Source organism: Mugil cephalus, chromosome 12, assembly GCF_022458985.1.
Source record: "Mugil cephalus isolate CIBA_MC_2020 chromosome 12, CIBA_Mcephalus_1.1, whole genome shotgun sequence".
Taxonomy (NCBI): Eukaryota; Metazoa; Chordata; class Actinopteri; order Mugiliformes; family Mugilidae; genus Mugil; species Mugil cephalus.
The window spans coordinates 15,941,268-16,002,215 of NC_061781.1; the positions used below are offsets into that span (position 1 = coordinate 15,941,268).

General features: G+C 42.7%; 5 protein-coding genes across 10 annotated transcripts; 3 read left to right on the forward strand and 2 right to left on the reverse strand.

The window, feature by feature from the left end:
* The first annotated feature begins 9,834 nt into the window (after positions 1-9,834).
* egfl6 (EGF-like-domain, multiple 6) lies at positions 9,835-17,861 on the forward strand. 3 transcript variants are annotated; one of them, XM_047600817.1, is made up of 13 exons: positions 9,835-10,223; positions 11,500-11,606; positions 11,877-11,969; positions 12,143-12,262; positions 12,350-12,469; positions 13,617-13,751; positions 13,838-13,960; positions 14,421-14,483; positions 14,990-15,235; positions 16,488-16,562; positions 16,664-16,759; positions 16,848-17,107; positions 17,248-17,861. In XM_047600817.1, exons 1-13 carry the CDS (start codon positions 10,150-10,152, stop codon positions 17,353-17,355), a joined length of 1,620 nt encoding a protein of 539 aa, XP_047456773.1. In that variant the 5' UTR covers positions 9,835-10,149; the 3' UTR covers positions 17,356-17,861. The 3 variants fall into 3 exon arrangements, with proteins under 3 accessions (XP_047456773.1, XP_047456774.1, XP_047456775.1); XM_047600818.1 differs by lacking the exon at positions 14,421-14,483; XM_047600819.1 differs by lacking the exons at positions 13,838-13,960; positions 14,421-14,483.
* Positions 17,862-19,410: 1,549 nt separating this feature from the next.
* rab9a (RAB9A, member RAS oncogene family) lies at positions 19,411-21,972 on the forward strand. Its single transcript, XM_047600824.1, has 3 exons — positions 19,411-19,654; positions 20,007-20,127; positions 20,271-21,972. Exon 3 carries the CDS (start codon positions 20,314-20,316, stop codon positions 20,920-20,922), a length of 609 nt encoding a protein of 202 aa, XP_047456780.1. The 5' UTR covers positions 19,411-19,654; positions 20,007-20,127; positions 20,271-20,313; the 3' UTR covers positions 20,923-21,972.
* trappc2 (trafficking protein particle complex subunit 2) lies at positions 21,756-23,915 on the reverse strand. Its single transcript, XM_047600825.1, has 5 exons — positions 23,828-23,915; positions 23,471-23,597; positions 23,088-23,232; positions 22,540-22,625; positions 21,756-22,461 (listed from the first exon to the last, which is right to left on the reverse strand). Exons 2-5 carry the CDS (start codon positions 23,561-23,563, stop codon positions 22,363-22,365), a joined length of 423 nt encoding a protein of 140 aa, XP_047456781.1. The 5' UTR covers positions 23,564-23,597; positions 23,828-23,915; the 3' UTR covers positions 21,756-22,362.
* Positions 23,916-24,065: 150 nt separating this feature from the next.
* Positions 24,066-32,770, forward strand: ofd1 (OFD1 centriole and centriolar satellite protein). 2 transcript variants are annotated; one of them, XM_047600815.1, is made up of 22 exons: positions 24,066-24,373; positions 24,470-24,673; positions 24,762-24,830; positions 24,929-24,947; positions 25,033-25,140; positions 25,235-25,371; positions 25,466-25,639; positions 26,903-27,009; positions 27,105-27,224; positions 27,589-27,662; positions 27,752-27,843; positions 27,985-28,174; positions 28,969-29,099; positions 29,268-29,379; positions 29,740-30,447; positions 30,559-30,715; positions 30,811-30,902; positions 31,399-31,527; positions 31,711-31,877; positions 31,971-32,138; positions 32,236-32,306; positions 32,594-32,770. In XM_047600815.1, the coding sequence occupies exons 1-22, from the start codon at positions 24,278-24,280 to the stop codon at positions 32,637-32,639; spliced, it is 3,171 nt and encodes a 1,056-aa protein (XP_047456771.1). In that variant the 5' UTR covers positions 24,066-24,277; the 3' UTR covers positions 32,640-32,770. The 2 variants fall into 2 exon arrangements, with proteins under 2 accessions (XP_047456771.1, XP_047456772.1); XM_047600816.1 differs by lacking the exons at positions 31,971-32,138; positions 32,236-32,306; positions 32,594-32,770 and having other exon boundaries at positions 31,399-31,602; positions 31,711-31,862.
* A 64-nt stretch (positions 32,771-32,834) lies between these two features.
* Positions 32,835-60,028, reverse strand: gpm6bb (glycoprotein M6Bb). Of its 3 annotated transcripts, none has more exons than XM_047600821.1 (7): positions 59,870-60,028; positions 39,361-39,547; positions 38,481-38,637; positions 38,179-38,347; positions 37,502-37,575; positions 37,338-37,403; positions 32,835-35,010 (listed from the first exon to the last, which is right to left on the reverse strand). In XM_047600821.1, the coding sequence occupies exons 1-7, from the start codon at positions 59,871-59,873 to the stop codon at positions 34,861-34,863; spliced, it is 807 nt and encodes a 268-aa protein (XP_047456777.1). In that variant the 5' UTR covers positions 59,874-60,028; the 3' UTR covers positions 32,835-34,860. The 3 variants fall into 3 exon arrangements, with proteins under 3 accessions (XP_047456777.1, XP_047456776.1, XP_047456779.1); XM_047600820.1 differs by lacking the exon at positions 59,870-60,028 and adding an exon at positions 46,647-46,797; XM_047600823.1 differs by lacking the exons at positions 32,835-35,010; positions 59,870-60,028 and adding exons at positions 35,456-36,924; positions 46,647-46,795.
* Positions 60,029-60,948: the final 920 nt, after the last annotated feature.

The following is a 60,948-nucleotide window of genomic DNA, read 5'->3' on the forward strand; positions in this document are numbered from 1 at the left end:
ACACTGAGGGCTGATTGTAGTGAACACGGCATAAGACAACGAGAGGCCATCTGCCTCCGCTGTGACGAGCGCATTCAGGGCTGAAGTCGAAGAACACAGATGCCTCTGAGGCTGCATTTAGCAGCATATAGTACGTAATGCGCTATGAGAAATGAGACCACACTGGCACCGCTACAATCCAAAAGTGGATGATTATACTGCACATTAACAACTGCATTGTATTGTTAGTTGGGCCGAGTGGCTAGAAATACAGCGTGCATCATGATACAGCACAAACAGAAACAATAGTGTAACATTATGTCTTCGCTGTTAATTATCATATAAGGAAGTAAGGTTTACAGTTTTAGGAAGAGTACTTTGTATGTGGTGTCTTGGGCAGAAACGTCTACTTTACAGCAGTCATTTGTAAGTAGGCACTTTATTTGGATTTATTTCTGTCTGCTGTGTCAGGCATAACATTAGGACCACCTCGTTAAATACAGTGTAGGCCTCCCTTGTGCCTTCAAAACAGTTGTGACTCATCAGAGGATGAACATGGGTGTCATGAGGGAGTCCTGTGGTGTCTGATAACAGAATGTTGATAGTGGGGGTCTTTCGGTCCTGTGGGTTGAGGGGAGGGGTCTCCATTGAATCCCCAGATCGTTTGGGAACTAGCTTTCATGTGTTTTGTTTGTGAAAATAAAATGACTGCCAGCGAGTGTGTGATTTTTTGAGGCCGAAATACAAAAGTAACCTGTGTATGCATGTACGTACCACCCCCTATAACCTCCTACTACCCCTTTAACGGGAACTTCTTCAGAGCCAAACCAAGGCGTGTTCCCACACGCGACTGCTCATTCATGCAAAACAAAGCGCAAGGATCTCACAGCTGATGAACATGATGAAACCCCTGTCTTTCCCATGTTCAGTCTAAAACCTGCACGCTCCCTCAATCTTTTTTTTTTTTTTTTCTGCTCTGTTTCCATGGTAGCAAACCAGAGATTTACACATGATCTGATACTGTTGTTTTTTTTACTAGAATTACTAAATCAGTGCCAGCAATAGCTTTTCCAGACAGTCGCTTATGCCTTTACTGTTTGCATTTTATTTCCTCTACATCAGCGTCACACCGCCGTACAAACAACTGTAACCCTTAACCGCTGTATCTGGGCGTGCCGTCGCTCAACAATGACATTTCTTGCATGCAATCGAAAATCCTTTAGACTCTAGTGACATAAGAAGAAAAGTCCAACTTCCAAGTCACTTGTTTTGTGTTTGCTTAGTGGAAAGTTAAGAACAGCCCAGTGCTGGGAATTTCCCCTTGGAAAAGGGTTAAAATTTTCTAGCTGCCACAACATGTTTTTTCTTGTTTGGGCACGGCGCTCCATTTTTGTGGGGGAGGTGGTTAGGTATGTTGCGCAGCACCTATGGATGCTTTAGGACAGAGAGAGAGAAAGGAAAAGAAAAAACACGTACTAGTATTAACAGTGTAAAAAAAAAACAACAACAACTTGTGCCAGTCAGAAAAACAAGAATTTTCATAAGCTCTATTTGTTTTTGCAACACAGAGAACAGTTTCTGTATTTTTAATTTTGCATGGGAAAAGAAAAAAAAAACGTATGGGCACTCCTCCGCCTTCAGTAAAAAACAATTTGGGAACAACCAAGGATTCCTTTTGTGCAGCGCAACACAGTGCTTCTTTGAAAATGTAACAAAGAAAAAAACAGAAGATTAAAGATTAAAAATGGTCGTATAAAGGAGAAATCTTAATTCCACAAAATGGGTGTGTCTATATCTGATTTCAGAGACTGAAAGGGAATGTCATTACATAACCTTGTTGCTAGGAGGCCGTCCCACATGTACTCACATGCATTAACGGCGCCAAATATTATTTAACCTCGCAAAATCCGCGAGTTTAATTGAGTTATACGAGAACATCTTATTCCACTTTTGCCATTAGCCGTAAAAAGCCGAAGCTGGGACAAAAATGCTCATTCATCCGCCCCTTTAAGGAAAGGACAATTCATCTTTGTCTTCTTTCTCATACACATGGTGGGAAAGAGCGGTTCTGCTATTGTGTGCAAGGATGACACAAAAACCGAGGGTGTGAGCTGGTAAAGCCAGTGACATGCCATAGAGGTTCTTATGTGTGACAAAGGAGGCGTGAGATCACAAATGAGACAAAGATAGGAGTGAGGCAACTGCCCGCGTATCCAACAAGCTAATCGATTATCAAATATATGTGTGTGTGTGTGTGTGCAGATTTTGATAGGATTCTCTGAAATGACAATGAAGCTGTCTGAAATTAAAAAACGGTTATCTGGAACCTTATTAACAGGGCGGCCTAACCGGTTTCTTAATCTTTGAAGGCAGTTAATCGTCAGTTAAATTACCGCTCAGTGGAAAATGCTCTTTGCTTACCTGCAGATACAAGAGTTGCAGGTTTGAAGATATTTGGGTCACGGAGCAAAAGCAACAACATGTCACTAAGATCACTCACGCAGAAGGTACACAAAAAAAAAAAAAGGCACCACGAGAACTAAGAAAGTATTAGAGGCAGGGCTGATTCAATTTTGTAATTTGACATAAAATTATTAAGGAGAAGCATATGAATCCAGAAGTGTCTGCATCATGCATCACAATCACAAAGAATGTGAGGGGTGTCTGTTTGGAAATTAGCAGTCAACTGTTTGCAAGAAATGGAGCTCTGTGCAAATGTTTTAAGCATTCAGGTGATCGGAGTCCTATCGATTATGAACTACCATGAGCGAGACTTCTGATTTGTTCCAAATTCATTCAGCAGCAGTTAATCACCCTAAACATACAGCCAGAGCCTTCAGTGACAAAAAAAACAAAGAGTCCAGCAACGACATTCACCCCAGACCCCTGACCGCTGACCCTAAAATCATCAATCCGCTCTGGCATATTAGAGGTAATAAATTAAAACTCTTCACGACGATATTTTTGAACGATTCCTCGGTTTAACTTAAACGTTTAAGTATTTGCGCAGCGACGCTCTGCAAACCAACCAACTTCCAAAGGACAAAACAAAAACAAACAAACAAAAAAAAAAAAAAAGAGAACTCAAGCTGAGAACCAAGCTGGAGGAACAGGAAGTTGAAGCTGAAACTAATCTGAAGCCTGTCAAAGCCGGCAGGAGTTTATTTTGGAAATGCGAGGTCACGGTCTCAATTCTCAAAACCGCCACTACGACGTTTCTGAGTGGCTGTAAAGGAATATCATTTATTTATTTTATCACCGTGGCCTCAGCGTCGTTTCAAAGATTCGTGCACGCTCGTGAAACGTCTGAAGTGAATGCAAGGCTGAATGCAAGGCAGCGGGGCTAAATCACCCACGCTCATCTCACTTGTTATTAATTATTATAGAACATTTCGGGACGAAGCATTATGGGTCGATTTAGCAATCGAAGCCCAAAATCAACCTTGAAGAGGACTCCTCACTCCTTCTTTGTCTTGCCGGGTCTGAAATCTGATTAGCTGGGCAGATGTGTCCCGAGTGCAGAGATGCAGTGTGGTGTGATTCGATGTGACATGTGCATGCAACCTTGCAGCTGGAAGAGAGACACCCTGGTGTGCACAGTGGCTAAACCGGCTGTGAGTCTGGCAACCCCCCCACCCCCCGCCGCCCCCTCAGCACTACAGTCCTTGTAGCGTATGAGCAAAGAGAATTCTGCTTCAGTGCGAAAGCCTGGTGTCACACATGCAACACACGAAGGACGAGGTGAGACTTTTTGTAATGCCAGTGATCTGGCGTGAAGTTAGAATCATGTGTGACAACGTGAGACAGGAACTGAGAGGAGTTGGGTGCGAAGTGAAATGCCAGATCACATATGTTTAAAGGGGGTGGAAAGTGAGGGGCAGTCACCATGGCATGTAAATAGTAAGCGAATGTCCTTTTTTTAACTTGGGGTGAAAAAATATAGAACCTGACCAAGGTATAGCACGGACGACTTGTTATATATATATATATATATATATATAGTTTCTGTGTCACAAATAAGGTCATGTGCGCTGAAACAAACAAGCTTCCTTTATCTGTTCAGAGTTCAGGCTACATTTGCGTTTGCAGCAAATGGCCTTTTAAGTACTTTCGGTTTGCACGCGTCGTCATACAAGCAGCAGGATAATGCATTTGACCCAAGGCCCGACTTCTTTCACAGTCAGAGTGACGTGTCTGTAAGCAACAGCTTGATTTCCCAACTGTTGATGACACTGTCTGCACAGGATTAGCGTGTCTCTGAGATGATCTTTTTGGGATTTGACTTTTTCAAAGCGTCCCTGTTGGTATTTGATACTAGCCCCATTTCACTCAAGATGTTAGATAATGAGACCGCCGTTCCTTTCGGTGATTTAATTTCAAGAGAACGTTATCATCTCTCTGCCACTTCGCAATGCTTGTTCGTGTGCTTCGGCGATGTTGTTTTAAAGGTGTGCAACAGGATGTGGTCGGGGACTTGCAGAACTGTACTGTAGAAGCAAAGCCATGGCTAAACTGACTGAAGTTACGACATAAATAGGCTGATACGGGGGTTAAAATAAAACGTCATATTAAGCCAACCTGAGACACGAAGCGTCGTAACACCGGTGTGCATGTGTGGAGCTTTCACGTGTGCTCAATCATGGTCTGGGCCTGCAAACGCTCGGAAAACGGGCCGAAGTAGCTGCATGCGCTAACTTCACTTACAAACGATGTTCATCAGGAGGTTACGAAGCTCAGTAAGATTTTAACATTGCGCAGTGGGCCCTGGATGGGCTCATGTCAAAACAGTGGTAAAGAACATTATGTGCAAGTCATTAAATCCTGCATAATCACACTTGAGAGTTGTGTAACTTCGAGGCAGCAGTGTATTTATACATTCAGAGAACTGATGATGCTGCTAGTATCACTATTAAAGCAACTATTTAAGACTGAAAAATGCTGACGGACAAGTCTTTTAATTGCGTTTTATTGTGTGCTTTGTACTTGATTTTATTATATCGATTACTTCCGGACAACTTAGGACCCTGAATGTACAGCAAGACACTAAACTTGGTGCTGGATCCAGACAGTTTGAAAACCTCTTGACGAACTGGATGCACAGTATATTGGCAAAACGCAGGGACTTATTCGTCGATCCTTCGTAAGCGCTTGCAGCTGTGCTTAAATTTGCAGCGACATCCTCCACGTCCATCCACAAACTCTCATTATAACAAATATGCTCTGCCCCCGTGTTTGCAGTAATTTAAAGATTTAAATCCCCCCTTTAATCAATGCGGATGAGATCTGGGAGATGTGTGTGTGTGTGTGTGTGTGTGTGTGTGTGTGTGTGTGTGTGTGTGTGTGTGTGTGTGTGTGTGTGTGAACAAGCTGCTCTGTGCGAGCCTGTGGAAGTTGTCGAGACAAAGCGTGGTTCAAGTTTCTGAACTGCAACTTCCGACTTCTGCTATTTATGACAAGTTCTCTCTTCCCTTTGTTGTGGGCTGTTTCCACTTCATGCTGAGCGACGCTGTAGAGGAACCTGCAGTTGTTACATAGACCCGCTCCACCAGCGTTATGAAAGAAAAAAAAACTGCCAGACTGGACGTGAATCCTAATGTTACAAAAAAATTAAATAAGAATTATGTTTTATACAACCCCCAAAACTGTAAATACCATGTCTGGATATTTATTATCCCCGTCTTTTGTGAATCCCTACAGCAGTGGCTGCAGAGCTCCCTCTAACTAGAAACAGGAAATGAAATCTGGATGTTTTCATTTTCATAAACTTTTGGTGATAACAGCGCAAGTCTGTAATAACAGCACTGCCATTTTGTACATGTATTGTCAGGAGCCTTTAATCCCTACAACAGTAGGGGGGACATTAAAGCTATGTGTGCAGACGAAGCAGGAGGTAGAAGTGATACTGCAGCATGTCCTAACCTGTTAGGCATGCTCTTTACATGATCTCTGCACTAAGCTGGAGTAGGTACATAGTTGTGTAATTATACCCAGCATGAATCTCCACAGCTAGGAGGAGGAAAGGGCAGCTTTAAACCCTGACCTTCAGGGTCTCGCTGCTCTAAAAGGTGAAAAGGTAAACCGAATCCAAACCGACATCAAAGAACAATGCAAAATGCCGTCACAGAATAAATCTGTGTTGTCTTGACAAGGGGCCTCATTATCACACAAAACAAGGACTTTAAAGAAAAAGAAAACTCAAAAACTTAAAGATGGAAAATACACATGTTCCACCACAACTAGAATGCAGTGACCGCAACAGGTAAAGCAGGACAGCATTAGTGACACGAATGACGAGAGCTTTTGCTCTTTGGCACATTGACAGCTGTACATTTTGTTTATAACACTAGGTTAATAAAAGCTGATGTGGATTTAGATAAATGTCACATGGCAGGAAGTGCACAGGGGAAGTTCCCTCTACACTTACCACAGATTTGAAGTCAAGCAAGGCCGTGTCGAATCTGCATGTACAGTATGTGTCATTTTGTGTAAAAATACACTGTCACATTAGCTCGTTGAAGACGTAGCACGCATACAAAACAGTGTTATATCTATCACAAAGCAACACTTCAGTATAAAAGACTCAATCTCCATAAGTGATATCTCTGACCGGCCGTGCCCATAAATAACTAATACCGAACCCGCGCGTCAAACCTCTTAAGAGGTCTGCTGCTTCCCCATCAAGCCACCATCACACCATGGCACAATGGTGTCCACTGTTGCATTATTAATGAAGAGAACGGGAGGTGTCCAGCTGAGGCCACAGCTCGCGTTTAGCACATCACGCTCATCATGCTGAGGGGTAAAAGTGTCTCCGCCAGACTTGCTTGAATCCCCAAGGGTCTGTCTGTGTAGCTGCATGGGGTTCAACCTCACTTAGCAGCGGCGGGCGTTCGTGGGGGTGGAGGGCACCTGCACTGAAGGTCTTCCGTGATTGAATTAAAGGGGATTTCTGCTGGGCCACAAAGAGGACGGGGATTTTAATTAGGGTTTTTGTGTCATTAGCCACCACGCGACACTTGTGCATCATTACTTTCACGTAAGAAAGCACCTACACACACACACACACCTGCGTAACTTTTTGGTTTGGGTCCTCTGTCTTCATGAACTTTCAAATTTGCCACTAGTCGACTGGGAACGATGACTAGTCCAATCAGAATTGCACACACCAGTCAAAATGATGTAAGGCCGCTTCAAGTGTTGCAGGAGGAAGTAACATCTCCCTTCCTGAACCACAGAAAAACTCTCAAGTGAGCGGGTTTGACCATTTTTCACACAGAAAACTCTTTCATGAGTCTCTTTTGCAGACTTTTAAAGAGCCTGGCATTTGATGTTCACCTTACAAGATGTGCCACACACTATCTTTGACAATCAGTGGCCCAGTTCTACAGCAGCGAGTGTTGTCTGCAGTGCATTCATAGCTCATGGTATCTCCCACTCGACGCAGGATGTGGTTGTGTAGACGCATCACTTTCAAAATAACTCCTCAACAGCCTCGTCTCTCCTTTTATAGTAAAAGGTTATTGCACTACGGGCCGTGGCGAGACTAATGAAGGTGTGTGCCCACACAGAAGCGAAGAAGAATTTGTGGACAACGTATCTTAAGGGCAGAGAGTTTAACAGGGGTCCGTTATAATCTGTCACATTGTCAAATTACAACTTTAAAGTGAGAAGACAGAACTGGCCTGAGTAAGTTCAAGGGTTTTAGAAGGAAAACTTCCTGAAAGTTGCACAACGCTGCAACAAAGACATTCTAAAATCATAAGCAAAGCAAAGCATAGACGATGTGTGAAAAAGGCCTAATGTGAGCGTTTGAAGTCTGCATCTTAGAACATGAGCAGGAGCAAAGCATACCAATCAGTAGCCACCTCTTCCTTACATTTGCAACATCCTGTGCTATGATTCCGCATATCAGGAAGCGTACTTAAACTGTGTGCACACAGGGACCCCTGGTGACGGAAAAAGAAATAACACAGCAAATGAAATTCTTCTCATATAGGAACCATCTGTTTAAGTAGAGAGAGACGTAAAGAAGGAAGAGCAGAAGAGGGTAGAGGAGAGACTCGGAAGCAGGAAGCATTTATTCATAATACATGAGGATGAGTGCATGATCTTGTCAGGCCTCTACGGTAGAAAACATACAATGACAAGACACATGTAATCACTAACAGCATTGAGCACCTTATAAGTACAGTCCAGACTTTTGTAAACTCGCTGAAACTAAGCTGTAAAGCCACTAATCTGCACAGAAATCCAACAGGAGAACCAACAGTTTTGGTCTTAACGCAGACGACACATTTGCCCGGACAGGTGAGGGCGCTGTTGCCGTGACAATGACGGCTTGGTCAGCTTCCCCCAACACCTGACCCCGGCACAGCACAGATGTCAACATGGCAGCCCCAAGGAAACAGCTCTAATATATAGTATGCATGACTCGCATGCCAGAGATGTCAGCCACACGGAGTCAGATTTCACACTAGAAATGGAAGACAGAGGGTGTCAAGGTGGAAGTATTGTATCTGAAGGCAGGAAACAGTCACCGCACATAATGTCAGGCTTTCCTGAAATTGCCCTGTATGCTCTTAACATTGTTATTGTTATGGCCATCTACCTGTTTTAAAAAATGCAACGTTTTTACCTTTTCTATTTTGTTGAATATGTTCTCTAGTTTGTCCTCCTTTTCTAAGCAATTAAATTATTAAAGGTGGATTAAGGCATTCGAGATAGAGGGAAACTTCACCAGCCTAAAAATCACTCACCTTCCTTCAGAAGACCAAAATTCTAGGAGGCATGTTTCCAAGGGGAAGTGAACAAAGATGTAAAACCACTCGGATAAGCTTACAGAAAGATTGCACGGTATAAACTATGATGAGCTTAGAGACTGATCAAGTTTAGAGGAGATCAAGCTGCAGCTCATGGATTTATGATGCTAATCTTATCAATTAGGGATAAATCAATACTAGTGTATCCCCCACTTTGTTATGGAGTGATTTCGTGTCCCATTGAACTCAAACACTGCGTATTATTTTTGCATTAAATGGCTGCAACAACGGGAGAGTCCAGACTGATTTTTTCTCCCCGTAACATGACAAGAGATAAAACGACCATTTCTCCTTCCATCTGGCAGAATAATCACAACTAATCAACTACAGTATTTAACAGCAGAAGGCCTTCTCATCTGAAAGCTGTTTCCACTGCAACTTACAAATCGCCCGGTGTAAGCCTCATTTCCTGGGGTGGAGCTGAACAGACATTTAAAGAGTAAGCAAAGCAGATTTTGAATTGACAGAAAAAAAAAAAAAGAAAAAAAAATCCCCGTCTCACACATAACCCCCGAGAAGCGCTTCGACTGCGAACCAAACGGTGGAGTTGTTTGCTTGCAAGGCGGCAGATGAGCAGGACCAGATGTTAGAGCTGACTTGTGAAGTGTGCACACTCATTAAACGCCTTTATTGCCGAAATTGGAATAAACATGTGCGAGAACGTGAAGCTTTGTGTGCTACCTGTGAGCAAGACATCAAAGAGCGCAGCAGCTGGTAATGACAGGCCTGCGCAAGTCTGACCTCCGTAATTATCAATACGGCTAATTATTTTTGATGTAACCGGCGAAGGCTAAAGCAAATGTAAGGCTCACAGTGTCTCAGCAAAAAAAAAAAAAAAAGGAACAATGGGTTGCATTTGTCAGCAAAACACTGTGACTTTTTTTTTCCTACTGGTGATCCACAGGAAAAAGTTTCATGTGGCTCTGTGCTGAGTTTGAGTGAAGACAGGAGAACCCCTAAACATAATCCCCACCCCCCTCACAAACCCACTCCTACCTCCAAAAGTCACCACCTATCCGTCTCAGTGTCATTTCACAGTGTCAACCCACCTCTGGAATTTCAGAGAGGAAGAAGGGGTAGCAAATTATGGGACACAGAGTTTAGTTGCAGCTTTGAAAGGAGTGTGAGAGAGATTTGTTTTGTTTTTTTTCTCCCCCCCTGGAGGAGACTTTGACTTTGTGTTCTGGAAATACACGAAATCCGCCGTGCATCGTGTGACGGCTCAACTGAGACTTGCTCCTGTCCAAACAGTTTAATGAGTGGAAGCCCCAAGGAGGAGTAGTCAGAACTCGCTGCAGGCAAAGTCAAACCCTTGGGAAACAAAGCGGCGCGACTGCTCACGGTGATAGACATGCAGCCGTTTACTTTGTTCGGTGCTCTTTTCCTCCTGCTCCACATCTCCTCCGGCAGCACAGCCGCCCATAGGTGAGTCAATCAAGTAGAGCAACAGAGCGTGTGATGTTGTGTGGTGCGTTTCTAGCACCGAGACCTGCAGCAGGTGGAGACTTCACTTGGACATTTAGTCAGATGCTCGAAGCGTGACGTTAGCCAGATTTCTTTTTAGTATATAAAAAAAAAAATGGCACATTGCAAGGAGCCTGAATGCACCCCTGTAATGTTACTGTATAATTTGACCTGCTTCCTGTGAGGGAATTACTAACACTTGAGCTGCTAGTTTCTCCACATGCAATTATTTTAAGTGGAGTAACCGGAACCCCTCTATTTTGTGCAGAATTATGGGCTTTAAATCTTTACAAGAAAAACTGTTGTTTTGATGGCATGTATACACTGCTGGCCCTGCTAACAGACCGCTATGAGAGGGACAGCTAAATGTGGCACAGCAACTGTTAATAGAGGAGCACCTGTCACGGTTAAGGAGCCCCTCTCTCCTGTGGGCTATTCTGGTTGATTTCTATCAAGTCTCAGATTCCTCCAGTCCCAGTGGAGCCGATGCTGCTTTTAGGATGCTAACCCCAGCACTCCTTATGAACATCTGGGATATCGCATCTGAAAAGCAGAAATAAAGATGCTGAAATCTGGTTACATTTGGGGCTAACGTGACCTTTGAATTCACTTGATTTTAAAGCTGCTGGAAACTTGGTCACTGGAATCGTAACTTAATTTACAGGTTAAAAATACACACGTGCAATGTAATCTCGGTGTATATTTAAAAAAGCGACGCCGACCCCCGAAGCACAACCCAGAATAACTTTACGGTAAATTCTCATCTGACTCCAGAAACGAGCCGCAGACATCAAACATCAAAGCCTGAACGGGAGAAAACAGGGCTCTGCACGAGGTATCAGCTCAACGCAAGGACGTGTCTGATTAGTGTGTTTTCCCCCCCATTTGTAGCCTACATCCTGTCAGCTGGCTGGTGCTCCACAGGGAGCCCCACTTCTGGCACAAGCCCGCGAGGAAACACTTTATTTAGGTCGTTTGTTGTTTGGACCGTAATTAAAAGTCGACGCCTCAAAGCGTGCATTTGCTAGAGCTTAGGGTTTGTGGGTGTGTGAGCTTAAATGAAACCAGATTTTTTTTTTCTTTCTAATAACCTAAATTTGTCATCTATAGTTCACTGTTGCTGCTGATTTTACTTATATTTTGGATTATAACTGCACTAACCGGTGGGGTGGGTTATAAATGATACCGAGACCAATAAATCACATCTTACCTTCCACTCGTCTCTCCTTCTACAAAGGCACTACAGACAAGTCCTTACTGGAAACCAACCAGGTGTGTGTCGCTATGGCAGGAGACTGGAGTGTTGCTATGGCTGGAAGAAAAACAGTAAAGGGCAGTGTGAGGGTAAGAAGATTTAATGTTTGGTTTTGATGAAAGCATATGAACGCGAGAAACAAAGAGCGTTCAGAGAAAATGATCTAAATTTACAGACACAAAGTCCCAGCTAGTATTATTCCTTTCACAAAAGATATTTTCCTAAACCAGAAAGTGGAGGAAATAACATCAAACTAAAAAGTCCCCTGCATAATAGAAATGTGCGGTTTGACTGCAGTCCATCGTTCTCCGCCGCTGATATTTGTGGTGGTATTTTCTTCATGTTAAATGTTTTACCAGCTCAGTGCGAGCACGGATGCAAGCATGGAGAGTGTGTTGGCCCCAACAAATGCAAGTGTTTCCCAGGATACGCCGGAAAGACGTGTAATCAAGGTAGGTATTTGAGGTCAGTCAAGAGGGTCTGTAAAATATTGGCAAAAACTGGGTGGAGGATGATTAAATTTCCAGCTGAAAATATTTACCTACTTAATTTAAAGCTTTAAGTTAGATGTCTGACTTTTAGAAACGCTGCAAGTGGAAACATGAAGACGTCTCTCATTTTCCAGATCTGAACGAGTGTGGCCTGAAGCCCCGACCCTGTGAGCACCGCTGCATGAACACACATGGCAGCTACAAGTGCTATTGTCTCAACGGATACACCTTAATGCCTGACGGATCTTGCACCAGTGAGTCCCCCGTACTGCGGCTTCCCCGCGCATACGTTGAGCCTGCCTGATGGCGTGCCTTGTTTGTGTTTGTGTGTTTGCGTGCAGACTCCAGGACGTGCGCCCTCGCTCACTGTCAGTACGGTTGCGAGGAAGTGCAGGGGGAGATTCGCTGCCTCTGCCCGTCCGCAGGCCTGCAGCTGGGGCAAGATGAGAGAACCTGTGTAGGTGAGCAGCCACACACTTGCGCCGAACAGTAAGTTGCAAACACAGCGCACAGTTCCGGACAGGCTCAGTCAATGCAGCAGATGGGGCAACGGCCCTTATTTGACTAAGGAACACAAACAGTGTTTGAAAAAGAGAAAAGAGATTGACTTTTGCACTTTGTGTCACATCAATTGCATTTTTTTTTTTTTTTTTTTTTTTTGATACTGGAAATCTGTAAGGATTCTATTACATGGCTCTTGGATGCTAGGCTTATAAAGCAGCTGGATATAATTATGTTATATTTCTTCCCACAAAGCTGCTTGAGCTGGGACTGGGCCAGCCTGACATGATCACACATGGGATGTACTAAACTAGTGTTAAATTTCAAACCTGCCACGTTCCAGCGCACTCGAAAATTGATTTACAGCAAAAGTGTACGTTTATTCTGAAAATGTGCCAAAAAGCGAATTCCTCAGAAGTACGAAAAGATGAAGTCTGACAAGACAGACTTTTAGCCACTGTGTTCACCGTGAAATCTCTGCCTGAGCTAAATGTGGAGTATCTGCTCTGCACCAGATACAATAGACTCCTAACTGGCAGCTGGCCCAGACTTTCAGTGCAAACCATGTGCATCCGAAGGAATAAATTTATGTAAACATGCTTATAATGACTGTATGAAAAGCAATTTCGGATATTGTCTCCACGGCAGTAGGCTGACTGATTGCTTGGACAATCGTGTGTCACTGTATCTTGTTCAAAACCGGCAGTGATGGTTTATTTCTAGCAGCTAAAAATCCTTCTTTTGCACATGTATCAGTAGCTCATTTCCCACCACATCAAACACAATTTAGCTACGTTGCGAAGTAGGAAGCCAGTGAGGGATCATTATTTTTATGATCACCAGGAGGGTGAAGCTTCCATCTGGAAGAGGAAAAAGAGTAGTTAATAACTCCATGGGTTCAGTGGAAGCAGACAACTGCTGTGGTAATATGGTATAATATAGGGACTGAAAGGCAATTACATAGCAACACACATAGCAACTCCAAAAAACTATTTAAAATGAAAGCTAAGGACTACAAGCTCTTTTTTTCTCTCTGAATGAGTGACATAAAATTCAGGAATATAAAATCCTAGACCCTTAATTTTTGCCCCTTTTGTTTCCTTTCAGATATTGATGAATGTGTAACTGGGAAGAACGACTGCCCGTACAACAGGCAATGCGTCAACACGTTCGGCAGCTACTACTGCAAGTGCCAGGACGGCTACGACCTGAAATATGTCGACGGCAAATATGACTGCGTGGGTAAGGCATACGAGTTTAAGTGTGCGGGGAAACATCGGCCACGAATTCCACTCCCGAAGGTACAAATAGGCTTCTTCCGATTTCAGAACTTGATGAGTGTGCAGCCGGCACCCACAAATGCAGCCACCACGCTGTCTGTCTGAACACTCAAGGATCCTACAAGTGCAGGTGCAAGTCTGGCTTCAGAGGCAATGGCTTTGAATGCTCCGGTGAGATCCTAGATTTGCTACACAGAATTAGGGATCAGTTGATTTTTAGGAGTGGCTTTTAATAAGTACAATAAATAAAAAAATAAACTAAAATAAATTGCAAAAACACATGTCTCGGGCCTTTTCCAGGTAAGTGTAGTCAGGGAGACGGTCACATATTTCACTAGGACTCTTTTAAACATTAGCAAACTGCCGTCCTGCCAAAGCCACTATCCAGCTTTCAGACTCCACTCCTCTCTACAGATGTTAGCTTGAGAAAGGCACAGATTGAAAACACACCTGTGTAAACATGACCCCGCATTGTAGCCGGCCATCTGAAGAGGAAGGGGAAAGAAAGTTAGCGTTACACTCTTTGGACCAGGCCCAGATATTAACAGGTGAAGACTCGTTGTAGCCGAATGACATGAAGGGTACAGGTCAGGGGTTTCAGAGTGAATGAAGATGCCTGTATTTTTTGTAGTCAAGCCATTTTATCAGAGGTCGTGGGATGGAGACAAGGGCAGCGCAGACGATTCCCTCAACGGTGAGATTACTGCGGAATCCAGCTTCTGCTTCAGTTCTCGCCCTGCAACCCCATTCATTCATCCGTTCCTCTCTCGCGTACTTTTAAGATCGCCTCCCTCAGCTCTCTCCCTCTTGCTCATGGCTGGAAATGTTGTATGTCCACAGCACCCGCGGCTGGATATCAGACCGAGAATCTTCAGCATGACTCTTTTTTTTTAAACACAGAAGCTTAAGTGATGAAATGCTTGTGCAGCTATGGCACCAATTTAAATTGCACTGAATGAACACTTTACCTGCATGCACTGGGATGATCCCAGCTATTGTCTTAGCATGTTCCTTTGTAATGTTTTGCTCCTTTGGAAGAAGTATATATTCATAAACTGGTGAGTATCTGCAAGGAAGCAATTAATAAGAACAGCTGCAAAATACATGATAACAAACCCATCTGAATCCTGGTAAAATACTACTTCCTACTCATGACTGCATATCCTTATGTCTAATCTGGTATCCTCTTCCTGCCCGCAGTCATCCCAGACTCCCAAGTGAAGCCCCGGATTCTGGGAGGTAAGCTGAGCAATGAGGACATCAAAAATGTTATCCCTGAGCCGGTTGCAACGCCACCCTCTAGGCTCCGCCAGCAGCCCTTTGACTACGAGGGAGAGGTCTACATCGGTAGCCAGTCCGAGGTACAGGAGGAATTTCCAGAGGAAGAGGAGGAGGAGGAAGAAGAAGAAGAAGACAACCTGCTCAGTCCAAGGGGAGATGTTTTCAGTAAGTGTCTTTGATTGCCGACCTACGAATGAATCAGTTCTTCTACTCTGGGTGGTCCATAGCATGCATAACGACCATAAACAGACACATACTCATGCTGATACCTCTACACGACATATGAACGTATTATACGTTTTTTACTAGGAAGGTAGATTAACCACAAATAGCAGAACAGGTTTCATTCCATGAGGAAAGAGAAAGGGCCTCGTTTAAAATTAAAAACACAGCCTATAGCGCTGTCAGATCCAACTAAATAAACCACTGCACGAGACAAACCCAACAACGCACGATAAATTATTATCTGTTTCAGCCTGTTGATTATGAGGTGTAATGGACTGGCAGTGTGGTCATATTCATCTCACCGAAACACCCTGTGAATGTGGTCGCCTTTCACCACTAATCTTGATGGAAACATCAGAGCAAAAGCTCAGATAGCAAGAGGAGACAGGCCCCGAGACATCCATCACCTCCTGGGAGGAATTTTACTCTTCTGGCATGTGAAAGCCCAAGGATACGGCTCATCCTGGGCCTGCTTCCCATCTCCCGGGAATAGGGCGAGGAGGGGAGGGAGGTTGCAAAGCCGCCAGGCCTTTTATTATGTTTTGCCCAAAACAGCTGTTGTGCAAACAGACTTGACTCCTTGCAGGAAAGTCTGTCATCAGCACTCTAGACCTCTTCTAACTCTAGCCCACTCGAGCTGAGCAGGTTCAATAACCCCAGCTGTCACTCGTCTGTGTGTCTAAGGCTGCTTTTCATGGGGGTGATTTGCTTCAAGAGCTTTAAAATGCTCGGGGGGGTGGCTGTATCCTAGACGTGAGTGACAGCAGGACAAGTCAGCACCTGTTGGTTAAAATCCCCTATGAATCTCAGTTGTCATTGTGGAAAATCTCTTCGCTGCATTATTCTGAAACATTTTTGTCCAAGCACAACTATGATAAATATGTGTTTTTAATGATTATCACTGAAATTTTATACGGGCAGATGCCAACTTATTGGGTAAAACTTACTACAGCTAACGTGGTGTAATGCAATGAACCTGGATGGTCCATACCTTAAATAACCCCTGCCTTCAGTTTTTGTTGAAAGTGAACATTATAACCTCCATGAAAGTATGATTTTTAGCAGAACTATTTAAAAAAAAAAAAAAAAACTGCAATGTTATGAGCTAAGTGTACCTTGGAACATTGTAGCAGGGTGTGTATTCAACGCCCATGTATTTAAACTGATTATCTCCTTTCATTTCCAAACACAGTATCAGAGGACTTTGAGTCAGTGTTTGGCCCAGTCACGGAAGTCAAAGAGGTCCAAATATCACCAGTTCAGGAAGGTAATAAAATATGTGTTTATGTGCCATTCTTATAAAACCTCTGTTTATGTGACTCATTTGATAATCTGCGTCTTCTTCTTCTTTTTTTTTTTTATGTCTAGAGTATATCATGGATTGCAACTTTGATCAGGGAGCATGTGAATGGGTCCAAGACAAAGCTGACCACATGGACTGGAGTGTAGCATACCATGATAATGGTAACGCAATTACTGATATACTGTATTCACAATAAGAGCAATTCAGTTTGTGCATTCAGTTACTTACCTGAGCTAAAAACTCTCTCAGGTGAGTACTACATGGCACTGAGTGGGCTCCTAGGGGAGCAAGAGGACGTGGCCAAGCTGAAGTTGCTTCTCAGTGACCGGGCCCAGCAGGGCAGCTTCTGCCTTACCTTTGACTACCGCGTGGTGGGCCATAATGTGGGCACACTCAGGGTGATGCTCAATAACAATGCTTACCCAGTGTGGGAGCAGAGCCACAGCAGAGACCAAAACTGGCAGACGGAGCTTCTCACTGTGGCTTGGAAAGAGGTGGCCCCAGAGTCTGTGAGTCCTTTACTTATTTGACTAATTGACAGGTGACTTTCAAAGCAATGAAGTAGCTGCTAAATAACAACAATACCTATAATGATAATTATACTTGTGGCTAGCTATAATTAAATTTCTTACCACTGAATATCTTTCAGATCATCTTTGAGGCTCAGCGTGGGAGCGGTGTTGGAGGTGAGATAGGCCTGGACAATGTTGTGCTGACCTCAGGTCCCTGCCAAGATGACACCGGTCCAGTCTTTTAATCAACTCCACTTCAGATGAACAAATCGTGTCAAGGAGTCCTGTTTCTCGTCCGAATTATTGTGCCTTCCTCGTGTTTCAGCCAAGCGGTCTAAAGGGAAGAATATCTACAATCAGTGCATGCCAGCTGACTCTATCACTATGCTGCTAATGTACAGCAATGCATCCTGCTACATTGTTTGCTGAGATATTCAAGGCAGCGTCTTATAACACAGATAACTCCCATCTCAGGAATTGGTAGCAATGCTAATTTTATCTGTTAGTTAGGTTTAACAGTATTGTAGTTAGCCTTTTGTTGTGTATATGACCACGCGTTGCCTAAGTTAACTAAAAATAATCAGTTACATGTAATGTGAATCCTTAGGTGAGTTATATCAGAAATATTAGATCTGTATCTGTACTTGAAGGCAGCGTAGTTTAAATGATTCATAAAAGTGTTTGTGCGTATATGCTGTAAAATTTGCTTTCAAATTATACTGTATTATTACATTAAATCTTTTTTTTCTAACTCTGCCTATCAATCCCCCCCCCCCCCTTAGAATATCTACCTGCTGTGGGCGTATTCAAACTTGGCAGACAGCACCTGGGGTAATTTGGAAATATGTAAACAATGGAAATGCCACCACAAATAAACCTTAAATTTATGGATGCCAGCTGTCAATTTACATCCATCATGAGCAAGAAAGAATGTTCTAATGATAACACAACAAAAAAAAAAAAGGTACAGGGGATTATTTTCTCCTGCAAAGAAAGAGGGACAGACATTCCATTCTTGTGGATTTTATAAAGTCAGGGCTGGTCCAGGTGGGAAGTTAATGACTTAAGTTGAAACATCTGAGGTACATGTGTTTTCTTGATTTAAAGGACAGGAAAAATGCACATGTTTAGTTGCCAGGACTGCACGAAAACCATTTGAGTAAATGGCTTTACCTGGTCTGTGAACACTGCACACCTGGTGAAGAAGGCCCAACAGAGGAGCTGAAGATGGCTGGATGACTCTCCTGTTGATCATTCACAAACTTCTACAGGACCACAATAAAACCCGTCCTCTGTATCGGTGTGACAGTATTGGATGGGAGCTGCACAGGACAGGAAGGACTTTGTTCACATGAACAAGATTCTCGTGCAGATTCTTGCTGCACAGTTATTGGTTAGACTGGAACGGGGCCAGATTTTATCTAGAGTAGCAGGTTTTATCTTTTTTAGGGAGGAGAAGATATTTGCAATGTAAAAAAAAATTAACAAAAAAAGCCCAAAATGAGCCAGAGTCAAAGGAAATGTAGCAGCACTTTTCGCAACGAACGAACGCAATATTAACATCTCTTTCAAGTCCGGGGCAACTTACACCACCATATGGAAACTCATGCACCCGACAATAATAGTGGTCAGATGGCAGAAAAGAATGGACTGGCTTCAGCACTAATGAAGGTGACATTTGCCAAAGGATAAGAAGGAGGTAGCAGAATCTATAGCGGATGCAAATGCTTTCTTATTCCAGGGATGTTTTGTTCACACGTATTGTTTACACACTGTTATTCTTTACATTATTGTGATTGTTCTACAAGTTTGCATTCACATTTTAATCATGCTCTAATTTTTATCCCAGTTTTATTTATATTATTTTTACATATATACATATTTTGAATTCTCATTTATTATTTTTGCACTATTGTTAAAATGTTCTTGCGTGGATTCTTTTTTTTATGATTTGTTTTTACAGTAAAATTGTTTTGCATGGAAGTTATCTGGCACAAACTTTTATAGGTGAGAGAAAATTCTTAATAGTGATTTCACTGTCAAAGCATTGGGGATATGGCACCACCTTGTGGAATGTTTGCTACCATTTATTGTTTCCTAGATAACATCTAGTTATCGCCTGGTTGACTTCTAAAAACAAATAAATGACTGTAGGAACGAGCCAAGTCTTTTGAACGGCTGCTCAAGAGCCACAAACACTGGCCATACATTTAACTGCATAATCTCTAGATCCCCACTCCAGCCCGGTTGGTGGAGGTAATGCACCTATGCCACCTATAAACCCACAGAGAGGAAGAAGAATCTGATTGTTGCTGTCTGACAAGATCACATGATCGAGGGTGTCCATGTAGCCACCGTTAGCTTGTTAGCTGGTTAGCAGGTTAGCAGCGCTGCCGTCGACCCGCTGGAGTTTACCAGGAAACCGCTAAGCGACCTGACGCTGTCTCGGGCTACGCCAAGTCGAGGAGGTGTCAAACTGACGCATAGTACTATTTCCTGGTTTCTTTTTCGATGACTCGACAGCTATCTGCCCCTATTTCTAAGGTACGTTTCTTGCCCTCTTGAAAAACCGAGCTAGCTAAGGCTAATTTAATGTACAACATTAACTTCACTTAACTCCAGCTGTGCTGTCTTGTTTTCTCTTTTCATGTTAGCCTAGCTTAATGAGCGACAGACTAGCAGACAGTCCCAAAACTAGGGTTCTTTCCATTTACGCGGTACTGTGTGTTTCGTATAATATTCCGTACAGTCTAAAGCTAAACATTCACATGTTTCTAATCAGTTTTTGTACCTTTGATGGTAGTGAGTGCTTTGCAGCAATAGGGTCTCTCTACTGTCACTGCTGCCCTGGACCATCTGTTAATCAGGAAACTGATCCTTTGTCACCGTTTTACAGCTGGTTGAACGTTACCTGCATGGCTGCTCACATCAACATTAAGCAAATGAGCATGTGACCGAGGACTGGGGTTTTACAGCACATGATCCTGACAAGTAGAGGAGGTTCAAATCAATCCGGGGTAAGAAAACGACGTTTAAAATGTACATTTAATTGTGCGTCCCTGCAGTAAAATGCAGTGTGATCAATAATTCATATAAAAATGTTATCATGCTGGTGTACAACTCTTACAAATGTTCTCCACATGTTGCATCCTTCCATTAGGTAAATTATTTTTTTTTAAGTGATCGATAAGGAGTGAACAGCCATGACAACAAAGACATCGCTGCTGAAAGTCATTCTGCTGGGTGACGGTGGCGTTGGGAAGAGCTCCATCATGAACCGTTACGTCACCAACAAGTTTGACGCACACCTGTTCCACACCATCGGCGTCGAGTTCCTTAACAAGGACCTGGAGGTCGACGGCCGAGAAGTTACCCTGCAGATCTGGGACACCGCCGGCCAGGAGCGCTTCCGCAGCCTGAGGACTCCTTTCTATCGAGGCTCTGACTGCTGCTTGCTCACCTTCAGCGTGGATGACAACCAGAGTTTTCTCAACTTAAGTAACTGGAAGAAGGAGTTCATCTACTACGCGGATGTCAAGGAGCCGGAGAAGTTCCCGTTTGTAGTCTTGGGCAACAAAGTGGATGTGACGGAGAGGCAGGTGTCTTCTGATGAGGCTCGACAATGGTGCCAGGAAAATGGCGACTACCCTTATTACGAGACCAGTGCCAAGGATGCCACCAATGTAGCGGTGGCCTTTGAGGAGGCGGTGCGTAGGGTGTTGGCAATGGATGAGAGAACGGACCACCTCATCCCCACGGACACAGTCAAGCTCCACAGAAAGCCTCGCTCCGCCACCACTTGCTGTTCATAACATCCAAGAGTTGATAACATTACTTCACTATTAGGCCCGTTTAGTTGACGAGGCTGTAGGTGTGCAATGCTGTAATAACATCTTATTTAAACAAATTATGCTACTGGCTTTGTGATTTGTTACACTGTTGAAGGTTTGATAATGCTAATAGTTGGACTAATGATAAAAAAATATATATATCGAAGAGAAAAACACTAAAATTCATCCCAGCTGAATAACAACTAAACCTCACTGCACTGAATCCTTTTACTCTGCCACTGTTCAAAAGCCTGGCTTTAAAAGGATTGTGGAAAATGAGACTATTTCCTGGTGGCCCGAGACTACCGGTTATCAGTGAAATGTTTTCAGGTCTTCTCTCATGGCTCATGGTCTACTCTGTCATAAATGGAACTCCATGACGTGAATTTTAAATCTGTGTTTGGATGTATGTGCAACTAACAGTGGGCTTCAAAACTGTGCACAGTGATGACCAGTATATGTAAATAGAAAATAATTGCATAATTACAATTTTTACCTCTCAGTAGCATTGCTTCTGAGAATTATGAAGTAGCTAAGGCACTACTTTATATAACTAACAACTTGAGGCTTATGATTACTGCACCTTTAGGTTTGTTTGTGCACACTGCTTTGTGAATGGCTTTGTGCTGGAAGCACTGAGGGATTCGTTCCCTATCACAAAATAAATATTAAACCTTAACATGCATGGGATATGGTATATTTAAGTTTCTGGAAATTTTTATATTTTGTAAGCTGTTTTTACCTTGGAAATCACTGAATCCAATCATCAGGAGTGTTTCAAGAATGATGGAGAAATGAAAAGTGAAAGATCCTTGTTCCTTATTGCTGGGTTTATTGTTTTAAATGATGATTCCTGATTTTAAAAGCACTCTATGAACATTTTTTTACAGTTACAGTTGAAAGTCTTCCCCACGGCTTAAAAAAAAAGTAGTGAACCGTTCATTCACCTAAACTACTTCTCATACGTTCATCTATATTCGAAGTTGTACTACTGTTATGCCAAATGAGAAATAAAAAACCCTGAGAACTGTCTGTAACGCATGATTCATAGTCTGAGGACTGTTGATAAGTCAGTTAATTTTGTAATTAAAATGACTCTTCCCATGTAGCCATGCTCTCTACCCACTGCCATGACTATTACAACTGTTGGATGAAGTAAAACATACACCAACACATAAGATTGTGTCCGTTAATGTAAATGTTGTATGTATTGTATTTTGGCTAAATAGCCCTTTCTAAGCCTTAATAGTGATATTATAGTAGTCCATCATACAAAAATAGAAAGTACGTCAGACAAGACACATTTTTTACAAATCAACAATACATTCTGTAGAACTGGAAATCAAACACAGGCATTCAACAAATGTGTTAAGTATGATACAACAAATAGACAAGATGAGTTCAAGTTCTCCTCCTAAGAGATTAACTCAGGAGATGCTTCTTTCCAAGAAACTGGACTTTCCTGTCAAAAGCTGTTGAGCGTATCGGCGCGTTGGTTTCGTAGAATGGATTCATTGCAAACTGAAAGTCAAAACATAAGTAGATTTAAATGGTGGCCAAATGCAACCAGTTGTTCATATCCCATAGAAGAGCACTTACCTTAATGTATAGGTCATACACATCATTAAAAAAGTTTTTGATTCCATCTTCTTGTCGAACATCATGCAGCATAATGAATCTTATATGTATGGCTAATAATTAAAGAAAATAAAACAGTGACATACAGAATAAAAAATGACATCATGATCAAATTATACTGAAAACTAAAATGTCATATAACAGTAGTAGCACTATGAGACTGTTTTTCAATTATCTCTGATAAAGAAAAGAGATCCCACAGCACTAGGTGACTTCTTCAAAGTGCACATTTTGTTCAGTCCATTACTGAAACTACACTGACAGTTTTTCTTTTGGTTAATAAAGGAATTGTGTCTGCTATTTTGCGTTATTACTGTAACCAAATTTATTAAAATTATTCTACTAGCCATTCACTTTTTTTTTCCTGACTCTTCTTTCAGCATGACTGCAATCATTGGGTAATAGCAGTAACTGCACATACCACAACAATGTTCACAGGTATTTCTTTGGGCAATTAATGTTTTATGATGGAACAAAAAGGAGAATCCAACGGAATAGAAAAAGGATATGTCCTGCAGTGACAAAGGCAGAAACAAACCACTCGTTGAACTTGTCCACCGTCTTCAAGTACATGTTGTTGGATAGCCACATGTTTTCATCCACCAAATCCAGGGCTGCGTGTGCAATAAACTGGTTCAGGTGACGATGGTCATCCTGCAGTCAGTAAAACACACCTTATTAAACGGATGTAAAAGTAAAAACGCTCCCATAAAGCTTTAAAGGTGTTGCACCATTACAAGATGATTTAGTGTGTCGGATTGTCTTCTAGCAGTTAGTCTAGCCTAAATAGTGCCATCATTGATAACCACTATTGTGAGAATGAACAATTTAGATATATAAACTAAGATTTCATAAACATAGTGTACTGATGTGATCATTTAAACCGTGTTACCTTTGATTCAGGCTTCCCAGCCGGGAGGAACTCCATCTCAAACACTGGATTGTCGCGATGACCAACCATCACAAAGTAGAAGCTTCCAGACATCGTTGCCGGCTCTTAATAGTAAAGCCAAACTTGTCTAAAACATATTTAAACCGAATTAAATAGGTTAAAACAACAAAATATTTCCCAATGCAATACTCAGCATTAATTGTTCACCTCCCTGCTAGCAAGCTAACGTTAATGACACTTTATCCGAATGACTCTTTTGCTGTTTTATTGCAAAGCTAAACAATAACACGACGTCTAAAAATATAAGCACAACAAGGATTTAGTTGTAAAAATAAGTGAAAAGCCACTTTTGTTTACCTGTTAAATTCGCTTCCTTAAAAGCTGAACTGGCAGTCGCAGAGAGATGACGACATAGCCAACCTATATTTATCGTTATCCGTGTATAATACTTTGGGAAATTTTGTTTTTAAAAAAAAAATAAATTCATGGAAATAATTTATTTGTGTAACATATATTATATTTTTGACTGATAATAAACAACTTGCCTTTACTTTTATTCCAGCTACGTCATAACTATGAGCCCGAACTACACAGTTTCCGTTGACGGATTTAAATGTTTCAGGAACTCCTCCTAGAAAGGGACGCAAAGACACTCTACGGTTGTCAGGCTGGTAACTAACGACACAAGTCTCTGTTTTGGTAAGAAGATAAAGTGATAAAGATCCAACACTGGTTTAGAATATTTGTTGAAAACGACTGGGTTCGTCCTCAACCTCGTCGTGCTGGACTCTCAAACATTCAGCAGTTATGTCTTCGTCCAAAGAAGATGCGTTATCCCCAGATGAGTTAAGAAAAAGACTCTATCAGACTTTTAAAAATAAAGGAGTACTCGACACCCTCAAAGTAAGTAGTACTAATAATATTGCTGCTGGTTCTTACTAGAAAAACGTTTGTCTTCATCCTCGTTCATTCTTCTTTTTTTCTTCGCATGTGATTCAGGCCCAGCTACGAAATCAGCTCATCCGTGAGTTAAAACATCAACCTCTGACTGGACAGGAACCAGTTCCCAGGCCAGTCCCTGTGAAATCTGAACCGATTTTAGTTTCAGCCTGTAACAGCATAGTAGCCGATCATCTCCGTATCTCGGGGTTTGAGTACACACTTTCTGTATTCTACCCTGAAAGTGGCTTGTCTAAAGAAAAGGTTCGTACCACTCCTTTTGCTTATTTTATGAAATTGTCAGAAATATAACTGCAGACTAAGATACTGGTCTCTGATTCAATTTTGGCAGGATTTCTCTAAAGAAGATCTAATTCAGCTTTTAAAAATTAGTCCCAAATCAGCCCTTTACACATCCTTGGTGAGTAACAATATTAAAAGGATTATTGTTCTTCAAATAATAACAAATAATACATGAATCTGATTAATAGTAATAATGCTATTATTGATTTTATTCAGCATTCAAATAAAGACAAAGGTATGTGTGGCATCCTGTTTTATTCTTAGAAGTCCACTTCTGCTCCCAAGTCCTGTCCTTGATATATTGTGTATTTGTCTGTTAGGGTTCCTGATCAGTCTTCTCACAGAGCTAACGCACCACCATGACCACAGCCTGCACCATGATGCTGACACTCAGACAACCAGCTTGTCAAGTTATGGGGAGTCTCTTGGTATGATCAACCAATATTGTACGTTTTCTATTTCAAAAACCTCCCGTTCAACATAAGAGTTTTTAATGTTTTCTGACTCTTTGTCCATTTGTAGTGGAGAAGATGAAAATGATTGATAAAGAGTATGAAGGCCTCAGCGGCAGCGATGGCAAAATGTTTTCGTTCCAGTCAAAACTGGCTGCATATAGAAAAGAAACCGAAGCACAGATGGAAGCAGAGATGAACACAAAGGTTTGTGCATATATCCACGTGGATATTTAAAAATAAACCATGCCTTCCCTTGCGTTTTTGTCAGTATGGTGCATTTTATGTTTCTGTTTTTAAGATGCAACACTTTAAAGACGTCGAAATTGCCAAGGTGAGGCTGGAAGAAAAATCCAAGTTTCATAAAGAATTCGATAAGCTGAAGCAAGAGCTGGAGAGGACTTATGAAATGAAGGCAAAGGCACTGATGGACCGGGAGAAAAATGCTATTGATCGACTACAAAAACAACAAGAGGTAATTAATTGTCATTTTAGATTTCCTACTTTTTTTGTTAGAGATAATCCTTCAGTATATCCAATTCGGTCCAACAGTATTTTACATTTGTGTTGATATTCATACAACAAAGGTTGTCATTTTAATTGCATTGGCTTAATAAGTTGAGTTAATAGTTCTTTGAAAATTATACGGGAATTCTGAATATCTCGGTATTTGTTTGCCTCCCTTTTGCTTTAATAGCAGTTTATATTGGAGCTGCAAAATTACGTTAAATCTAATAACTCATCTTATCCCAGCATGAACTGAAAATGCTTTAAAGAGCTTCTGGTGGTGTTAGGAATGTTTGACTTTTTCCATCTTTGAGTGGCCCTACAAATATTCACTGGGCTTGAAGGCTGGTGACATAAGAGAAAGGCCCAGTCAGCACCCGTGAGTCTCATTTGGCCTTCACATATTCACATCAAAGACGTGTGTTTGGGGTCATTATTCTGTTGCCGTATTATCCTTCTCTACAAAGAAGAAGAAGACAACAAGAGAGTGCAGCATGTCTCTAAAGAATGGAGAACTGCCACTCCTTGGTCACAGTGGAGTTTATGTGGTGCAGATGTCCCAGTAGAAAAAAAAAAAACACGATTAGACTTAAATATTTCCAACACCATGTGGCTGTCTCCTCTTATTACATAACTTACATACACCCTGCTATTACTGTCACAAATCTCGAGACATTTAGAGACACTGCTTATCCTCAGAGATTCTATTAGACATGTGGGCAGACTAATTGTGAGCATTGTGCTTTTTATTTACCAAATTCTGCATCTGCTCTGATGTTGCTCTCCTGTATTCTAATGTTGGAGCCACTTGTAATCAGCCTTATCTTCCAGCTGATCCCAAATGACGCACAATATTTATAACGTGTAAATTAGGAGTGAATCAAATCCGCCTGAGTTTCATCTAAATGTTTCTTCAGTGGAGGGCGACATCTGAACGAACCCTTTTGTACAGAGATGTTGACATGCTCAGTGCCACAGATCTGATTCAATTTGCTTGCTGATTTATAAATAGAAAAGAATCTTGAATATTTCTCCCGTTTCACACGTCAGAACTTCTAAATGTGTTTCAATGTTGTTGTTTTTTTCTGCTTTCCTACATTAAAATATGATTCGTTTGGTCATACTTATGGAGACTATTACAGTTAAAGTATGGAAGACTCTGAACATCACATAATTATTAAGGCTAAAACTGTGTCATTTATGCCTTTATTTTTATTTCACTTTTCTTTAGATTGAAGAAAAAAATGTCTACATGCAGAGACAATCAGTGTTGAAAGAAATCGAAACTGTCCGCAACAGAGAAAATGAGCTGAGGATGAGGATGGAGGCTTTTGAAAAGTAAGACCTGTTTTTAACTAATCTTGATTGTAAAGGAGGGCTATGGCCTCTCATTGTGTTTCACGAAGAATATTACTATGTCCATACGTTGATAGGACTTGTCAGATTCATGAAGAGAAGGTCAAAACTGCTGAAGAGCTTCTGAGGAGGAGAGAACTGGCCGTGAGGACTATGGAGGACACGTATGACCAGAGGCTGAAGAACGATCTTTCCAGGTATTTTCATGCTGAGCACCCAACGTCTCATTTGACCATCTGGATTTTAGTTCACATCGTAAATATATTATTTTGGTCACACACATGCAGTCTCTGTAATTCACTTTATCTATTACAGTAACTTCAGGGTATGTATATTTTTTAAGGTTGTGCGAACAGGGACGTCATTTTCTTCGTCTTATGTATTTATTTATTTTTTGTGAATAAAATTCCACATATTTTGGTAGGCTGCTTGCTGCAACAACTATATATTAACGTATGACACAGATTGCATTGTTTTGATGAGGTTCTGTTGTTTTTTTTTTTAAATATTTTCAGCAGTTAATCTTTATAAGTCTGAAGTTTTAAGCTTTTATACATCTAGGTATCAGCTTGAGCTGAAGGAGGAATTTATCAAGAGAACAGAAAAACTCACAGAAAGTGAGAACAGAAACAAAGGTAAGTATTTATGTTAATGCAGTTAAATGAATGGATGGTTTCGCTGTTGCCCAGGCTTTCTTTGTCTTTACGTAATTTCATTTTTTCAGAAGAAACTGTTCGTATCCAAAAGGAGTCAGCTTTAGTCAACTCCAAATTAGACGACCATAACAGAGCATGTTCAGAGCAGAAACGGCTGCAGGTAAACATCACTTGGTCATTCATACACCTTATGTTAAGTTTGAGTGTTATTCAGTATGATTCTGTAGTAACTGCATGTTACTATATAATTAATTCTAAGTCTCTTGTTTTGCCTGCTCTTTAATGTTTCTTCTGTTTTCAGGTTGAGCTAGTCACAGCCCAGCAGCAGATTTCTCTGCTCACTCAACAGAAGGAGCTGTTAAGGGAACGACTAGAGACCATGAGTGACTACCCCAGCCTAAAGAGAGACAAAGCAGAGCTGCAGGGGCAGCTGCAGCTGCTAAAGAAGCAGCTGGAGGATGCCCAAGAGGAGAGCCGGCTCCTCCGTGCAGGTGAAGAATGGCATCTGTTCTCACGTACCTCCCAGGTGTATTGTCCTGCTGCAGTTTCCCTTTCCAGTTCATATAAGAAAAACAGACTCAGGTTTTTCTGTCTGCTTCTCATAAGGCACAGCTTATTTCTTTGTGTCTTGGTAATGAACTGTCTGGAGGTTATCGCGTATAAAATGTCAACCTTGTGTCACTTTTCTTATTAGGAGATAAATGTAGTTCCTGTGGTATTCAGAGCGCCTGAGTCTGTAGCTCTTTGTGAGCTGTGTGAGGAGCAGTGTACTGTGAAGCATTCACGCTAGTCTTTCCCTCTGACTCTGAGTCTTTTTGAATGCGCCCTGCCTGCCAATGTGAGGCGCCTGTGACATGTTTGTAGCTTTGCAGTCAACCAACGAGTAAATGGAGGGTGAGAAGTGGAGTGAAAAGGAGCAGAGACCACTGTGAGCCGAGAAAGAGAGAGAGAGCTTCCTTTTTGCATTGCAAACTAAATTTTACCTCTCTCTGAGGGATACAGTGTTCTTCCTGTTAAAGGATGGGGCATGGGGCCCTTCTTGTCATCACTAACAAAAGAGAAATGTGGTGATAAACCCACTGCGGTCCAGCTTTATGCTGGTCAGATCCATATGGCTAAAATCCTGAAATGGGAGCCTTAAAAATGTCTTGCGCCCTAAATCTGAACCGCTTCTTCCGATCACCAGATTCTTTTCTCATGAGACATTTTTTTCCCACAAATCAGAATATGCACTGGAAGCGGTACATTAAGTTTATGTTTCGATTCTGTTGATCCCCTCTTTCAGATATGGCCAAGCCATCCAAAGAGCAACTGGCTTTGCAGATGGAGCTTCGGAGGCTGCAGAGCGCTCGCAAACTGGATGAGGACGAGTTTGAAAACCAGAAACAGGTGCTGCAGACGCAGCTTCAGAGTGAGGTCAGCCACTTCTCAGCCCCTTGCAGACTGTGGGAAACTGTGTGATCATTTTCGTGAAGTTCTGGTTCCCCTCTGAGAATTTATTTTGTGACTGGAGTATGTCTTTAAGCCTGTGTTTCGTGTGAGCTACCAAATACTTAGCGCAGACCTTATACCTGCCTTCTGCAGGTGGAGCGGAGTGCTCAGCTCAAGGCTCAGCTGATAGAGTGCGAAGAGAAGTTACAGTGGATGAATAACCACGTTGAGGACATCAAAATGCAACTTCGCCAAACTCAACAAGGTACCTGTGAAGAGACATGCATAATTACCATGTCTCAGTCTCACTAGTCACTGCGAATCACATTAATTACTCTATAGTTATGCATGTTACAATGGGTGATTTATGAGTAGTTAACTTTATTTAGTTCCTTTCTTTCATAGATCTTTTTGTTCTGTCCATTAACCCTTGTTAAAGGGATGGAAACAAGAAACAAAGTCAAATTCATAGACATAGCTGCATGTAAATATGTCTTAGAAAATAGTTTGCTAACTTTTTCTCTGAGCTTTTATGGTGGTTGTTCTTCTGTATTAGTGCTCAACGTTCTCTTTGTTTGCTGTTCCTCTTTCCCTTTCTTCTGTGCGATTCATTCAATGATGGCAGCTCTTGAAAACGAAGTGCTGCGTAATCCCAAGCCCTCCCTTGTCGATCGCTCAGTGCTGGAGCTCAGTGTTGACAAGCTGGTTCCCCCTGACATCTATGTGGACCGACCTCTGCTGAGGACCAGGTTGGGTTACGATGATGTTTGTGAAGCAGGTGGGCCCTTGCGAGGACACAAATCTCTTTGGAACGACAGCCCAGACTCAGACCTGGAGATGGTGGCCGAAGCCAAGGCTCGGATCAAGGAGCTGCAGGAGGAGGCCGAGACCTTGGAGGAAGCCTACAGGAGCTACCAGCAGAGGGCAGTGCACTCCACTATCTCACACATGCTTCCCGCAAGAACGTTTTCCCCTCAACATCCATCCGATCGCCCCGACTCTCCACATAGAAAACAGCACTCTTATCATTCACATGCCCACTCAGCCCACAGAGCACAGACCTTACAAGTTACACTCTCCCCCCATAAAATCCGATCCCACTCCTACGACACCAGAAACACCTCACCACCTGCTCAGACAAGAGTGACCTTCTCAGAAGACCACTATCACCCCAAGGCAACAGTTTTCGCCGACCACAGTCTCCACTCATGGACTGAGCCTTTGTTCCAAAGAGATGGACACCTTCAGGATGAAGGCTTCGTTCCATCAAAACGCCTTTCCTCCACTCCACGCTCTTCTTCCAGAACTAAACTTCAAACAGAGATTGTGGAAGGTACCTTCATAAAATGCTTTATCCTGTCAAAACCCTTCACAAAGCACAACACCATTTTTTTTTATCTCACACCCTTCTATCGGATGATATTTTCTTTTTTGTTCTTGTTAGAAGCAGCTGTGTCTGTAGTACCATTCCCCGATCTGACGTCTGACGGACAGCTCTGTAATGCCCCCCACAATGAGGCGGTGACCTCGGGTGACTTTTCCTCTGAGTTCAGTCCACCTCGCAGTCCTCAGCTCAAGAGCACAGCACGAGACCAATCCAGGTACCATCTGGCATCGAGCTGACAAGGACATTCCGGCGTTTCATACACTTCACGTAGAGGTGCCGAATACTAATGTTTGCCTCCGTTTCTTTCAGTCCACCGAAGCTACAGGTAGACTTCTCCAGCTCAGATTCTTCCCCTCAGCCTGAGAAGATAAACCTTGAAGATCTCACAGGTTTATTGACAGGTAATCTGAGCTGTAATGTGAATGTAAACACGGTCACGAAAGTACCGTGCTGGGATTGTTTTTTGTTTCCTCCTAAAACTGGAAAACCGTCACTGTATCCTGGGATCATCAGTCATATGTTGCATCTGGTTTATTTTCCATTCAGAACCGTTATGCATGACCTGAGTGCTGCACAAATTCTGAATCCATTAATCAAACGGCCCATCTGTTAATACAAAATATTTCAAATGTAATATTTCCAGTTGATTCGTTGAGTTTTACAATTGATTCAAACTCAGTTCCAGTAACAAACTGTAGAGTATCCGGTACGGAGGTGTTGGATTTGAGAATGGCCGGTTTTTTAATGAGTGTGTGACTGGCCTCCAAAGTGTCCTTTCAGTGGCCCTGCACAATGGTGGGGATGAAGGACAGCTGATTATGTATTCTGTGCTGGTCCTCTGGCCCTGTTGCATTATGGTGTAGCATAAAAGATCTCTTTGTGCATGTCTCCCTCCAGAGCCCAGCCACATTCCAGAGCTTCTCCTGGACACTGCTGTCCCTCTCTCTGAGGAGGCCCCTGGCGGCCCCGCTGCCTCCCTCCCACAGGACCTCCCAGAAGACCCAGTAGACTCGCTGGGCCAAGCGGGTGAGTCGCTAGTCCTCCCGTTAATGACCCAGAATTGTGGTTGACCCCAAATGACGAGATCGGCCATCTTGCACTGTACGCTATTTGTCCGACTATAAATCTTTCGTAGTCACCTCATATTTCAGTCATTTTGGAGCCTCTTTAACAAAATGATGTCAATGTATATATTTTTTTTCTTCCTAGAAGTCCTACAAAGTTCAGGAGAACCTGCCAGCAGGGCAGAAGACGAAAAAGACGAGGAGCAAAGTTGGGAAAGAAGGCGAAAAGAACGACAAGAACAGCGACAACGGGAGCAAGAGGAAGCCAGAGAGCGAGAGCTGCAAGAGCTTGAACGGCTGGAGAAAGAGATGGTAATGATTTTCCTACCTCACGTCTATCTAAAAAAACCTGAGCATATTTATGTCTGCTAACAAGAGGTGTGTATGTTATCTCTGTCTAACCAGCTTTTGCAAGAAGAGGAGCAAAAACAACACAAAGAAGAAACTGTCGTTAAGAAAGAGGGAGACGATGAGCAGAAGGAGGAGGTAGACAGGGAGGAGTCCAAAGGTGAAAATCCACTGGAGAAATACATGAAGATGGTCCTGGAAGCAAGAGAGAAGCAGCATGAGCAAGTGAGTCGCATGCACTATTAAATATAAAAATAAAAATAAATAAATAAATAACTTGTAGCACATCCCGAGTGTTTTTTTGTTTTGTTTTGTTTTTCAGAGCCTTGGTAGAGAGGAGGGAGGACATACGAGCCCAGAAGCCAAGAGTTTGTCCGAAGAGAAAGAAGCGAGGTAATTCAGAACTTTTTCGCAAAACAGATTAAATGATTTGTGGCTTGAGTTTTCAAGTTCAAGAGCTTTGCTGCTAGCCTAGGAAAGTTTAATAAATACAAAAGCTTACCTAATCCTCTTCCAATAACATTCAATTTCTTCTGTGGTTTCTCGTCTCCTTAATGTTATGTATTTATTTATTTTTTGTTCTGGAATTACATCGAGTTCATTTACTCTCTACTATTTTTAGTTTGACTGCTTTCCATCCTTCGAGGCTTTCGCTAATCAACCTGATTTTGTTTTTCCAGCATCGCAGCATATTCACACAAGGATGAAGATGATGATTTCTGGTGAGCTCATTATCCCCGACAAAAAACTGAATTATACAAGACTCTAAAACGGCACAAAAATGTTCCTTCTCGATGTGTATATTTTCCTTTCTGTATTGATTGCATATGTGTAAATAAATGTACTTTTTTTTTTAACCGCTACCAAAAAAAAATTCTGTTGTGCAAAAAAAAAAAAACCACACACCACAGTAGGTAGATGTTTGTTGTATTTTTTTCTTTATTTATTTTCTTAAAAACAGTCAACAGGCCAGGTCGTGTCATAAAGGGGTCTCCAGTCAGACAAGATGTTTGCTAATTGATTGTTGTCCTCCTGGTGATTGATAGATAGCCTTCTCTTCACTTTTTGGTTCATTCAAGAGGAAACGCACAAAGATGAGCTGGGACGTACATCAGCGCCATGTACATCTGTCACCTTTCTGCCCCTGTAGAACATTTCAGGCTTCGCATCTCACAGATACCATTTCATACACTGGTCTCAAGTCACCCTGGCATTCATACTTTGGCTAAATTTACCTTTTATGTTCTTATTCAGTTGTTTAAATGACTGGAATTGTGACTAACTGTTACTTGAAGTTGAATTAAAAGTCACGAGGAAGCCCTTGACATTCATAGAAAATACAGGTATACTATCAGGCAACAAAATAATATATTTTTGAATAGATTAAAAGAACCTAAAATAATCATCTATAACTAATCAGCTAGATAAAATGGGTTAATTTCAGTTAGAAAAAAAAAAAGGAAACGGGCAAACACTGCCTACTACTGATGCCAGCGTACATGACTGTACATCACGTGTTGTCTTCATGCAACAAAGAAACATCAAGTCATCCCTGTAACTCAACTAATACACATAAAGGATTACACGAATAATTAAGTCAACATTATGACAATTGCATGTGAAAAACATATGCAATTTATAGAAAAAAAAAAAAAAAAAGATTTTCATCCTCAAAAAATAACAAAAAAATACTAAAAGCCTGACTTGTAATAACTTTACAGCGTTAACACCTCGAGTTCTTTAGCTCAGTTTCAGATGGTGACAATGCACATGGGACGTAGTCATGCATGTTTTGTATTAATTCTCAAAGTCAAGTCATTTTTGATCAGGTTGTACGTTGTATCTAAATAGACAATCTCTAAAAACAATCAATTCATTGGCAAGCATTGATTTTCCTTTTTCATTTTCCTATGTGAATGCATGTGGACCAAAAGTTTTAGGATATCTAATACACTGATTTTGGCTTGGCAGCATTCACATTTAGCAAGAGTGTTATTAGCATGGCATCATCTGTGAAATTCGACTAACTCCTCATGTGCATCACATCGTATCTACTCGGCTTTTAATCATTTTGAAACAGGGGAGAAGTGTTGTTTGTCCCAGTTAGGGTCTAGTGCACACCTGAGGTAGTGTTAATGTAGGCCATTAATGCTCCGAATGACTTAAGTAGCTGTACAATGGAAATTAGAATCAACAGCGCTGAAATGGACGCTAACTGAGATGGCGGTTCAAGTTAAATTCTCACAATCATCAATGATTTCTAGCCTTACAAAGCGCATATAAAAAGCTTCTATTTTTTTTTTTTTTTACAACGGGGTCTGGTGCACATTTTATAATTCATCCGTTTCCTTTCTGTGACGTCTTTTGTTGACGTCAGTCTTGTGCCAGTGGAGTGTGACACACAAAATCAGATTGGGTTGTAAGGCGTTTCATGTTGTAACACATCTGTAAATTTTGACTGGAGAAAAAAAAACAAAAAAAAAACAATGATTTTTGTACCTTCCCTAGTTAAAAATGGACTACATAAGAAAGAAGGAGCAAAGATCGTAAAACAAAAGAGTCACTGTTATGAGAATAGTGCAATGTCTCAAGCTTCACCAGCAAGAACTGGCTATAAAAAAAAAAGGACCAGAGAGAATCAACAGTTAGATGAACATCAGAACTCTTTTGTTTGTTTTTTTTTTTCCTCTTGAAGATAAAAAGAAGTTAAAAATCAGCATGAACACTTGACGTAGCAGTTCTGAAACACTGTTAGTGCAGAAAGCAACACTGATGTGTTAGTTTGTTAGGAGCCTTGTTAGTACTGCACAGTGTCAGTGCAGTTGGCAGGTTATTTTAGCGTTGCCTTGGTCCGAAGGGGCCTCAGTGGTCGGCCTCAGTGTCTATGTATGTCTGTCTGTTTGTATATGTGTGTTTGCTTCTGTGGCCTGGGAGTGTGTGCGAGTCCTTATGTGTAGGAATTGAGGCATTCCTTTGAGCGTGAGGTGATGTCCTGCAGCTCCCGCTCTTCCTTCATTTTGATGTCTTGGTAGGCATGCATTTGACTGGCATCCTTAAGGTAGGCCCAGTTTGCTGAGAGAATCATGAGGAAGTGGATCTGGAAGAGAAGGGTGAGGTGGATGGCCGGTGAGCATGTCAGAAGACGCAAAGCAAGCTACAGGAGTCAGAGCTACGGTACTTCACGGACATACACGAACATGAAGTTAAGCTTTTAAAAACCACCTAACAGACAACGGGACAAAAGACAGAACTTAAAAAGACATAATTGTTACAGCTATTGTAACATCACTGTTACAATCATTACTGATACAAGAGCTGCTAACTTTCTATGCACAGTACTACGGAAATGACACTTTTTAAGGGCGTGATGATGAGTGAGAGAAGAGAGCCAGAGGTTGTGCATGCAAGCTTTGTGCAGCTGTAAAAGCTGGAGGTTAATGCAAAGCATGAGTTTCTGTACTTTGAAAGTCTGACCCTGATCCACACCGTACCCATTACGGTATTATCGCTGTAGGACTTACAAGAAATAGACCAGATAGGGATACTTTTGTAAACAAAGACTGTTTATTTTATATAGAAAGTAAAAGCTACAGTGTTGGGAAAAAAAAAAAAAAACTTAGGAGAAAATTAAATATATGAAATATGGAGTATAAGTAACTATAAACAGATCAAAGAATCTGAATATCGTAAGCATGCAGGCTCAGTGTTAAGATAAAAACAAATGGCTCTTTAATGGCACTTTTGAGAAAGAGTAAAGGAAAATGTATGAAACAAAACATCAACTTCATAGCTGAGGCAATACCTAGCATCAGCTCTCATAGAAAAAAAAATACATTTGCTCTACTCTAAAATAGGAGATTTTCTTTTTTTTTTTCTTCTTCATTTTATAAAATACATGGAAATAAACTGCGGCTTAGGGCCTCTTGCAGAAGTATACCCCTGGTACTGGCCTAACCCTTCATGTGTGCTCTACTAGATGTGTGCAGTTACTTTGAAATCTACAATACACAACTGGTCGGCATAATACTCGTCAGCATAATACAGTTGATAAAAGGTTTTTAGTTCAGTTTAGAATCTAACTTGTCATCAAAGAAATAATAATACTGAAGGTTTCGTGTGTTTCACAGGTTGGCGTGAAAGGTTTATGGCGAATAGGCCGAGGAAATGCACGGTCAAGGCACTTGGCTGCAGCCGCCCTGCCACTGTTTGAAATCTTTTTACAAATGTATCGCTTGAATTCATCGGCACCGGAACTGCTAATCAGGCAATCGATAACATTAAGGCTGAACATATGCTCAGCGTCCAAAAAAACTACTCTCAGGTCTTGGTGCTGTCGTTGCAGGCCTTAGCATGCCAATTTAAATCAATTTTAAAATCGAGTTTTGCAAACCGCAAGTAGCCTATCATATTTTTTTTTTTTTTTATATAATTTACAATTTTGTGCACAAATCAAATTCAGCTCTGAGCTCTGAGGTCCTGCAAGGTGAAGCGCTTAATGTTTTGATTTCTTCTCTAAAATAACTCATGCAATCGATGCCTCTGCGCAGCCCGAAACCAGCTTCACACGTTTACGAATATAAATAACACTATTGTGGATTTCTAGCTGTGCACATTTCTTTAAAAACTTTGTGGTGACATATTTTCTAGAAGTGAGTGCCAAGGAAAGCAGAACAAACCAGTCAACTAAGTGCCACCCCACTCTGAAGACCACTTTCACCAGGTGTCCTCAGACAATCAGTATCCCTGGATACCAAATGCTAAAAGAAGCATACAATCAGCTATTTACACGTCATGTGATTACTAATGGAGAAGTAGATTTTTTTTTTTTTCTATTCTCAGGTTTTTCTTTTTTTAGTTCATTTCTTGTCAGTGGCAAACTGTCTCTAACCGGCACAGGCTCAACTGCCGCGCTCGTGCTCTTTAAAACAGTTTAAAACTTAGTGCAGCAGTCTTCTCGACTCTTAAACTTCAAAACAGCAAAGTTATAAGTGGTAGCCATCATGTAGATCAGCTGGTGGAAGAGAACAGAAAAGGTGGTAAGAGCACATGCCAGTGACCTCCTCGTCACCAATAATGTGACAAGTTAGTAAAGTGACCAATCAGATTTCAGCAGTAAAATGTTAATGACGTATAATTTGACAATATTACGTCTAAAGTATTTCTAAAAATTCAAATTCACAAAGCCCAGGCTGCACACTCTTCCACCCGTCCTTAAATCAAAACCAGGGCCAAGTGCGACTAAGCAGATGGTGAACAGCAAATGGAACTGGTGCTGAGCAAAAAAGCCTATGTGTAGTCGTCCTTGGCGCGGTTACATAAACCATATGGGAATGAGAAGAGGAGCATTTGACACATGATCTGCTGATACGAACCGTGCAAGGATGGACTAAAGGGAGAGGATGGAGAGACCGGAGGGAAGCTTACCAGAGCGATCACGGTGGCTCCTGCCCCGGCGCACGCTACGATGTACAGGTGATAGGAAAGGTAGAACTGAAAAAGGACAGGCGGCAGTAATTATTCTCTTCTGCATCCTTCTGACCAGATGTGTTGCGTGCAAATGCATGTGTGAAAAGAGGACAGAATCTTACCTCGCTGGTGCTGCAGATATCGCCTAGCGTGGCTCCACAGGCCTTCCCTGGAGTGGCGTTCCATGGGATAATTCCTGTAACCGTCAAACGCAAAGGTTTATTTTCGCACCCAGCGGTTTCCTTCTGTGCGAAATGTTCAAAGTGAAAATATTCAAAGATTCAATTGGGCACATCATGGATTTCACACATGAGGATCCCTCTATCATACAATCGTCGTGCAGCCTGGGGGGGAAAGGAGCTGCGTAATGTCTTCATAGGCTTTCTGCAGTCTGACAAAACGCTGACAGTGTTGTCAAGGTTATCTCAGCTTGGGCCTGGGAACTTCAAATTATAATGAAAGGTCTGCAGTGAAAACCCGGGCACATGAAAACAGGAAGGCTGTGAAATGTAGGACCCAGTGCTTTTAGACACTGATATTAAAAGTCAACATGTCTTGGCCTCTGCTGCATCAATAGTGATCATTCTTCTTTTAGAAAAAACTGTGACAGCGGAGATGGCAGAAAAGAGTGCAGGTGGACTTGTGCATCTCATTTCTCAACCTCTGGGTCATTTGAGAATCACGTTGCCTCACAATAACAAGATGTGCGTCAGGTGATGGGCTCTCGAGAGAAGGCCGAACTCACAAGTCTGACCTCAAAGCAATTGTTGTCGAACATGAACAAGTGCCATTCTCTTACCATACTGGCGGACATCCACGCAGATAGAGTCGACGTTTGTGAGGTTGGCCATGGGAGACTTCATGGTAGCACAGGTGGACCACATGTTGTAGAAGAGGAAGACGGGCACAGCCGAGAAGCCGAAGACGCCGAGCCAGGCCACGCCCAGGATGTACGTGAGGAACACGAACTGCGAAACACGGAAACTCCTCTAATGAACGTCGTGCTTTGCTTTACGCTAATCGCGTGACAGAAAACCTATTTTTAACACGCGCTGTTTTAAAAGTCAGATTGGACTCAGGAGTGCGGTTGTTTGAACATACCATTCCACTGATGCAGCGTCCACAGATGGTGGTCTTGAACTCGCTGTGCAGTTCCTTGACTGCGCTAGTGGTGTAGAAGCCCTCGGCAAGCAAAATGATCCCGTACAGGAAGAAAAACGACGCGATGCCGTAGATGACGTACTGCATCAGTTGTATTCTGTTAAAAAGATAAATAAATGTCATATTTATATACAGCTGATGTCAATGTAAAGATCTGGTCTTCAATTTAACACATGGGGAGTCTTACTCAAAATTCAGATACAGTACAATGGCATGACACGATGTGATCTGTAAAACACGTGTAACCTAGGACAGCAAAGCTTAAACAGATGGTTGCGATCGCGTCCACGCTTCTCTAGGATGTAAAGAGAGACACTAAGCCCAAATGTGGAGAAAACAGGTGATGTACGTCTCTGGAAATCCTCCACCAACAGACAGAGCGCCTCTTGGGACGTCCTAAATTAAACAGTGCACTTCAAATCCACCCCAACATAAAACACATGTGCAACCCTGTCTAACGTCGGCCCTCTTTTATTGTCTAGACTAATGGATGGAGTGGTAAAAAAAAAAAAAAGAAAGGTCCATATTAGGACTGTTCCCAGGGATAAGGTGAATGTAGGAGACACTGTCAGCTAAAAATACCTCACATAAAGTTAACCTTATTAAAGGAGTTATCTGTCTTCAGTTTGGACCTGTCTTCACTGCGATGGTTACGTAAAAACACACACGCTTATCTTGTAATGGATCCCAGTATGACGTTAAAGAGGTAATATTCACCATTTACCAGGATGTCTTTCTTATCAGTTTACTCTGTTTATCAGACTCAGGATGTCATTACACGCAGCCACGCGATACGCCCTGAGACCGTGAGGTCACTTACACATCAGTCAGCATGGCGTGATCACTGGTGACCTTGGAGAAGTGGGTTTCCAGGATGGTCACAGTTCCAGTCAGAGCCACGTGGCCGCATCCGCAGAACAGGGCCACGCCAGAGAAGCAGAGGATCGTGGCCACCAGGGACGCGTAGGGCACGCCGCCTAAACATTTGATGCAGCACTCAAAGCAACCTGTGGAGGAAAAAAAAAGACACAAGTACGTTAGAGGCGTCTGACATAATTTCACAACAAGTGCTTTTTATATGACGTGTTTCATTTGTAGGACAAAACAAAAAACAATTTCGAAACGAGACAACAAGTCATCCATTCGTCCACAAAGCTTTTTCCCAGCACACATTGGGCAAGTGGCAGGACACACCCTGGACAGATCACCAGTCCACCGCAACACTTTTGTAACACAACTTTTCCGAAGTGTCATCCCCGATGCTGCGAAGGAAGGAAGCAGTTTTTGCAAAATTTGTCTGTGGTTTCAGCTTTCAAAATGTGCACAACATACAGTAAAGCCCCCGCGGGAACAGAACCGCTCACTGTGTGTCACCGAGGTTTGTCATCCTGCGCCGCCCCGTGCTGTTTCATTTGACAATTCATCACTGCACTTAAAGGGCTCTAATGGCCATCCAGCAGGTCAGAAGAATTGGTGTCTGCCAAACCGTAATGGAAATCAATGGCAGCTAACCATGAGGGGAATGAAGTGACCCAGATGGGTCTGTCTCATCCGATGTGTGCTTAGCCTTGTGAAATGGAGCCAGCCACCACAATGCGCTGTCTGTGGACGGATGCAAACAAGTTGCGGCGTGCTTCCAATCAGGTCCACATGTGGCTGTCATGGTGTTACAGAGTCATAGGACACACAGGTCAACGTCTGCCTGTGTTGGAAATCCCACATTTACGCCAGCTGTCGCCCTGCAACACTGCAAAAGTATTTAAAGCTGCTACAAATCAGTATTTTTACATTAAATATGTGTAGCGTGACAGAGGTCACTCAACGTGAATAACCCGCTAGCCTATTCTAGCCTATAAAATTACCGCTTTGTTACACACGTGTGATTCTTTCTATCATTTCAAAAGCAGCAGTCAGCTATTTTAAGCAAAAGAAAAGCCCAGCATCAAACTAATAATATAAGCTACTAGCTGGTGAAGATGTTGGTGGAGACCAAAACAGAGGTAAATGAACAATTAGTTGTGGTTCCAGACAAATGTTGATGTTGCTAGGCATCTGTTGAAATATAGAGATAACAATATTTTTTTCATATACACTACCACACACCTTATGGACTAAATTCAGCTGTTTTATAAGGTTTTATAAAAACCAATACACATCTTGGCCCATATCAACAAGATAAGACAGTGTTTTTTTTGTCTGTAGTAGGCAAAGAAATCATATCTATTGGCAGACTTTAGATAACAAGTACATCTTGTGTTCAGCAATTTCGTATTTCGAAGAGAGCAATAACACACTTGCTTGCCTCTTCCGTAAGGCGAAGACCCTAAAAGTTCATCTCTGTTTGTTCACTTAGCCCTGACAAAGGAAGCGAAAGCAGACACACTGCGTCTGAGCCAGCGCTGTTGCAGTCAGGTGGTTCTGACTGTTTGTGTAGTGCTGGGAGATGAAAACATTTCTGTCCCACAGTGAGTGAACGGGGAGGTTGCCATGGCAGCACGTTAACCACAACTCAATGAGTGTGCCCACAGCAGAGGCGCTGACTTCCACCACAGCCCACATTTCTCAGATGAACACGTCGGATAGGGAGAGTGGGTTGCTGGGAGTCGGATCACAGAGCTCCACAGGATATTGAGCCCAGCTGCAAAGTAAATACGGCCCGTTTGAAGAAGGAGCCGCTCTTGTAGTCAGATGGTGCTGTCAGGTACGCATCTTTGACCATTTGTTTCCACAGCCACATGCCATACTTTGTAAGGGATTAAGTTTACTGTCCCAGTGGGAAGTGTTTCCATATGAAAAGTGTGGTCAGGGTTTATATCTATAATCAAATTAAAGAGGAGCAAAAAGTCTCAGCAGCACCAGTTATTACCATTTGAAATGTCATGGTGGAAAATCAGCATGACTGGAACAAACAAACAAACACAAAGATGCTGCTCCCAGGAGATCAACTATTTAAAAACTGATGACTCACCACTTGAAAGCAAGGCATCCTCATGACAGCCTTCATTGCTGATATGATGAGAAATGAAACAAACAGTGGCGCTGGCACATTCAGCCACTCCGAATGTATGCAACGCGTCAAATGCTTTAAAACATGCTGCGTACCCTCATCCTGTCCACAACAGAGAAAGTCGGACTCATTTGCCAGCGCTGGCAATGCTTTTGTAACTTGATGCACAATAGGAAAAAATTGATTAGTTTCCATTGTGCAAGTGAGTTTCTTTTAGGAATGTTGGTTAGAAACCGCTCTCCCGTTCTCTCTCTCAACGAACAAACCTTGAGTCGCTGGTGAGTGTTATGCTTAATAACACAGTAAAGCCACAGTGGTATTTTCACAGCTGGACTAGTCATGTGTCAGCTTAGTATAGCTCCGACTGGAACAACTTTGACTCTGATATGGTTCAGCTCTTGGCAACAACAGCAATACTATTCTGTAGGGCCTCACTCAAAGATTTAGTTTTGGTAATAAGGCTCAGACACGCCGACAATTCCTGGCAACAAAGGCGGACGGTGATGTAGCCTCTCATCGTCTGTGTCTGGACCAAAAAGGTGTATTTTGTGGAAGTGAGAGGAGACACTGTCTAGGTGTTTGATGGCAAAGAAAGGGGCCTTTTCCTGTTTTTGTGTGACACGGAGTAACAGGAATGTGCTTTATTTAGGGATGTACAGTTATGGTCATCTTCATGAACACTTACGCCTAGTGGTCACGTGTATTCTTAACTTTGGGAAGCCAGCCAATCGCATGACAAACTCTGTCTTTGTTAACACAATAAGAGATGAATGTTTCTCTGATGTACTTTTGAGATCCTCCTTGCCACTTCGTGTGTTGAGGTACTGTGATCTCCTATTGTAATTACACTACACTCTAAAACTTTAAACCATAGGTCTTCAGCAGGGGGGTTGCAAAATCTTTGGTTGATTGACATTTTTATATATATATATTTTTTAATTTTTCCCCACAAATTTAAATTTCTTTTAAATACACATTACTATGAATCCAACATATTTTTGTAAAGTGATAAGGGATAGCTTAATATTGAATGCAAAATGATAATAATACTGTATATTTCTAAATAGCACAAGGCCGAGTTTAATATAGAACACACATAATCAGTTTGGGAGTCCTTGGCCTGAAAAATGCTGAAGACCTCTGCTTTAAACCTTTCAATTTTGCTTGATTATTACATGTCCACCACAATTTGAACACAATACAGAGACTACAGACAATTGCGGAGCTGCCCTTCATTTGCCAAATTTGACACGATTTGTTAGCGCGCCTGTACGGTTTCAAGGGTGCTGCAGCTGATGATGCGCTCCTATGGGTTAAGGGCAGGGGTCTCTATGGATCAGGCTTGCTCCAGTGCATCCCACAGATGCTTCAGTTTGGGATCTTGGGAATTTGGAGGCCACGTCAACACCTTTTAAAAAAGGGATGACTGAGTCCACATTTTGATGAATGGAAGACACAAAACTTTACAGTGAATTTTGTCGGTTTATTTGGGAGCAGACTCTTGTTCTCTGAGTGCTGAGTGTGGGATTTCATAGTATACAGGATATTACAGTGCATACTTTGGGTCAAATCCTCCTCCTCCTCCATGGGGGGTAGCAGCGGGAGCTGGTGACTCTCTAAACAACAACCATGTAGTAAATGGATCCTGCTGGCTTAGTCTGAGTGGAGCGCCACGAATGAAAGTCGTTTTGGTCCCTTTCCCCTTTGATGACTCTCACATGCTCCTGGACCCTGACTAATAACACTCTTGACTAAAACTCCTGCAAGACGTTCTTCTCCCACTTGTGCACTTCATGAATGAAAGGAGGAACGATGAGATGAAAATAAATAGTGAGACAAAAGAGGTAGACAAGTTAGCGACTGTGCAGAGTGACAATATCTGGCCTCACAGCAGAAGCTAGATTTGCCACATCGGGATCACGAGGAGGGAGGGAGAAAAAGACGCTTGTGTGAGAAAAAGTGTAGATGTCTGAGAGTGAGACATTGTGTGGGGGAGACAGAAAAAAACAGAGAGAGAGAGAGTGAGTCCAAAAAGCCCTGATACAAAGGGCCACTGTGTACAGCCCCAGACTGTCCATCACACTGGACTCTCAGGGGCCATTCAGAATAGCAGTGAACCAAGGCCCCGATCTTCCGGCCCACAGGCTGGAGGCCCAAGACAAGCCCACCACTGAGCTCCATCCTGTGTACCCCCGCCAGCACTGAACACAGCGCAGCCACAACGGGCCACAGCAGACTCTTCACACTCCAGGAGGATCCTGTTTGTCAAAGCATCACAAGTCCATCAATGTGTGAATGAGATGGCTCATTAAGGCCGACGTCAGATGGAGGCAAGCAAGACAGAGGCACAGCCAGACGGAGACATCAAGAAAATTAGAATGAGTCACCATAATACTGGATCACAACATGGGTAAAGGCCTTAGACCTTCAGAGGTCCAAAAACACAGAAGTTTACTGAGTTTTTTTTACTCCTTTATTTGATAGCCAGCAGTAACCTGAGACAACACATGTAAACGGGAAGAGAAAGAAAGATCCCTTGCTGTGTCTGGATATGAAAGGACAGACTTAGTTTCTTCAGTTTTTATCAAACTTCCACATTGACACCCTCTTAAAATAATGGCCCAAGTCGTTTTTTTTTTTTTCAGTTTTCAGACTGCAAACATTTACATGAACCTATGGAGATTGACACAGTTTTGGAGCCAGCCACACGTGGAACTGAACAGTTTTTTAAACTTTTGTCTTTTGCTTTCATTTTTTAGACCTTGCAGCTTGGGTAATAACCCACTTAATTAATTAATTACCTTTGGTTTCTTGGTCTGTCTGCAAAACACTATATAATGAAGTTGAAGTTGACGTCTATGGTGCACTCTACAGGAAGCAACAAGGGCCCCATCAGTAAATGTTGCCCTGCTGTCTCCAAACAAGTTATTCAGCCCAGGCATCAGCTGGGCCTGGGTCTACAGCTGGCTCTGCTTCATCACAACCCTGCACCCCTCAACTCCTGCCATCGTGTAGACACGGCCTGTCGTCACCATAACTGAAGCCTCCCAACAGCTGGGGAGCTTCTGATTGTCTACAGAAAAACCACCAACGTCTGATCAAGCGAGTGTGAGGTATTTTGAAAGAAATTCTTTAATTTGATGTTCAGACCAGACAAAAACACAGACACCTACCCAAACAAAAGAATTATGTGCAACTCAACACATACACACCAACTCCACGTGATCATATGTACATAGAGAAGTATATATAAATTATATACAAACCGCACTCAAACAAATAAGCACACACGCTCAATTTATGTTGAAGACTTTGCGATTCTACCATTTCCTCCCCGGGTCCTGAACAACAATCTGGGTTCCAGAGCCATTAAAAACACCTTCCAGTGCCAATGTAAAATCTAGGCTCATTGCTTGCAGATGTGTTTGTTTACAGCTAATACTAAGTGTTGTTGTTTGTTGCTCCATTGAGGCAAGCAGCCAAAGCACCATTTATGAGAAATGGTCTCATTTTCCACACTGTCCACCGCATGGGGCGATACTCAGAAATGCTATAATGGATATACTAACAACGCTCAGGAGAATAGGGAGATCTTAGCCTGCAAATTTATCAAAAGTGGTCTCCCTGTTTACTAATTTAACGGGAAACTCTGGCATCTCATAGCCGTTGACAGCAACTCACCCGTGGCTGGGTAGATGGGCTGAGGGAGACATGTTTACATTATATATTTATTTACTGTAAGAGGCAATGATGGCTGGAATGGCTCATTACTGGGCATTAGGGGACAAGACGAATAAAGAACATGTCTCCTGTGCTGTTTAGTAAACAATGAAAGAGTAATAGTCGAGTCAGCTCTATTAATAAGACAATGTCACATATGGCGGAGGCCCAGCTCTCTTCCCCATACAGTTTCCAAGAAAGAAAGAGAGAAAGAAGAAAACACCATGGGAGATGTTATTAAGTGGCTGGTGACTAGGAGTGAAATAAACAGAATGTTTTAGCATTTAGTAGTTGTACAGTGTTGTGATTACCATGTTATTCATTGTACCATTGCATAGAAATGTAATATAATTTAAGTATTGAGTAGTGGCGTCACAAAGAATAATTCCGTCACAAGCCATGGCAAGCAGATAAAACCCATAAAAGGCGTTTTTATTACTTTAAAGATCCAGTGTGTAGGATTGAGTGCCACCTACTGGTGAGGTAGCAGATTACAACCAACTGAATACCTCTTGATGAACCCTCCCCTTGCAAGCTTGTAGGAGAACCCACAGCAGATGCTAAACATACTAAAGCATGTAGATCAAGTGTTTTGTTTATCCATTCTACCAACTCCATGATTCTTGCAATTGATTCCTTTAAGTTATTCATAAAATGAAAATGTTGGCTGTAGCACTCGAAATGTGAGGATTTTGCATTTGGTTTTGACGTTATAAATGCAAAAATGCTTTCTTGAATGCTACAATATTATAGGTGGAATAGATGTTTGGGAACAAAGAGCCATAGAAAACATAAGGAGTCGTGCTGATTCCTGGAAGAATGGGCAGAGCAAGTTAATAGCAATCTCTCTGTGGTGTACACAGCGCTCACGGCTGTCTATTTGTGATACTGGTTCATTTATCTTTGTCTTTGCCCCCTCCTTTAATCCACCTCATTAATCATCGGTCCCCTGTGAAAGAACAACCGAAAAGCACCCCGAGGTTTGATTGATTGGCCGTTGACTCCGCAACAGGCTCATTGTCCTTAAAAGTGACACTACCATGATGATGACCAGTGGCAATGTGACATCCCTCCTGCTGCAGGAGTGAGGTCTGCTGAAAGCATCCCACAGCCTTAAACTAATTAGATCATAAAACACGCACAAGCCACGTACTGCAAACAAAACACGAGCGCGACGACAGTTTTGCACAGGTAGCGATGCATGATCAGTGAATGAAATCAGCAGTTTTGCACGTATGGACATTAAAACAAGGATGCTCTACTAAAATCTGCACAACTATTGTGTGGAATGAAACCAAGCAGACTGGAGAAGGTTAAAACCCCAGTAAACACAGCAGTGAAAAGAACTGAACTAGCTCTTTGTAAGCGCTCATTGGTACCTCTTTTGTCCTGCCTCTGGTCTTGGTTTTCTTCTGATGGAGTTTCCATGGTTGTTTTTCTTCCATCCACCAAAAATGCTTTCTTTCAGCAAATTCTCTCTTCCTTTCTCCCTGTTACTCTGTTCTCTCTTGCTCCCTCTTTTGCTCACTTTTCACTCTCTCTCTCTCTCTCTCTCTCTCGCAGCCACATTCGCTCTTTTCATCTCGGTCTGTCTCACGAAGGAACCACTCCACTGTATCCACCACCGTTCCTCCCCAAGATTCAGGGATCTTGCCAGCAGGAAATTTGTTTAGCTTATTGTTACCTGTTTGCACTAATTATTTTGAGATTAACTTTTCAGGTAGTCAAATTAAACCGTCCTCCAAGTGACACACAAATCCTTGCCCTCGATGCACTGGGCGCGCTCTCCTCCTATCAGGCATCCCTGTCTCAGAAACTCAAGTAGCACAGTGAATGGCAATCTAGAGAAAGCCGCACAATGAGAACTGGAAAGCAAGGACTTTTACTTTAGCTGTAGTTGAAAACCACTCTGCGCCTTGGAAATCATGTAGGCACACAATCACCTTTGTCTACTTCCCATCTGACCACGGCCCCAGAGAGGGGGGGCGTGTGCATGTGCTGTCATGTTTGCGGTGTAGAATAATGTGAGCCCTTCATCTTGTGATTTGCACCATATGCCCTCTGCTCCTGCAGCATACATTAGCAACCTCTGACCGCTGTCTCCCCTCCATCTGGCGGTTTCTAAATCATAAATAGGACACGCGAAAGAAACAGAAAGGCATATCCACATTTCCGAAAGGTGGAGGCACAGCGTCCTCTGGGCTGATGCAGAGAACACAGGAAAAAGCATCCGTAAATCGAATGGGCAAAAACCTGTAGCATGTGAGAGAGGTGAAGGACAAATGAGGGATAAATAAGGGCCGGGAGGATGATGAGTAACAACTTGCTGGATATAACAGAAAGCTGGGAAGAGAGGTGACGAGAGATTACTAAGAAAGCGAGAGACAGAGAGGGACAGGGAAGAAGATCTTGGCTGTGTTTGTTTGGCAACAGCAGGCCAAGGAGCCCCAGGGGCATGCTAATGAGTGGAAGGCCTTTCAGAGAAGGAGGAGGAGGGGGGAGGGGGAGCTGGAGGGAAGCTGAAGTGGGGTCTTCTCACGGATACGAGACCTCGGAGAGGAGGGGGATCAGCAGGGGAGGGGAGCCTCAGGGGTCAGGGAAGTGAACTTAGCGGGGATCCCACAACAACAAATGCCGCACTAATCTTCAAGCTTCTTTACCGTCATCCCTGTAAAAGCCAGAAGAGCCGACATCTTGCTTGTGAGGCTGCGGATTTAGCTCATAAGTGGAAGTTTGAATATGCGTGTTTACCGCTGATTTCGGAGGTAGCCGCGCTTCTAAATTTCCGGCTTAGGACCCGAAGCGAGGCATCGAGCGAGGTCAATTATGCACAGCGCTACACGTATCATACCGAACCACACACGCCACTTCATGTAACACCAAAATCAAACGCAATCCTGATCCAAACCATCTGCAAACCTTTAAGAGAATGCGGACAACAAGATGTTTACTGAATCGTGTGAGGGGAAATTCAAAACATGTGACGGAGGAAAATAATTTCACATGCCCCCCTCTGAATAAACTGATGTTTCGAGCTTTGTGTTCAAGCCAGTAAAGTTTAACATTTGCTTTGTTTTTTAATCCCTTTTTGGTGTATGTGTTAAAGAAGCAGTCCATAATGAGCTTTCTGTGGGAAGTCATCCATTGCATGACTGATGCCCTTGTGACAAAAGTCAAAACCAGAAACTGGGCACGTCTAGTGTTTGTTTGTAGATGTTTGTTATAGATGTGGTTTATGGGGAAAGTGCCATTGGACCACATGGAATTCTTTTATTTCAATACCACAAGGGGTAAAATTAGATATAGTGCTGAGTGGTGGTGGAATACCAGTATTAAATGTTCGTGGGATGCGTTGAAATGCAGAATAGAGTAATTTAAATGCCCTTCCTGTACAGCAGATGAGTCACAAGCCAACATAGCTGAAGGGGTTTTCTCTTGTGGATGAAGATGCACCATCTGTGTACGAACCTGCTTGATTACATTAAAAGTTCATTGGTGAAGCTTAAATATCAATTTAATCGGAGTATGCAAAGTAGCACTCAATGAATAAAGTGAACCCAATGAATAATGAGCAAAAGACTGATTGGGCTCCGGCTTTACCAAAACTTCTGACAGGCTGAGAGGCTGTGGGAATAATCATGTGAATGCAGTAGTCAAAGCCTGAGTGCTGCACACTCAGACTCGGCATTGAGACAGTGCCACTCCCCTACTCGAGGACACAGTCTGAATGATGATGAAGCTCACACAAATGAAGGAGGCTTCATTGTGGGTCAACCTTTCACGCTGTGAGACTGGGGGCCCTGAATGCTCCTCAGTGATCAGTCACCCGTGAAGACCTGCACCCTGCCTGGCTCACACCGAGGAAGGAGTTCTCAGGGAACCGGGTCCGTGACCAGACCCGAGCACCACTTACGCCCACTAACAGCCTGAGAAAGCAAGCTCACTACATGGGAACAGAGGGCGACGGATCAAGCCAAATGGGTGCGCAGAGTGGACCATGTGAGGGATGACTCACAGTGAAGGTCGATGTCTGATGGAAAGGAGAAAGGGGCCAAAAAACAGGAGGCGCACTGGTCGTCTAACTCTTCCAGAATATTTTGAAGCATTCATGGAAAATAACTTTCCGTGACTTGGAGCTTGAGATTCTTGCAAACATAGCTTTGGTGATTTGTTGCAGTCAGAGTTTGATTCCTTTGTACTGTAGTGGTATTACTGACCTACTTTTAAATGCATTGGTCGATCTGCTTCGCATGTCTGCCTTCATGTTTGGAACGGACCCAAATCATTGATTGGTGTACAACAAACCCATTATACGGATCCATTCATGTGTTTGCTGACCCATTTTCCTCTCTAAATCAGTCCAGAAGCTTTAAACATTCTCTGTGACTTTTGCCAACTAACCCTAAAAGTACATCTATTACAATCATATAAGGAGTGAACAACCCCATTGAAATATATACATATGATGAAGTGAATGGAAAGAATGAATATATTAGCTATCCTCATACATTATAGTAAAACATGTGGAGAGTGACAGGGGAAACCATAGTGGTCTGACTTATAATGAGCCCTGTGCTTCTCTCTCACTCTGTCAAAAAGCCATAAACTAAGAAAAATATCTCCTTCCAGCCTCATTGTGTACATTGTAAAAAAAGAAGTCAGAGGAAACTCTAATACACTCAGTCTCTGAGCAGAGTAAAGGTTAAAAGGCACTAAATTCTTTCATGGTGTCATGATTAAATAAAGGGGAGGGGGGGTTCAATCTTCTCTTTGAACTTGAACTTGGATGTCTTCACTTTCATTGCAAATTATAGCAATTTTGGCCTTTGGCAATGGAATAAATGCTTCGGTAGTAGAGGCTAATTCCAGGGATGAAAAATGAAGGCAACGCACTGCAATTTCCTGGATGGCCACTAGAGGCTGGCTCCAAAAGAAAAAACAATCACTATTCACTCCTTCAGTGTTAAAATACCCAACTTTACAGCAGAAATATGTATGTCTACAGCTCGGTGCAACAGCAGGTTTGGTCTCTATGACTAAATGCCTCAGAGAGAGATCTGTGGGATTGCTTTACATCACCCAAATTGTATTAAGCCTTAAAGGCTTTACCACTTTAAGTAACAGCGGGGTGCCCTTCCAGGCCAATGCCCCAGCTCCACTCTCATTCTACCTCCTTGCCCATTTTGTGGATAGGCCAGTTCAGGCACTGCCAACATGACAACCTGCCGACAGCCACCCCTACATACGATCAATGATCTGACCAATCCTGAATTCCTTTCAGCAAAATGTCTGGAAATCAAAGATTCCCTGTTATGTAATTTTAAACTCTGATTCGCGGTTTTAAATTATACCAGACGTTGTGGAAGTTTAATTTGTGGACCTTAGAAACACAAGACCATGTCTCTGTAGCTAGCCAACCATTATTCAAACTCACAGGCATAATCTTAAAAACCAAACTCATGCATCGATTTGCGGTGCAAAATATCCTCTGGATGGACCAGTCCATTGTTCCTGCTAAGGAATTTCACCACCAGAACATAGCCTCTCAAATACATTTAACTTCTTGCAGTACGGAAGCAAAAATTCAACTTTGCTATTCAGTTTCAACCACGTTAATAGAGACATATTTTATGTATTGGTGCCTGTGCCATTGAACAATTCCCAGCTTAAACCTACAGTGTGTTTGACCAAACAATGCCCAGGGTATCTGAGTCAGCACTTCTCTAATTGCATGTTTGTGTTACTATCGTGTTAGGTCTGGAAGGGGAGCAACATTCACTCAGGGACGCCTGGCAGCCATGTTTTTTCCTCTAAAAATGACTTCACAGCCCTGACTCTCTGGCACCTCCGCAGCCACTGCGGTTTTGGCCTATGTGCGTTGCGGGGAGAGTAACAGGCACAGATGCTTCGTATTATCGAGGCCGTCTAGCTTACAGTACCTTGGATGCTGTGATCACGGCTTGGCCGGACAGAAAACAATTCATTTATTAAAACCTGAAGGCATAGCCTAAAGAATTTTATAATTTCAGTTTGGAGTCAAAGGAGTAAATCAGTGCCAGGAAACAGAAACAGAAACCTACAAGAGAGTGTAAGAGAGAGTAAGAAGAAGCAAAATAAAGGCTGTTTACAGCAGCTGTGCCCCAAAATCAACCCCCTCCACACACAGGTCACAAAGTGACATTTTGTGGAAAAGTAAAGGTCTTTGTGTAGTTGCTTTTCTTTCAGTGTGCACTAAATATTTTAATGATGTCTCTGGTCTGGAAGAGACTCATCGTTGCGGTCTGCCATGCTTATGATGGCACCAATCAAACAACAAGAGGTAAAGCAAGAAGACGCCTCTCCATTATCCAGTTAGAATAATGCTACATAATAACCTCCTTTACCAAGAAGCAGAGAGTAATCTGACTAGCTCATTTTTTCTAAGAAAATCTAGTGGTATAATATGTTCCATTATTTCAGATGAGGGGATAACAACACCATTCAGCCGCCTGTTGTGCTACTGCTGTGCCACTCAACACCGAGACGACGTGCTGTCATCTTGCTACCAAGGTTTATGCCCCTCATGGTTTGGGACACTTGAGAGTTAGCTGTTTAGTACCGCTGCGCCAGAGAATTTTATATATCAAGTACATTATTATCATTGTCACTCAATTTAAAGGGAATTCTTCAAAAACAAATGGAAATATGATAGAAACAGACAGAGACGACAGCAGATGAGAAACTGTCATTTGGCCCAAAATGGTGAAATTTAACAAAACAGTCTGTTATTTGCTCCACTTTTTTTTGGTCTCCACCAGCCTTGTTTCTTTAGCTAAGATGAACTTTTTTTGTCTGTTTTTTGAAGTCTGGATTTCAGTAAGCTTTTGTTGAAAATTGCGACTTCCTAAGGATGGGCACAATAGCAAAACAAAGCGCTGAATACTCTGTAGGAAGAGCTTTAGCTGCTTTCAGGTTCTTCTTGATGAACTTCACTGCTCCTAAGGTGTAGCTGTCCATCTAATTTGATTTAATCTGTCCACGCTCTCCTATGTCTTTCCTATTACCCTCACAAGAACATCTCTAACTGCAAACTGGGAGCCATACCTTACAGTCACGTTCATACCAAACATCTCACTCAGCCACAGGAAATGTATGATGGGCCTTTAAACCGCAATGAGATTAAAAATAAACCCTAGAGGACTTTCCTCGGTGGTGCTAATCCTTTAAATACAATGGCTATCACTGTAAGCATTTTTATATTTAGCTCAGCACGCACTCCACTGAGTGGCCTTTTCTGTTACTTGAGTGACAGGACAGCAGTTTTGTCTGGAAATTATTGGTTTTATCTTATTCCCATGATAGGTTAAAATAACTGAAAACCTGCCTGAGGAAGCTGAGGAACCTGAGGAACCTGCTGTTATTATAAATTATTGACTAGTTACTTTGAAACTACCATAAATGAGACATTTATGGCAAATGAAAAAAACAAAAAAAAAACAAAAACCAAAGTACCGAAACCAAACCAGCAGCTTATATAATGTCAGGAGGGGGCGTAACAGATTTTTCAGCTTTATCTCAAACACTCATGAGGATGTCCACAACTCAAATGTTCTCACACTCCAGCTGCTTGAATGTGAAGCAACACAGTGAGTGGAGACTTTCATTTTCCTACTTGTTGCACGGTGCACAAGCATGTGAACACACACACACACACACACACACACACACAATAGAGACATAATGAAGCGCAGAGACGTGGAGACAGCAGACGAGACTCTCCAGCTAATCTTGGGGTTGCTTCCCATGAACATCCCCCACCCTCCCATGTGTCTCCCCCAGCTGCTGGGATCTCTTTCTCCCCATTTACTCCCGCCGGTCCTATTGTCCTCTGCCTCACGCTGCCAACCTCTCACCCCTGACCCCAGACTTTACCCTTTTCAAACCCTCCCAGTCCCGTCCCCCCGATCCTCATTAGATGGAGCCTCCTTCTTTCAGCCGGTGAGACCCCTCCGCGTCAAGATTTGCCATCAGCGCTACGACAACAGAACACGCAGATCGCTTTAATGCCATTGTTGCACAAGGCTCCGCATCCTGAATCCTGGAAAGACGCGAGAGTTGATCGTAACCTGAACCTGACACCCCCCACCCCCATTACCCTTCCCCTCCCGCCCCTCGGTAATGTGTTTGTCCCTTAGATTCATGATGTGGACAAAGTGCTTAACAGTAATTGGCAAATGCAGGGCATCGCAGGAAAAGCATGGGGGCTAATCTCTGCAGTGATTGGTATATACTCTGCCGTGGCTGACCTCGTGAGAGTGGGTCAATCCATTACTTTATTGCTTTAAGCGCAACAGCAAAAAACATGCATCAAATGGACATGGCAAAGCCTCTGCTGTGCAAAGTAGAATCCATTTATGGCACCGTCTGATATGATGCAGTCTCCACATCATTATCAGTGTCTAAACATTGACATTCTCGCTGGATGTATGGTCTGCAAACACCATCAGGGAGAATTTTGTCTCCTTAGATGGAAACAGATGATGCATACTTCACACGCAGCCCACGCTCATTTTTTGCTTCTCTTTTTGCCTCTGTAATGTTGTGTTGACAAGGGCAGAGCCACTTGACTCTTGAGATTTATTAAAAAATGTTACCTGGTTGACTTGCTGTCAAAGACGACGCCAGAAATCTTTCCTTTTGGCAGATGCACAGTCACCAGGGGTCATAAACCACATCCAAATTCACCACAATGACAATTAGACAATGTCTTCAGTTGCAAAGAGCTTGCTGTGCACACTCTAGACACTCCTTCACAGTGCAGCTTTTCCATTTTCAGCTGTGGCCAATCTATTGTTAATTGTATTGTTTTCCCATACAGTAGGGGCCAAAAGCTAAGACGACTTAAGAGACCTCTCAGTGGTGTGGCTGTAATATTCATACTGCTAACCGATTTTCTTTTCTGGTTCGTGTGTGGTTACGAGGTCAAGCTGTTTTTCAGACAGAAACATCTGGGATTTCCTCTCGCCTCAAGCTGCTGTAGCTGGTATGTTCCTCCTTTCCCCCCTTACAGCACACGGGCGACACTAAAAACTGGAAGTGTGCGAATGGTAAAAGCATCACACATTACCAAACTACTCAGTTATATATTTGATCCAACACATAATATCCTGTCAAATTGAAATCCATCTTCTCAAACCCCCAAACAGTCTGTGTCTGCGAGGCAAAAACAGCCTCCCCAAGCATTCTCCCCCAAGCTATTGGGTTTCCTGCAGCTGTCGCCGTATAAAAACTCGGCTATTGCAGATTTTCTTCTGCTTGGCAGAAGAGCCTCTTCCTGCCTATCAAGCCTTTCTCCGGAGGATAATAAGCAGACAATGCTAAGTCTCATTTGCCTTTTCTTGGTCGGGAAAATGATTCCGGGGCTGCAGAGAATGACTCCTCTAACTATCAAATGTGGCTCCACATCGCGACAACGCGACCAAAGACGAGTCATGTGCATTTCTTGTGTCTTAGATGAGCAACACAACAGGCTTCACTAGATTTACATCTGCGGCAGTGTTGTCACAAAAAAAAATTTGACTACATTAAACAGGACTTTACACACTGTGCAGATGCAAAGAGACGGTCATAAGCGTCTACAAGGGTATTCATTTAAATTCCTACTTAATTCATCCCAAGCATCGCGTTTGGCTGCATCCCAGCGGTCCCAGGCTGTCTGGCACGACTCCTCATATGGTGAACATTTCTCATTGGTGCTCTGGGGTGCCCCAGATGCCTTTGTCTTACGGTTGTTTAGCAGCTGCGTAAAAGCACTGAGGGACAAAGGCCTATCTGTGGAGGTCTGAATACACTCAGTGGGCACGCAGCCAGCAGCTCGATCCTATAGACTCTCAAAGCTGAAAAGCAGAGCGATGCATTCGACCCTCACTCCTGACAGATGATCTTACAGGGAAATTATCCGGAGGCCCCTTTATTTCTCCTCAGTTCACCTAAGTCGTTTTACATCTGAACTGTGGTCACACCAAGCTCTTAAACGTCTCTTACAAACTTAGAAACCACACTTGAACTTGGAAGAAATCATGCGTTGTCTTCGCTCACACACTTTCTCACCTTGTAGAAAAATAAAAAAGTATAATTGGTGCCAGCTGATGTAAGTTGCTGAGGAGAAATGTTAACCATTAAATCTGCTACATGCCAGCATCTTTGTCATTATTATACTGACTAATGAAGGCAACGCTAAAACAGTACAGGCAAAAGGCAAGTGCAAGCTAGAAGATCGACCTCATCAGGTCAAACAGCCCAACTGACTACACTGTCTTATTAAAGAAGTATTCATACTTATTCAAAACCCAAGTTTCAAGGATGTGCTTTTTCGGTAACTGATAATACCTGACATACAATCCAGTCAGCCCAGTCTGAGCAATGAGAGCATTGTTGTTCATGGAAAAAGTTGAACCAAATTTTTCCCTGAACCACGCTGAATTTTCTTTCTTTCTTTCTTTTCTTTTTTTTTTTGCATAACTCTGTTTTGTAGAGTTCTCCTCATGTGCTATCTTCAAGTCCAACCACTTCAGAGAGCTCCAGAATTTAACGCTCGCGGTTGACCCACCCAAAGCTATCACCCCGACTCTTATCCTGTAGGCATGACTTTGTCACGCTAATCAGCTGTTCTTTAACACTGCACGCTGTCGCGATCTATTTACTCGTTTGCGCGAGACAGGCGAAGAAAATTGGTCGACTTGGGAAAACATTATTGACTACGCTGCGATGTGGTTTACTGTTGATAGCAGAAAATACTGCAGCGGGGCCAAACGCCTGAATGAGTAAATGTTCATGCAATGTTCCGTTCCCCAACCCTTTATTTCCCACAGGGCTTCTGGAACAATCATCTGACTGTGAACAAAACACTGATGCTGATTGCTACTCTGCTGGCAAATACGACCCCTGAGCTCTGCACACAACCACTGACTTAAACGCTGTATTTGCCATAATCACATGTGTTTGCTGATGGCATAGAGGCCAGATTATGGATGTTTTCCTACATATAGGGAGTATTGTCAGATGTTTTGAAGCCATCCTGTTTCCATCATGCAGATCTCTGACAAGGCTGACGAACACACACTTGCATCCCCTTCTGTTCAGCTGTGAATGCGCTTTTAGCAAAAGTGACGGCTTGAACAATCGTCCCCACTCAAGAACTTCTTTCCCTATCATTTCCCGTCACAATGCTCAATGGGCGTCTTTGTTGTCAGAGGAGTTATTAACTCAACAAATTAACATGACTGCTCAGGCAGACCTGGCCGGAGCAGGGCGCAGTAAAGATGAGTAGAAAAACAGAAAACCCAGAGAGAGAGAGAGCGAAGAGGCAAATTTCAGAGGAAACAAAATGGTGCGGGAAGTGGAGCTGGAGATGAATGGAGTTCTGATTGAACGAAAGCGGTTTCTTGCACAATTGCAAAAAAAAAAGAAAAAGAAAAAGTACTGTATGAACCTCATCTGATGCTCAATTACTGAAGATGCTCGGTTGCATGTTTTGCCAAATGGAAGAAAGCCCAGAAATCATGTTACTATGACAGCGACGGCCTCATTACGGAGGACGTTCACTGTAATTAATGACTGTGAAGCGAAGCCGAAAAAGCAATTGTGGAATCGTTGATGGTTACATAAAAAAGTGTGGGATGAGTCGTAAAGGGTTAGCATGTTCTGTATATGGACTGGACCGCATTTCAGACCCAGATTCAAGGCAGGCGTATTTTCGGAGTTAACGAGACAATTCTTTGATTTACACGAACAAACACAAAACAGCAAGAGAGCAACTCCAGCTTGGCCCTCAGCTTCCTTTCAACGTCTCCACAGTGACTCATTCCCGCATGTCTTTGGTTTTTCTCAGCATATCTTGGGAACAGAAGAAAGGCCCGATGTTTGCCTGTGAGCGGAGTGACCACGAGTCGGCTGAAAGTAAGGGGAAAAAAATGATCTGACTCTCTGTTATTCGCCTGCCGTGACTTGACGAGTTGTTGATTCCACGAGCGCGAAAACACATCTGCTGGCGAAGCATTAGCAGTCATGTGTCTGTCATCTCCCCGCGTTCAGGATGGAGGGTCACAGCGCATACAGTCGAGCGCATGAAATCTGTCACAGTGATCACTGCGTATGTGCAATCAGACTCTTTCCAGACATCCTAGTGCAGATGGAGCAGGAATTTAGGAGCAGAAGGCAGCCAACACCTCAGAGACGTGGAGGCACAACTCTTCCTTTGTGGGTCACTGACAACGGAAACAGATTTAATTTTGTCGTAAAATCTTCAGCATCATCATATAATCGTCAGTAACAGCTGATCCGCAGACACATTCAAAAACTCTCAGCTGTGATTATCACGCATTTTCCTAAATTATGCAAAAAAAAAAAAAAAAAAAGTGATGTAACATTTGGAACTGGTTTGCATCCAGCCTTGATGACCTTTTCCACAAGACCACCACGGCGAATACAAAACTGTCTGGCTAGGAGATTCACAAGTTTCCATAAGGAAAAACAGTCCTTCCTTTTTTTGGCCCCTGGAAGAACAGACACAGTGTTCGTAGTCATGTCCATAATTTGCTGTATTTGATTATCTGAATCTGCTGTCATAAATGTTTAGCACATAATTGAATTGAAGCCGCAAAAGACATAAAGTGCAAGAATTTTTTCCGCGTCATTCCACACTGGATGATGTGAGCGAACATGTAGCTTTGATAAAACATAAATATATATTTAGCTTCTCTTTTGTTTGACACCTTATCCCTGCAGCTCAAAGGCCACAATCTGCACCAAACAGAAACTATTAACAATCCAATGCAGTGACACATCTGGCTTTTTGTGCTAAAATGAGTAATAGCGTACGGTCATCACATGCAAGAAAGAAAATGATTATCTTCAGCCCAGCACTTTCTCTTCAGATGTTTTTATTTGAAGGGCCAATGGAAACCAAACACAACTCTCTGGGTAATTGTCACCGAACTAACACAAAGGACTTAACAAGATATTTGTGGAAAATGCTGTCTCCCTCTGAACCGAGTTCAGTGGACCGAAGCCCAGTTATCCTCCCACATCCTCCACGCAGGCCAGTGCACTGCTAAATCATTTGGGGCAGAAAAGGAGGAGAATCTCTCTGAAAAACATGCGGGGTGAAGGTCACCGTAAAATCAAATCAGATGCAAGTTGCATAACCTTGGAGCGGCATCTTCGCTGCAGAGCTCCACGCACGCAAATCAGCTCCACGGCATCCTGTTTACTTTGGGCTACGATAAATGAATCAATTTTTCTGTTTCACATGAAACAGCAAACAGCAAACCGCAAGCGCAGCGCAGCGGCGTGAATTCTCTGGTACAAAACAAAAAGGAGACCTTTACAGCAAGACTCTAAATGAATCCCCTCATGCACACAACAGGCTATACTCCTTCCCTGAAAGGGCCACAGAGACTATCTGAATATAAAATAGAAGACTTAGAAGAAATTGGACAATGCACAAAGGTTGATTGCCATGCAGAGTAATATCCTCTATGAGACAGTGAATGAGGGTCTGTGGGGAATTAGTTCACAGGGCATCCGCTATGAAACTTGCAATTCAGTGAACTTCTCTCTCTCTACATTAAGAGCCACTGAAGTCTCACAAAGGAGCAGCCCCAAATTAGGAGCACAAAGGCGCTTCTGTGAGAGCTTCAGAGCGAATTAATGAGCACTGATACACATTCTCACACTGTGTTCTTCCCCGGCCTCAGCTGCGCCGCGGCAAACAACGCAAGCCGTTTAAAAGGCTCCCAAACCCAAACCCAGAACCTGTAAATGGTAGAAATGCCATTTTCACTTCTTTCACTCGTATTCCCGTTCAAGATGAGAAGAGTTGGGAGTCAGAGGTTGCAGTTCACAGTTAAAAAGCCTTAAAAGTTGAGTGAGAACTTAACCTAAACCCACAAAGTATGAGCACCTCATTCCTCTTATGAACCCCCACAGGTTGGGAGCACAGATGGCAAACACTTGGGACTCATTTAAAGATGGGACAGCTCAACCCTTCACATGGCAGTTATTAAAAGCTCTGGAATGACACACACACGCACGCACGCACATATGCAGGCTTCAGCCAGCAAATATGCTTCCAATAACTACAAATCTTTTTTTTTTAAACCAAGAAAAATGCAAATGCAACCTGTTACCTCTCTGAATAATTATGATCAATAAGTCATCATTATTAGCCAATTAAAAAAGGGCGTGGCCGATTCGCAAGAGGATCTGATAAAATAGTTTATGATAATAGTTCAGCTACGTGCCACGAGACGGTGAAGGCAGCACCAAATTGATCTGGACATAACACCTCCACAGAGACTCGCACAGAGATGACTGAAGGAATCCCCGTAATCTCTCTAATCGCTTTCCTCCAGTTGCTTCAGAAGGCTGCTCTAATGCCTATTCTCATGAAACCGGGTCAGGTAAGCAGCCCGCTCCCTGCGACACAAGTGCGTCGAAAAAGTTCGCTCGCGTTCAGTTTAAAACAATCGGCGCGCACCCGAAAGTTAGAGCCAAGCGTAAATCGCATCCCGGAGACACACGCGCCCGTCTGTCAGGCGATATTTGCTGGTAAAAGGCTTACCCATTTTCGTTTTGTAACTTTCCCAAAGCGTCCGAGGTTCAGAGATGAGACGAAAGTTGAGCCCCAGCTACACTGATGTTGCGTCCTGGGATGCACACTGGCCGCCTGGCTGCACAAACGCTCAACGCTGCGTCCCTCTGGAGAGAGTCTGGCTGACGTCACCGCAGAGAGGATTACAGATGGGAGGACGGAGCTTCTCTCCGCCTGCCCCCTCCCCACCCCCGTCAGCCCCCTTCAAGAAGTTTCACTGGTTGCACATCATCGTCAACTTTATCTCGAAGCATTCCTGTCCTGTGCGCAAAGTCCTCCGTTGCGCATTCAGCAGAAGGGCCTGGATAATCACCAAATTTCCACGTAGTCGATGAACTGAACTGTCTTTAATCAAGATTGCATCCTGCATCTCAAGCTATTGTTCAGGACAATGACAGATCAAGATAGTGTGTATTGTTATTAGGTCAGCTGAGTCAAACTGACAGCAAACAGAAAAGGCCTGATCACAGGTCAGGGATCACTCAGTGTGTGAGCTGCAGAGTCAGGGATAAAATCACTTTGTTCCTCTCGTTATGTTCCACATACAGATGTAATCATTTGGTTTTCAGAAAAACAACAACAACAACAACAAAAAAAAATAAGACCTGTTATCTGGATTTAAAATAATTCCACTGACAGATAAAGCATTTGAACCTGTGTCCAAGACTGGGACTACTTCACTGAAGTTTATTGTGTGGGATAAAAACATGCCGAAACTCTGTGACTGTAACTTATAATATATACATTTCCTATTATATCAAAGAGATTCATCCTAGTGGCACAGGATCTATTTAAGAGCAAGAAATCATGTAGTAAATCCACAGACATTACAGATACAATGATTACCTCCAGCAAAACGTCCTCTCGTCACGCCTTCATCTGGAGTTATATTTGTGGGAAAGTATTTTGTTTCTTGTAAACAGACTCGCTCGGGTGCATGAGACCTCAGATTTTTTAAGATATTTCTCATGCTTGACATTACTTCTGTGGAGTGGGATAAATGGCGCTCTTTCACAGAGATGGGGCCTTTAAAGAAACAATACCAGTCG

What these genes read in the sequence shown, in the direction of transcription:
- egfl6 (XM_047600817.1), top strand. Translation starts at nt 10,150, where the DNA reads ATGCAGCCGTTTACTTTGTTCGGTGCTCTTTTCCTCCTGCTCCACATC. An exon ending in AATATCACCAGTTCAGGAAG is followed by an intron (nt 16,563 to 16,663) that starts GTAATAAAATAT and finishes TTTTATGTCTAG; the next exon opens with AGTATATCATGGATTGCAAC. An exon ending in AAGAGGTGGCCCCAGAGTCT is followed by an intron (nt 17,108 to 17,247) that starts GTGAGTCCTTTA and finishes AATATCTTTCAG; the next exon opens with ATCATCTTTGAGGCTCAGCG.
- ofd1 (XM_047600815.1), top strand. Translation starts at nt 24,278, where the DNA reads ATGTCTTCGTCCAAAGAAGATGCGTTATCCCCAGATGAGTTAAGAAAA. An exon ending in AAGTTATGGGGAGTCTCTTG is followed by an intron (nt 25,141 to 25,234) that starts GTATGATCAACC and finishes GTCCATTTGTAG; the next exon opens with TGGAGAAGATGAAAATGATT. An exon ending in AGACGCAGCTTCAGAGTGAG is followed by an intron (nt 29,100 to 29,267) that starts GTCAGCCACTTC and finishes TGCCTTCTGCAG; the next exon opens with GTGGAGCGGAGTGCTCAGCT.
- rab9a (XM_047600824.1), top strand. Translation starts at nt 20,314, where the DNA reads ATGACAACAAAGACATCGCTGCTGAAAGTCATTCTGCTGGGTGACGGT.
- trappc2 (XM_047600825.1), bottom strand. Translation starts at nt 23,563, where the DNA reads ATGTCTGGAAGCTTCTACTTTGTGATGGTTGGTCATCGCGACAATCCA. An exon ending in TGCCTTTGTCACTGCAGGAC is followed by an intron (nt 22,626 to 23,087) that starts ATATCCTTTTTC and finishes TATTAGCCATAC; the next exon opens with ATATAAGATTCATTATGCTG. An exon ending in TGTATGACCTATACATTAAG is followed by an intron (nt 22,462 to 22,539) that starts GTAAGTGCTCTT and finishes TTTGACTTTCAG; the next exon opens with TTTGCAATGAATCCATTCTA.
- gpm6bb (XM_047600820.1), bottom strand. Translation starts at nt 46,695, where the DNA reads ATGGAAACTCCATCAGAAGAAAACCAAGACCAGAGGCAGGACAAAAGA. An exon ending in CCAGAGGCAGGACAAAAGAG is followed by an intron (nt 39,548 to 46,646) that starts GTACCAATGAGC and finishes TTTCCTCCACAG; the next exon opens with GTTGCTTTGAGTGCTGCATC. An exon ending in CGTGGATGTCCGCCAGTATG is followed by an intron (nt 37,576 to 38,178) that starts GTAAGAGAATGG and finishes TGACGGTTACAG; the next exon opens with GAATTATCCCATGGAACGCC.